This window comes from Chanodichthys erythropterus, chromosome 5, assembly GCF_024489055.1.
Source record: "Chanodichthys erythropterus isolate Z2021 chromosome 5, ASM2448905v1, whole genome shotgun sequence".
Taxonomy (NCBI): Eukaryota; Metazoa; Chordata; class Actinopteri; order Cypriniformes; family Xenocyprididae; genus Chanodichthys; species Chanodichthys erythropterus.
Genome location: NC_090225.1, coordinates 26,258,636 through 26,330,724, shown reverse-complemented (window position 1 = coordinate 26,330,724; position 72,089 = coordinate 26,258,636). Strand labels below are relative to the sequence as shown.

At 37.2% G+C, this 72,089-nt stretch overlaps 1 protein-coding gene across 5 annotated transcripts; it reads left to right on the top strand.

Annotated features, from left to right (window-relative positions):
* The first annotated feature begins 24,527 nt into the window (after positions 1 to 24,527).
* Positions 24,528 to 36,895, top strand: etaa1b (ETAA1 activator of ATR kinase b). 5 transcript variants are annotated; one of them, XR_010895150.1, is made up of 8 exons: positions 24,528 to 24,930; positions 25,136 to 25,264; positions 27,717 to 27,775; positions 27,874 to 27,980; positions 29,905 to 31,307; positions 33,646 to 33,749; positions 34,094 to 34,137; positions 34,291 to 34,372. XR_010895150.1 is itself a non-coding variant. In XM_067385427.1 (7 exons), the coding sequence occupies exons 1-6, from the start codon at positions 24,660 to 24,662 to the stop codon at positions 34,120 to 34,122; spliced, it is 1,998 nt and encodes a 665-aa protein (XP_067241528.1). In that variant the 5' UTR covers positions 24,528 to 24,659; the 3' UTR covers positions 34,123 to 34,137; positions 34,291 to 34,423. The 5 variants fall into 5 exon arrangements, 4 of the variants coding, with proteins under 4 accessions (XP_067241528.1, XP_067241527.1, XP_067241529.1 ...); XM_067385427.1 differs by lacking the exon at positions 33,646 to 33,749 and having other exon boundaries at positions 34,291 to 34,423; XM_067385426.1 differs by lacking the exons at positions 33,646 to 33,749; positions 34,094 to 34,137 and having other exon boundaries at positions 34,291 to 36,895.
* The last annotated feature ends 35,194 nt before the right edge of the window (positions 36,896 to 72,089 follow it).

Genomic DNA, 72,089 nt, shown 5'->3' with positions numbered 1-72,089 from the left:
TTCTTTTGTGGTTGTAATAAGGACTATATTTAATGTATACGGCAGTGTTATTTTACATATGATTTACTTTATTACTATATTATCTTTCTGAAAAACAGTGTATAAAAAAAAAAATTGTGTCCCTTGTTGGCAAATGCTATTTACACTAGCTCTGCCAACCAATGTCAGGTTGGGCCAGTCAAGTTTTTAAAAAAATGCACAAAATTTAACGTCTTCAGTGGCGCAATAGTAGTGAGTAAGGCTCGCAGGTTTGAATCTGCCTTTTGCTGAACTTGCTCTTCTCCATTTTCCCATCATATATCACATCAAAAAGGCATTTATTTTCAGTAAAAATGAAAATAATAAAAGTGGTTCTAAAATTGGAAATAAACTGCAAATGAGTGCTTAATAATATTAAAAGTGTTTATTGGGTAGGGTTAGGGGATGGTGTAGGGAGGGTTTTTATTCTCCCAATAAAGCAAAATCCATTTAATAATTTTAATAAATAGAATCATTTACACTCTATGATATTATTGCATCCTGTTAATGTACAAAAATACTGAGGTACTGTCAATATAAAGTATAGATAGCATCTATTTACTATTTACTCTGTATCGCTATTTTCACCTAGTGTAAACAGTGTATCGCAAAGAAAATACTGCTATTGTCACTTAGTGTAAACAGAATATACTGCGATTTGCACTTAATGTAAATAGCATCTATTGCTAAGAAAATATGCTATTTTCACTTTGTGTAAATAGCATCTAATTGCTATTTACACTTAGTGCAAATAGCCGCTGCCTTACTTAATTTTTATTTTTGTTCTGTTGTATTTATTTGTCTGATTTGTTTGCAATTTGTTTCTTTGTTCTTATTATATTGCTGACTGTTTACTTATCTTCTGTTACTGTTTTGAGGACCTTTTACTTACATTAGTTAACCATATATTAGTTTTACTGAATTATCGATAATTTTGAAATTTCACCATCTAAAATTACACATATCATGAAATAAGACTTTGATCATATCACCCACCAATAATCGCATTTCAATATTGACTAAAATAAGATTATGATTTTTTTGCCATTATCGAGCAGCCCTAGTGAGTTATCACAATAGACATTAGTCATTTTAATCTGTTACAGCCAAATCATGTTTTTTTCTCAAAAAAATATTTCTTTTACAAAAGACAAAAACATTCACACAAAGTAAAAAGATTATTTGACCATACTTAATCAATATATTTATTTAGATATAAGCCAAAATGCTATTATTTAAGTTGAACAACTTAATTTCACCATGAACAAGTTGTACAGCTAAACTATAATATGAAAGAAGTTTCACTTAAGATAAAACTAAAAGCATTTTGTAAGTCAATGTTTCATTTAGTTTACTTACTGTAAATAATGACAACTTTAAAAGATCCCAATATTTATTTTCAATTAGACTACTGTAAAAATGCACTTTAAAACTGACATGGACATTTCACTCTTTTCAGTGTATAAAACACATGGTAGGTTGCCCAAATGTGACATAAAATGTAACAGTATGGCCGAAACTTATATTTACCTTATTTAGTCATTATTCTTGCCTCAGTGTGGTTTTATTCTGTAACATTACCTAAACAGAAACAGCCTCAGTCATTTTTTTTTTTTTTTTTAAGAGAGTAAAACCATTAAACTACTGGACTTTTCACTCAAAATCCTAGAGATACTGAGCTTCGTGTGAAAAAATCTCCCATGTTCTCTGCCTCTAAAATGGTTTAAGGTTCTTCATAACTTACATACAGACAACACTGCAAGTCATATGCTTTCAGATAATATAAATTCTATATGATCATTCCAAGAATAATGTTATAAAAGAACTATGACCCCCAAGAATAACATTAAGCAAAACAAGCAATCATCATTGTGCTCCTTGTCTACCAAATACAAACATTGTGTTATTTATGCTGAGTTGAATCCCTCTCCCTCACTTCCTGCAAGGCTCTGATAGTCTCTTGTACTCGCTTTATGAGGTCAGATAGCGGGCTGTTGCCCTTGTAAAAACGGCTTCAATTATTCAGTGAAGTCAAGTTCTGGTTTATCTCCCACTTGTTTCTGGCCCTGAGAGAGATGGTGGGCGGGAGGGAGGGAGAGAGGTGCATTGTGGGCCATGTCCCTCTCAAAGCCCGCCTGCTACTGGAGTGTGTGTTCAACAGGGCTCCTGCCTCTAATTACCAGCCTATTTGAGGCAGCTTCTGATATAAATAACTCAACAGCTGCTCCGAGTGGGTGGAGGAAAGACAACAGTAAGTGTGGAATTATGGAATCAACCAAAAAACTAGCACTAGCCCTCTCCATCATCATCATCCATGATGTGGCCGTGACAAGTTTCCATCAAAACGGAAAGTGTCTGTTCACACTGAAAGTGAAAATGTTGCACAATCACAGGGAGTCAGAATATATTTGATGTTTAATATGGAGTTGCACCATGTCCTAACCAGACATGACACAGTAAAGTGACAACTGAATAAATCTCTCTCTTCTCTGTCAATCTGAGTTTTTGTCCTATCCAGCCATGATTACAATGACAGGAAGTGTTTATTTTAACAGATGTTTTGTTTTAGTCACATTCATTTTTGACAAAAATATTCTTTAAAGGCTTAGTTCACTTCAGAATCAAAATTTCCTGATAATTTACTCACCCCCATGTCATCCAAGATGTTCACGTCTTTCTTTCTTCAGTTGGAAAAAAAAAAACAGGTTTTTGAGGAAAACATTCCAGGATTTTTCTCCATATAATGGACTTCAGTGGGGTTCAATGGGTTGAAGGTCCAAATTGCAGTTTCAGTGCAGCTTCAAAGGGCTCTACATGATCCCAGATGAGAAATAAGAGTCATATAGCGAAACAAAAAATTATATACTTTTTAATCACAAATGGACATGTTGCACTAGCTCTGCAATGTGTCACACATTACGTAATCACGTTGGAAAAGTCATGCGTGACATAGGCGGAAGTACCGCAATGTTCTCCTCCAACTTCAAAATCGATCGATGTTGTTGTTTTACCCTTTTTTTTTGTAAAGGGCAAATTTGTCTTAATTGTTCGCTTTGTAGTCACTGGATCGGTGCTTACGCATGACCTTTCCAACCTGATTATGTAATGCGTGGCGGATCGCAGAGCAGTGCAACACGAGCATCTGTGGTTAAAAAGTATATAATTTTTTTTTTTTTTAGAAAATGGCCAATCTTTTTGCTAGATAAGACCTTATTCTTCAGCTGGGATCGTGTAGAGGCCTTTGAAGCTGCACTGAAACTGCAATTTGGATCTTCAACCCGTTGAACCAGTGAAGTCCACTGTATGGAGAAAAATCCTGGAATGTTTTCCTCAGAAACCTTAATTTCTTTTTGACTGAGGAAAGAAAGACATAAACATCTTGGATGACATGTGGGTGAGTAAATTATCAGGAAATGTTCATTCAGAAGTGAATTAGTTAGTATTTAGTATTTTGAAGTGAAGTTTTACTTTACATTAATCATTGTTAATGTATTTTATCTCATATTTTGTCAACAGGCCTATGTTTTAATAATAATAATAATAATAAATACATTACATTTTCCACCATCTTGTTACTGTTGACAAAATAACAAATAAACATTTTCACCAGTACTTTGTTTTTACTTTTGTCTGCTTTTATTTTTTTATGTGGCAATACTATATTCCAATCCAACAGAGGAGACCTGATTCAAACTTCAAACAAACAGATGCAAAGACTAGACCCATGCAAATGATTCATTTTTTATTATCTTTCCAGCCTACTTTCAACATAAGAGCTATTTGTTAAACTGTTTTCAAATTATTTTAATTTAATAACATACTAATAAACACACTAATTTTACCATTTACTGCACTTTAAGTGGTTAACACATTAGACGTGAATTGTCATGCTGTGCTACGGCTAATGAATTGAAGTCATGCACATAAACAGAAAATAGTCCTATTTTCCAAGAAAACTGAATTTAAAACCAGAATTAAAGCGGTGTCCGAAACCGCTCACTCGTTCACTCATTCACTATTCCCTATATAGTGTATGGCATTTGAGTGCACTATATCTGCATGGAGTGAACGAAATGAAGTGAGTGAATTCAGACACTGACGTATACACTGTGCGTCGGAGAGCTGGAGCTGTCGCAGAAACGGCTCGACGCGATAAAACAATTTTATCCTACATGTTACTTACATTATAAAATAATGTTAATAACAATAACAATCATAATGACTTTATTTTGTAATCATACATGCCTCCGTGCCAGCTTTGTAGTTTAATTGATTGTATAATTGGTTTGTCATGCTTAATATGGGTTCATAATCATTAAATACTATAAAATACTGTAAACAAAAAATAAACACATTAACAAGTGTACATTATTTCATGCATTTATTCTTTTTAATAAAGTTTTTTTAGTTTGTTATAAACTCTCACGCTCACAGATGAGGTGGTGTTTGAGCGCCCTCAGGCGACCGTTATGATTTGAATACGCTACTGATGATTAACGACAGTCCTCTCCGCATTGGATTTTGGGAAATAGTGCTTCAGCGAGTGTACATCGAATGTACACTCGAAATCAGAGAGAATTGTGGGTAAAAAGTAGTGAACGAATGTAGGGAATTAAGTCACTCACTTAGAATTCGGACACCACTACAAAATGCCCGACACCCGATATAGTGGACTATATAGTGGATAGGGAGCGGTTTCGGACACAGCTTTAGTTTCTCCTAATCTGAAACAACTTAGGTTAAATAGTTCAAGAGTGTGCGCCAACAGGTATGTTTATGGGTTGGTTAGGACAATAGGCTAAAAGTCTAAATTCAATCTGTTCATCACATAAAGTGATCAAGTGTCTTCAGAAAATTTGGACTAAAGCACTCAATTCATATGGATTAGTTTTACGATCTCTTTATGAACTTTTTGAAGTGTCAAAGTGGTAGTTGCGTAGCTGTCTATGAGGGACAGAAAGCTCTCAGATTTCATTAAAAAGACCTTAGTTTGTTTTCCGAAGATGAATGAAAGTCTTACGGGTTTTGAACGACATGAGGATGAGTAAATGATGTAAGAATTTTCATTTTTGGGTGAACTAACCCTTTAAAGATTTAATAGACAGGTGCATTGTTGTCATTTAGGACTGAGATCGCGTGTGTGTTTGAATCGTGATCACGATCTTTTAATGATTAATCGTGCAGCTCTAGAAGTATTTCCTACTAAAACAAGGCAGTATTTGACACCGGTAAGCGTATCCATAGCAGACTGGTGGGACTGGCCTTGGATCGCAACATGGGTGTTGAAGTTTTCTTATTTGGCAAATGGGAGAACAACATCCTTTTTTCTTTGTTTTCTCTAGAGAGATTTCAAAAATGTTTTCGTCTTTCAACTGTATAGGTAGCCAACTTTTATTGAAAGCCCATTTTGCCAGCAGCAAAGTACCCCTTTGTCGATTTTGCATAGGGCAACAATGATTTTGGACCAATGCAATTTCACAGGCTGAAGTAACGAGACAGCTCAGAAACCGAAACCAAGTGACCAATAAAAATATCCTGTCGCTCATCACAGCTGATTAGGACTGTGTGTGAATTGAATGCTATGGTAAAACACACATTTTCTTTTACTAGACAACATGTTTTACAGTAGTTCCTTGAACATGATCATACTTTCATTGAGGTTACTTACAGTATTGCACTCTGTCTCTTATTGAATCCTCTAAAACTAATTCCAGCTAATTGCCAATAATATATTAACAAGAGATGGCATCATCTTGCCCTCCACTGTGCTTGAAAGCCTACAGTGATATCCTAAAAGAGAACAGCATACAGCGTGGCGATTTGTAATAAAAGTCTGGCTGAGCGTTCAGTGATATGTCTCCAAGGGAGAGCTACAGGCACCATTTAATGCATGTTTGCAGAAAACTATTCTAAACAGGCTCAAATTGAGAGGTGATTATATGGACGATGTGGGACCTGTTATAATTACTTCAAACCGCTGTGTTGGTGATAATCTATGGTAATTGCAAGTTTCTGAGCTTGAGCGCTACATGTATTATCTTTATGATGAAAGAACGAGATACACATCCTTGGAGATGCTTACACTGAAGATGTAATTGTTTCACCTTCTAGAAAACATCAGAAAAAAAGCTGTCAATAAACAAATGTAGTCCATGTGGACAGCATATCAATCTTCACTCTAATTTAATTCAAAATTAGATTAGATATGTTCGTTTTAATTAGATCTGTTCGTATTGCTATAAATGGAATAAAGACACTTAACGTAATACCTATGTGAATCCTAGAGGAAAAGCCAGCCATGTAAATCTAGATTTGCTGATGATTATGTGAGTGGTGCAGACCGCAGAACCTGATTTTTACCAAGTGATCCTGGAACAACATTCCAATCAACATCAGATTTGAGGGACAAGTGTACAGTTTATGTCAAGTTTAGGCTTACAACCAGGGTTAGGTGTTTCTACATGAGTGTTTTTCACCTATCATTTTTCTCAGATTTTTAGGGATACCTTATGGGTAGGGTTAAGTTTAAGGGTAGGGATAGGGTTTGGATTTAACTTTCAGACAGCAACTCAGAAAAATCAGGACATGCTCCAAGGCCTTATAGGCCTAAACTTTGTTTCATTATTTAATACATTTTTCCTAATTTTAGATTGATTTAAGTTTACAAGTAACATACACCGTTGTTCTAATTAACAATTCATTTACATTGATTCAGCTTAAAGGGTTAGTTCACCCAAAAAATGAAAATTAATTACACCCTCTAGTCGTTCTACAGCCGTAAGACCTTCGTTCAACTTCAGAACACAAATTAAGATATTTTTGATCAAATCCGATGGCTCAGTGAGGCCTCCATTGCAGCAAAATAATTTCCACTTTCAATGCCCAGAAAGCTACTAAAGACATATTTAAAACAGTTCATGTGACTACAGTGGTTCAACCTTAATGTTATGAAGCGATGAGACTACTTTTTGTGCGCCAAAAAAACAAAACAATGACTTTATTCAACAATATCTAGTGATGGGTGATTTCAAAACACTGCTTCATGAAGCTTCGAAGCTTTACAAATCTTTTGTTTTGAATCAGTGGTTCAGAGTGTGCATCAAACTGCCACAGTGTCACAGTGTCAAATTTTGAAACGTTTCTGAAATCACGTGACTTTGGCAGGTGTGGAACGACATAAGGGTGAATAATTAAAGGTGCAATATGTACGATTTTTGCAATAAAATATCCAAAAACCACTAGGCCAGTGTTATATATTTTGTTCACTTGAGTACTTACAATATCCCAAATGCTTCCAACTATTTGTAAATCGTGAGAAAATTGCAATTTTAACCAAGGCTCCGGGACGTGTGAGGAGTCGCCTGTCAATTGTGTCATACCCGCGTTACCCTCGGTTTCCAGTTTTATTTTGTAGAAACCATGGAAAAACCAAAGACACTTTAATATATTACACGTTTTAATAGACAAGGGAACAACTGTTTTGATATATTTATAGACAGAAAACGAATTATTGTTATATATCTCAACAGGTTTAGTCTTATTGTTTAAATCTAATTTTCTTGATTTTTTTGCGAGTACCATGCTTTACCATGCCTCAGAGAAAAACACTATTTTGTCAAGTAGCTAACATAGCATAATCAGATGCAGCTTTATTTTTAGTAACAGTAATACAGAATTTTCTCCATCATACAATACGTTTTAAAATTAATTGCCATTTATCAACACAGGCCATCTAGCATTTATTAATGTGATATTCTAAAATCGATCTAGTTCACTGCAGTGTGTCTCAAACAAGTGTCTTACAGCAGCCACCGAGTGAACGCAAAGAGTAATGATATAACATAATTTTCAACACACTCAAATGTATCTAATATGATAAACAGAGCTGTGTTGCCTCATACTCATGACCGGAAAAGCAGAAGCGGTGCCAGCGACTGTGTCATAATAAAAGTTATTTTATACATTTATATATTTGTATACTCTTCAACAAATGTACCCCTGAACAATATGCTATAGTGATATTTGCCTTAGCAAACACCACTAATAATAAACACAAACAAAAGTTGGCCAATTAAATTTAAGGAGTCCAACGATTCAGTGTTCTCACTTGAGCAAATTAAGCTTTGATCTTTCTCCTTCTTTAAGCAATGCCAATTACTGTGATTGCCCTATATTAAGGAGACATTCTTGACATTAATTACAAGAGAAAAAAAGGAGTCCTCCAATTAAGATAATAAATTACATTGACCGCCTCCCAACAAACGCTGAGTTTGTCAAATCTGTTATTTTACGAGGCTCGAATGGCTTTTATACGTGTTCTCTTTCCTTCGCAGGTGACAATGGCGTCAAGTGGCTCTCAAATTAAGTGTGCTCATTTATCAGTTGAAGGACACTTTGATCATTATTGCCATGCCTTAATTCCCCTGCATTAACAAACAAAGCTTCAAGGATATATGCAGAATGAATGAAAAAGGATCACCCTTTTTTTGTCCCTATTCAGGGGTCAAGCAAAACTAAATACATCAGACATGTTAAAAGAAATAATTCACTCAATAAGAAACAATATTTCGTTATTTACACATTCACGTCATTCTAAACCTGTATTTCTATTTTATTTTAAGCACTTTTATTTTCCGACCACATCTGTCAAGCTCCAAAAAGGCACATGCAGTTGTCAGCAATATAAAACATGGTGCAACACCAGAGTGTTACTTTTGAATTTGAACATGGATGCAAATGAGATTTCAGAAGATTTTTAGAGAATAATGACTTACATTTCAGTTGTTTGTTAAGAATGTTAGGATTAGTTTTAATTGTTGTAACTTGACAAAATAAGCACAGTCAAAAGCAGGTGAGTTAAGGAAATTCAGGTAAAAATGAGGCAACGTTATAGAGCATTGTGTTCCATTTTAAGGATGTCAGACAAGCACAGAGAGCATTTCAAAGTCTAGAGGAGACGGTGTGTTTGTGCATATGCGAGGGAGGGTGGGTTCGGGTAGCACCCTGGGATTCGCCGATGACAGGATGCAGGAATCGGAATACGGTCCCTCCCGTTGTCTGAGAATCCAGTGAGGGTGTTTGCCATATGCTCGTCGTTTCCCAGGGAAAAGGAATCAGAGGATAAAAGTGATGGCAGCTATGAGCCTTTTCAATATGTTCAAAGCCCATATGAAAATTACTGTACACAAGTCTTCTACAGAGACCAATTTTAGATCAAAGCCTGAACAGACAAGAAAGTTACAGATGACAAGAGGAGAGAGAAATGCAAGATAAGTTGTGCTGTGCTGTTTGCTTGAACTAATAGAATTAGTCTTACAAAATAAAGACAATGATTCCCATGAAAAAGGAAAGAAAATAAGATCTCAGTCTTAGCTAATTATAGAGTCTTCATATAGCAGGTCACTATACCAAAACTGTTTTAAACTAGTCATTGCTAGGACATTACTAATTGGGGACTATGATATTCTAGAAGTTTGCATGGGGCATTGTAAGGTGGTTGTTAAACTGTTCTAAATGGTCGCTTAGGTGTTACTATGCAGTTGCAGAGGCATTGCTATGGTGTTAAAGGTGCTTGTTCTGGGTCATCGTTAGGCAGTTGCTAGAGTGTTACTAGGCAGTTGCTGGGGCATTATTATGGTGTTAGTAGGTGGTTGTTGTTCTGGTTTGTTGCTAGGTGGTTTCTAGAGTGTTACTAGGCAGTTGCTGGGGCATTGCTATGGTGTTAATAGGTGGTTGTTGTTCTGGTTTGTTGCTAGGTGGATGCTAGAGTGTTACTAGGCAGTTGCTGGGGCATTGCAATGCTGTTAGTATGTGTTTTTGGGGTCATTGCTAGGTGGTTGCGGTTACTAGGCAGTTGCTGGGGCATTGCTATCGTGTTAATAGGTGGTTGTTGCTCTGGGTAGTTTCTATGTGGTTTGCTAAAAAGTTGCTAGGCAGTTGCTGGGGCATTGCAATGCTGTTAGTATGTGTTTTTTGGGGTCATTGCCAGGTGGTTGCTGTTACTAGGCAGTTGCTGGGGCATTGCTAGCGTGTTAATAGGTGGTTGTTCTGGGTAGTTTCTATGTGGTTGCTAAAAAGTTGCTAGGTAGTTGCTAGGACATTGCAATGCTGTTAGTATGTGTTGTTTTGGGTCATTGCTAGGTGATTGCTGTTACTAGGCAGTTGCTGGGGCATTGCTATGGTGTTAGTAGGTGGTTGTTGCTAGGTGACTAAAACAGTTTTGAAAATGATGTGTAATCTATGACCTTTGTACATTGCATGCCATTAGAAAGACTGTAAGTCTATCTCGCACAGCTTTGTTTCCATTTACGTAAAAATTCTAAATGTCGACTAAGGTTTGTTGCTCAAAGTTTGCTGTTCATTCAAGTATCAATTGTGTTGCAGATGTTTCTAAAAATAAAATAAATCATAGAAATAAATGAAGCAATTATTGACATACAGTAAAACTATGTTGCTTTGGAAGAATTACTTGAGCAGAATAAGTAGTAACTAAGAAGCCAAGAGTAAGCACACTCATAAAAATTATGTAAATTAACGGTTTTATTCAAATTGTTTAACCACAGTGCTGTCTATGATTAAAGACTGAGATATTAAAGAGATCTCTCTTTTTTTCTTTTTTTTTCTGTAGAGACTGTTTTCACTCACCTTGAATGCAGTGCAGTTGGTCAGGTTGAGAGCAGCCCACTCTGCCTCGCGCTCCTGCACCATCTGGCCTAGTTTCTGTCATTGCTTCCCCAGGAGAGACTGACCTGAGCAGGAAAACACTGCAGGAAGCAGCTGCCACCCTGTGCTCACCTGCAAGAAATCCACACATAGTGACAAAGTTTTGTTGGCAACAATGTAGACTTGAGGGTGTGCAATATAAGAGTAACTTTAAAAGTGAGCTGCTTCCATTGCCATCTGTTTGCTCGACAGAGAAAAATGGCTGGATTTATTCAAAAATAATAACGTTTCATAATGCTAAAGGGTGTGCATAAAGATCTTTTTGCATTAAAAGAACAAAAGGAGATGGAAGTGATATAAAACAGCTGTGCACATTGGCTTTAATCAGAGGGGCTTGATTTTAGATTTGGCATTATGATTTTCCTAGGCCTGTCGATTAACAAAAACTATTCTCAAATTTGGGTCTGTTTCTGTAGGAAACCACATCAAAGCATCAAACACATTATTGCCTCCTCACACATCAGTCGACATGCTAATTTCACAAAGAGGAAATTATAATTGGTTAATAGCAAGCACACGGTGTATTCATCTCAATGTCTCACCCGTGGCCCGCATATTCATATAAATATAACATGACTTGTCACCACTCCTGAAATTTATTGGTTTTCCACCTTCACAAATTAAGAGTTCCAATTTATGAATATTTTAGCACATGTGCGCTCTGCGGGACATTTATCACCAGCGTCGCTATTCTAAACAGAATAAATGAGCAGTCAAGCTGCCGCGCAGCCGGACGTTCCTGTGGACAGATTAATGAGAGAGCAGGAGCGATGGGGCAGCCGGGCAGGTTGGGCCTCCCTTGGAGGGGAGAGGGTGGAAGTGCTCTGAGAGGAGGACGGAGGAGAAGAGAGCTGGAAGCACGACTGAGATCCACGCCAGAGATTCTAGTCTGACTAGAGAAGATGATCTTCCTGCTCTCTAAATAGGAGCACTAAAATGTTGCACATAGAAGACCTCCATGACTCTATAATTACCCACAATTCTCTTTGTCTATTTGCATCACCCATTTCTAACCTTAATGATTTTCTACTGAGCCCATGTCAAAAAGAATGCTGAAATGTCAAACGAATTATGTAATATCAAAAAGGAATGAATCATCAAAATGTTGCCATAATGCCAGGAAGGTTGCAATGCCAAAGAAATTGTAATGCTAAAATGGACAAAAATAATGTAATGTCAAAAGAATTTCAAAATGTCAAAAGAATGATGTAATACCAAAATATTGCTAAAAGAAATGCAATGACAACATTTCATGACATCTTGCGATCTTTAAAGGCCCACTGAGTGCCTTGGAATGTGCAGCATTCTTTAATGTGTTGACGTAATTTAGACTGAAACAGGAACACAGGGCTGGACATACCGAACAGCTTGTCCCCTTTTTTAAAAATAGCTAATAATGTATTGTTTATATCACAGCTCAGCCAGGGCTGTTGAGCTTGGTAAAGCCTCAGTTTCCTTCTAATCTCTAACTGTTTCTTCTCATAATCTCCTTCATATCACTTTAAAATACAGCATTCTGTGCAGAATTTAAATGGGTCCAATACGTTTTGTGGTCTGTGCCGCATATGATCCGCTCTGTGCTGTCGTGTCTCTGGACCAGAGCAGATTAATTTGCCCCAGTGGAAAGCATATTTACACTTAGTTATTCCCTATCCCCTATATAGTACACAATGTGCCATTCACCATGTAGAAACTAGTAAATGTGTCAACAAATGACCAATTTCAAACGCAGCTTCAGCATCTGCTTATAATGTAAGGGGCGGGATGCTTTAGATAACTACAGAGCATTTGATTGGACAGAAGATCTGATGAGAAGCTGAAGTCCGTGGTGATGTCATGAAAATCTGTGATCCATTTTAGCGGAAGTGAGAGTTTTGAATGCTTATATCTAGGGATGTCCCGATCACATTTTTTTTCCCCCGAGTCCAAATCTGAGTCATTTGATTTTGAGTATCTGCCGATACCGAGTCCCGATCCGATACTTCTATAATAGCCTACATAAAAAAGAATAAAGAAGAGCGAAAAAACAGATCCAGGAACAGTGCTTTTCAGGTTTTTCAGGTATCTAACTAGCCTGGGTGCCAGCCCGAACCCCGCCCACAACATTTTTTGGACGGGAAGTTCGGTCTGGACTCGATCCATTGTGGAGTAAAGCTGCATTCACGTCACATCGTATTTACTGGAATCTTGAAATGACAAAACGTGACGTTATATTCGGAGCTGTTCACGTCCTTTTGGTCCTTGGACTGGGAATTATGCGTTTCCATGGCACCACTATCAACGCCTAATAAATCAATCTACAGCGGTCAGGTGGTACAGCGGCCACGTGGTACATCTGGGAGCTTTCAGAAAACTCCCAGCTTACAAGCTGTAATTACGAGCTCTACGAGGACGTGAATGCTTTTTACAAGCTAGAATCTTGTAACTACAGGAATTACGAGGCCACGTGAACGCACCTAAATTATGCTCGGCTCCCAGAAGGCCGAGCCAATCAAATTGCCAGGGCGGGCTTTAATCGATGATGGACAGGCTATCTGCGGTTACGTAACCACCCACGTCATCAAAGAGCGCTTGGGGAGTTTGATTGACAAGCGATCTAACCAATCAGAACGCCGCATCCGCCATTTTGTCCAACAAAGCAGTCAGGAGTTAGAAGATTAACATGGTGGAGTTAAACTTGAAAAATTGTGCATATTGACGTCTTTCCGCGTTTGAAACAACATTCATTCTCATGTTCATTCATGTTTATTTGATGCTATAAATGGACTAGTAGGAAGAGATGATCGGTTCACGAGCCTCTTGAGCTGAGGCGCTACAGCAATCTGTCACGATCATGGTCACAACACATTAAAGAGCCACAAAACGGTTTTTATTGTTTGAATTTTTTTAATAACTACACAGTTTGAAAGCTGGGACTTTGTTTAAAGGGGGGGTTACATGTTTTTTTTCTAGGCTTGATTGTGTTTTGGGGGCACAGTTTAACATTTCTTAATGCTTCGTTTTTTTAAAAAATGCTGTATTTTTCATATATTTTATCTTAATTCTACACCTCTGTTTCCACTGTCATATGAACGGCTCGTTTGACTTCCTGCTTCTATGAAGCCACTCCCTCCGACATACGCAATGTGCTCAGATTGGTCAGCAGGTTGGTAACTGGCCCAGTCTGTCGTGATTCGCTGAAGCGTCCGGAAACGCCACGCCCCTTACCATTCGTAGTTACGCGCTTAGGTGGAAAGTAAATAAAAGCGCCTATATTGCTGTATCAAATTGAGCCGAATCAGACCCAGATGAAGAGGAAAAAGTAGAACCTCTGCAATCGCGGCTTTTGAAGGATGTTTATGAATGGTATTTCATTTAGTATTTGTGTCAAAGTGTTTAGATAAGCTGTCACTGCTGTTTGTTAGCTTTCAATATACAGTTTTATCCTGATTAAAGCTTTACTGTAGTAAATACATGCCTGAGTAGTCACATTTTTGTAAAGGTATCTTTTAATTTATAGCATGAACAACTGTTTGTCTATGAACATAGACGTTTGTTGGTGTTTGTTGCACTAGAATTTAGCTAACTGGCTAGCAAAAACGAGTTGCTCTTTGTATATGTCCTAGATGCATTAAAAATAGCAACAGAACTATAACATTACGTTTAAAAGACAAACAATAAAACGTACTTACAGTTTGGGGCTGATAAACAGCAGCTTCTGCTTTTAAAGTGGGAACTGCTTCATCTTTCAGTAAAAGTCTTTGTGTAAATCCAGCATTAAACTCGTGTAGATTCAGGAAGCTGTCTTCAGCGCCGCATCCAGTGTAGAAAATATCACAGATAATAATGGGTTCTATATCTTTTGATGCGTCGCGTCGCACAGCTCGCGTTCGGTGTAAACAACTCTTCCGCCTTCATTATGCTGCGTCACATGGCCTCGCCCACTTTGTTGCGTGTTCCCGGGGGCAGTGTTTATGTTAATAGCAAGGGTTTATGATGTCACCAACCCGGGAAGAAGCTCGTTGTAGTCCAAACCACCCGTTTTTGTAGGCAATAAACTGCCATAACTTTAAAAGACAATATCTCCGTTTGCATTAAACTTTCAGCGCTGTAACTTTGCAGATACTGTTTATGCTCAAGCAGCAACATTACACACTAACTAAAGTTAAAAAAGTGAAATCGCATGCAACCTGTCTCTGTCTCGTCTGTCGATGTGTTGTCAGTTTCTTCTTTGCTCCGCGATGTATTTTCCACTCTGTGTGGCGTGACAGCGCCAAGGCTTGTCGGACAAAGCAACAGTAACTAAGGGGGACGAGTCTTTGCAAAAGGTCAATTAGTTTACAACAATGATGGCTGTTGAAGAACTGAGATGTGTAGATTCCGCCATCGCGTCCGTTATAGAAGATATCGACAGCGCATTAATTTTAAAAGAGGAACAGAGGACCGCGATCAAGGCATTTGTCGATGGGAAAGATGTCTTTGCCGTCCTTCCTACGGGATTCGGCAAAAGTTTGATTTATCAGCTGGCCCCGATGGTCGCTAAGAAGTAGGGATGGGCGGATCGATCCTAAAGTATCGATACTTTCGATACTGGCGTGGTATCAAAAAGATCGATTCTCAAATGGAAGTATCGATCCTATCTGTTTTTTTTTTTGGGGGGGGGGGTATTTTAATAATAGTAGTACGCCGTATATTATTTACAATTTACTTAAATAGGAACGGCAGTGGGAACTACATCTTCTTCCGCTGTATCTCCGCTTGTCGAGACAGTGTTCGCTCACTCTGTCAAAGACAAGCAAGCACGCACAGCGCAGGATTTTAAAGGGAGTCGAGTGCGTGGCTGCGGTCATGACTGAAATAAAAAGGAGCATAATCTGGAGTTATTACACTCCAGTTAAGAATGAAGCTTCGTGTGACGTTTGTCAAAAAACAATACGCCACACTTTTTTCAAAAGCAAGAGATTTTGATCAGTCAAAGAAAAAAAGGCTGAAGAGGAGAAAGTCAACATTCACTTTGTTTCATCTCAAAAACCTATAAAGGAAAGAAATGTAGAAACGTGACAATTATTGAGAAAAAGTTTGTGAGACATGTTACATTTTTTTTGTTATATTTTGTTTTTAGCCTACAGTGATATCTTTGTTCATTTAATTAATAATGTTTTTTTAGTATTTTTTAATAAATGTAAAAAAAAGAATCATGTCAATTGCAGTTTATTTAATATTAATAATGATGGCTATCAAAAAACAATATAAAATTACTCACATGAAAATATTTAATTGGAGTATCGGTATTGGTATCGATATCGTCGATACTCGTCTCGAAAGTACTTGGTATCGGATCGGAAAGAAAATGATTGGTATCGCCCACCCCTACTAAGAAGAGTTCTGTTAACAACTATGCGTCGCTCAACATACGTCACTTACTCTATAGCTCTGATTGGTTGTAGGTCTATCCAATTGAGGTCTTTCCTGGATCGGTTGAAATACGCCCCCATAATCAAAGCCCAATGGAGCAGTATCAGACTCATATTCTGACTAGAATTGAGTATGACCACGTCAGGCTAGTATCTAACAGTAATCAAATATAAAATATCACTGCATATTATCTTTACTGTGTAAAATAAATAAAGATTAATCATTATTGAAGTTACAAAAACTATTCAGTCAGTGATTTCTTTGTTATTTGTTGTTTGATTTAACATTAAATACAGGCAGCAGGAATAGTTGTTTTCCCTTTAAGACATGCACGATCCAGTACATATACTGTTACACATGCGCTGTCTTTCTCGACTAATATACGTTCACTTAAGACATAACCGACTATGTTTGCTAGGATACTCGCTAGGACGGGCATGTTGACATAATTTTTGTATGAATTTGTCCGCTGAAGCGCAAGACTTGAAAGAGAACTCAGTATTTGCGCGGACTGGAATAAGCGTGTGCGCGCTTCGGATGAGGGCACACAAATCTTCTCACAGCGCGTGCGAGTTCTCTTTCGCGTCTTGTTCTTGAAGGTTTAAATCAGCAAGGCTTAACTGAGTTAGTTTAAACACAGACAGCAACGTGTGCTGTTCAGGTCTCACCTGCGCTCACGCGCTATCAACACCCGGGTGATGAAGGCGTAAATGACTGGACATTGCAGCAGACCAGACCAGACCAGACTTTTTTCATAGTCCCAAAAAAAAATAAAAAAATAAATAATCTAAATTCCAAACAAATATTCTAACTTCAAAATAATCCTGCAATGCCATAATAATGATGCAGTGTCAGATGATTGTCATAATTCTACAAGAATGCTTTAATGACAAAAGAATGTTGTAAAGTCACAAAAATAATTGTTCGTACAATGGTGCAGTGTAAAAGGCGGTAACACTTTGTACTCACAGTACTGCTAACAGTAAATTATGCATAATTACATGTAACTAACCCTAAACCAACCCTATTCCTTATCCTAACCCTATAGTAAGTACATGTTATTAATTCATATTACCCAGTACTTAAATGTATAATTACACTGTAACAAGGACACCTTAAAATAAAGTGTAACCTAAAAGGCATTTTGTAACGCTAAAAGAATGACAGTGTCAAAAGAGTGAACTTGGCTCATGAGGTGTCAGGTCATTATATCATGTTCTGCTTTTGAGAAAAGGCATGATGGTATTCAAGCTCCCTCCAAAACAAGCTGCAACCATGCAGAATGATCCTAAAGTTTACTTTGTGAAAAAAAAAAAAACCCATCTGCTCTGGGAGCCAGTAGCATCGCTTGACAACATGCCTCAGTGGTGACTCAAAAATGCGTGCCTTATTTCACATACTCCCACCCAAAACACCTGGCACAGACAAGTGTGAGATCATTTAGATAAAAGCTGGCAGAGGATCTGTATCCTGGATTCCTTCCATATCGCCGAGTCCCACCACATGCTCGGTGTCATCCTCAAGGTTTTGCCTGCCATGGGGAGCGAGAGCCCAAGATAAGAGAAAGAGAAGCCCTCAGTGGTGGTAATTATTTCTGCAGCTTCCATTCTGTTCCGCCCCGGAATGCACACCCTGGCGACTGCTCACCGCTCACCTGGCTCTCTCCACCACATCAGAAGGAGGATGAGAGCTCGCTCTCCTCCGAGAGAACCGCACAACCGCCCGGCTTTTCATAAACACTGGCAGCTGCTGCGGCAATTAGCCATGCGCTCTGTACTTTTACAACAATGCAATCCTCCCTGATCTCCACAATTAGCCTCTTAATTGGGTCTAAACAACCAAGGCGGAACAGATAAATAAAAAAGGCGAGGAGAGCAGAGGGGTTGGGCGGCTGAAGCTCGAGAAGCCAAATGCTCTCCCTCAGTGGCCTTTGGCATTTTGCCGTTTGTGGCGGAAAGGCGATGGAAAACACTGCAAGTGAAAAAAAGAAGAAACTCAGTGTGATGCCTCATATTCAGATTGAAAGTGACATATCTTTGCCCTTTACTTCCTCTCTAAGTATCCAGCTCTGTGAAAAACTAACATTTCGTGTGACAGACGGTGTTATGGTGACTTTTAAACACGCTGTTCAGTGCCTCATGACTTCGTGAAGATGGCTTATATGACCCGAAAAGCACACTTGACAGAACAATAACCATGTCTATATATATCTTCATATGGGGATCCGATTCTAATCTGTTAATTAATGATGCTTGCATGTCATTATAGAGTATATTCCTCATCATCCCTTAATTGACATTAATTTAATGTCTAGACCCACACTACAAATTATGATTTTAACAGCTTTATACCGCTTTCTGTATTTGTGAAATGCACACACATGGGTGAATTGCACCAAATCTGTCAAGAACATATTTGGATCATATTTCATCCTTTAAAAATAAATAAAGCCCATTTTAGAACCATTAAGATGTATTGCATTGTGACAAGCACATTTTTCCCCACATTTAATTCATTTTAATTACTATTATGTAGAGGGGAAAAAAGCCACATTCTCAATACTCATTAATAATTTTAATGTTGTAAAGTATTGATACACTGTTACACTAACTTTACGCAAATTTAAAGGGTTAGTTCACCCAAAAATGAAAATTCTTTCTTTAATTACTCACCATCATTTCGTTCCAAACTCATAAGACTTTCGTTCATCTTTGGAACAGAAATTAAAGGTGGCCTTGAATCAAAAATTGAATTTATCTCGGCATAGTTGAATAACAAGAGTTCGGTACATGGAAATGATATACATTGAGTTTCAAACTCCATTGCTTCCTCCTTCTTATGTAAATCTCATTTGTTTAAAAGAAGAACAGGCGGATCTCAACATAACACCGACTGTTACGTAACAGTCGGAATCATTAATATGTACGCCCCCAATATTTGCATATGCCAGCCCATGTTCAAGGCATTACACAAGGGCAGCCAGTATTAACATCTGGATCTGTGCAGAGCTGAATCATCAGACTAGGTAAGCAAGCAAGGACAACAACGAAAAATGGCAGATGGAGTGATAATAACTGACATGATCCGTGATAACATGATATTTTTAGTGATATTTGTAAATTGTCTTTCTAAATGTTTCGTTAGCATGTTGCTAATGTACTGTTAAATGTGGTTAAAGTTACCATCGTTTCTTACTGTATTCACGGAGACAAGAGCCGTCGCTATTTTCATTTTTAAACACTTGCAGTCTGTATAATTCATAAACACAACTTCATTCTTTATAAATCTCTCCAACAGTGTAGCATTAGCCGTTAGCCACGGAGCACTATCAAACTCATTCAGAATCAATGTAAATATCCAAATAAATACTATACTCACATGATCCGATCAATGCATGCAGCATGCATGACGGACATCTTGTAAAGAACCATTTGAGGGTTATATTAGCTGTGTGAACTTTGTTTAACTTTGGGGGGGGGGGGGGGGGGGGGTTGTGGGTTGAGGGCAGGGAGCGAGAGATTTAAAGGGGCCGCGCACTGAATCGGTGCATAGTTAATAATGCCCCAAAATAGGCAGTAAAAAAAATGAATTAAAAAAATCTATGGGGTATTTTGAGCTGAAACTTCACAGACTCATTCAGGGGACACCTTAGATTTATATTACATCTTGTGAAAGAATGTTCTATGGCATCTTTAAGATATTTTTGATCAAATTTGATGGCTCAGTGAGGCCTCCATTGCCATCAAGATAATTAAAACTTTCTGATTCCCAGAAATCTACTAAAGATATTGTTGAATAAAGTCGTTATTTTGGTTGTTTGCTTTGTTTGTTTGCCCAGAAAGCTACTAAAGACATATTTAAAACAGATCATGTGACTACAGTGGTTCAACCTTAAAGTTATGAAGCGACGAAAATACTTTTTGTGTGCCAAAAAAACAAAACAAAAAAAAACAAACAAATAATGACTTCATTCAACAATATCTAGTGATGGGTGATTTCAAAACACTGCTTCATGAAGCTTTGAAGCTTTACAAATCTTTTGTTTCGAATCAGTGTTTGGGAGCATGTATCAAACTGCCAAAGTCACATGTTTTGTTACATCATAAGTGTTTTGAAATGTCAATGGTTCACCACTGGGGGGTGTGACTTTGGCAGTTTGATACGCACTCCGAACCACTGATTCGAAACAAAAGATTCGTAAAGCTTGAAGCTTCATGAAGCAATGTTTTGAAATCGCCCATCACTAGATATTGTTGAATAAAGTCGTTACTTGTTTTTTGGCGCACAAAAAGTATTCTCATCGCTTCATAACATTAAGGTTGAACCATTGTAGTCGCATGAACTGATTTAAATATGTCTTTAGTAGCTTTCTGGGCATCTGAAAATATTAATTGTCTTGCTGGCAATGCGGCCTCACTGAGCCATTGGATTTTATCAAAAATATCTTAATTTGTGTTCTGAAGATGAACGAAGATCTTACAGGTGTGGAACAATATAGGGTGAGTAATTAATGACAGAATTTTCATTTTTGGGTGAACTAACCCTTTAAATAAATGAGACAGTAATGGGATTTACCCAAAAAAAAAAAAAAAGTATAACATTAAAAAGGAGAAGATTTAGCTTAATTTTTATTAAATAATGTCTCACTGCTTAAAAGTCCTAAAATAAGCTTTATTTTATACATGCAAAATACATTCCTTTTTTTTTTTTTTTTTTTTTGGTGTGCTAAAAACACAACCTGGACTTATTTTTGTGAGATTCACTGAAAAAGATAAGGTTTGTTCTGGGCAATTCCACGCAAAGGTCATCTTTACCATGAAAAAAAAAAGTTTTAACCAAAAGAACAAAACCCTTTTTAAATTGTCCATTTAGGTCTGTAATATACTGTATTAATGTGCTCTAACAGAAATTTTAAGAAAATTGCCTTGTTTATCCACAATATATGTGGTAAGCAACAATGCTTAAATTAAATTTTCAACCAACCATATTTCATGCTTTCAAAAAAGGGATCAAAGACCCCATTTTTTAAACTTTATTTTAGCAGTAAGCATTGTGTAGAAAGATGGAGGCATGCCTGAGAAATAAATACACTCATTTAGTCATAACAGCACTGCCTGATGAATTTATAAGAGCTAGAATAAAGAGGTCAGGACGCTTCAGAACTCTGTCACGTCCGTAACGTTTTAAAGATTAAGTTTATGTCATATAACAATTATAAATGCAAATAACTTGAAACTTTATATGCAAAGCTAAATTATGTTTATGCTTATTAGGATCAACAATTCATTTCACTACGTTGCTCTGAACAACCATAATAAGCGTTACGGACGTGACCGTTACGGACGCTTCATATTAAATCCTATGAGTTTGCTTCTTTATATTGCTATCATCTGTTTCAGGCTTACCATATCAGAACATATCCAATAATCGCAATACTCTTTGTGCTTTGTTAGTTTTAATATGAAAAAGGTTTAACTTTCAAATTCAGTCGATTTTATAACAAAATTTAAACAATAGATGTCGCTCTTTAATAGCCTACGGCGCGTGACAGATTAGCTACTGCAGCGCCTGTAAGCGGCGGATCAGGTGCACATGAACCGATCTTCTCTTCCTCTTGCCAGAGAACGAAATATGAACATCAAAAGGTAGGCCTATATGATACAGTACAACTTATAGAAGAGCATTGTGTCTCATAGGACACTTCCCTCGAGAATTGGGATGTCGCGTTACCGGTTGGTTAAAAATGAATAGCCTAGCCTATATTGATCACAATCCGCGCGATCAAGCTGACAAAATGAAAATAATAAGATTGCAATAATTTTGACTTGAAATAAAGTTTGATCATTTTGACTCAAGACTCCGCTTTAAACTCTGAAAACTAGACGAAAAACCGTGTGGTCATTTAGACACAAAACATAAAACTGACATGATTGCGATTGGCAATAGTGTCAATCGGTTCACCTGACTGTGGGGAAAACATGCGATTTTAAACTGCTTTATGATAAACATAAATATTTGTCAATGTATTTTAGCAAGCAGTTCTGTAAGAAGGAAAATCATGGTCTCTAAATTGATTCTTGAACAACGCACATGCTGGTCAACATGAGAAATAGGTCTAATCCATAACCTTTTGCACTACAGAGTATAACGTTACATTTGTATAAAGTTTAGTAAAAACTTGATAAATTGTGGAGTCTTACCATACTGGTATCCCAGATTTCAGTATTTGGTGGTTTAAATGCTTGCTTGAGGTCTCTGTGAAAGTTTTAAAGCAGTTTTAAACCAAGTCTTTTGTGCCGCTTTCAGACCGGTCACATCCGTAACGGAAAACTGTCACATCCGTAACATTGTTTTTTCCTCATTAATGCGAACATGAAAAATTAAATAAAATTATTATTTTATGCTCTGTGGAGAGCCAACCCTTCTTCATTCAGTGGGCAGTATTACTTTTGGTTTGCTCAATGTAATTCACAGAATTCTTAAAAAATATGTTGTCACCCAAATCTTAGTGACTTTTTTTGTCACGTCCGTAACGCTGTATATTTCCCTCATCTAAAATATAAAACAGTTGAATAGACTGACATTTTTCTAATGTCTGGACTCCTTTAGTAAGGGATTATGAATATATAAATAGACGGTTCAATATGTTACTATTAAATGCATTCTTTGAGCGTTTATATTTCAAGTTTTGACTCCAAATGTCACGTCCATAACGCTGGAATTGCCCTTCTACAGTATAGTGGGCCTGAATATTGGATCACTAGTGTTTCCTTATATAATACAAATATAAACATTGTAGGCACTTAAAATCAGTCACTTACATTGCAGAGGCACAGATTAATGCCGGAACGTCCATGCTGTGTAATCTGACAAATCATTTTGTTACAGTGCATTAACAACAAAGCAGAACTTGTCCATGACACACTACTACTACAAGATCCCTTGCTTTCATAGAGGCCTTTTCTTGTCCATTTATTCCAGAGGAGCATGTCTCAACTAAAGGTTTTTATTTTGACTAGTGGTTCCTCTCAGCAGGTAGAGTTTGAGGCGTGTGTGTGTCAGCTGTGAGTGCTGACAGCAGCGTCTGGCCCTCACACACACCACTCCAGCAGGGGAGCCCGGCTGCTCCGTACAGCATTTCTATATCAGCAGCACACTCAGTATGCAGCCTCCACAACATCACACACACACCTACACACACACACACACCACTTATAAAGAATACAGGCACCATCTAGTGCTTTCTATTGGCAAATCTTATAAATACAAAAATAAATCTGTCTATCCATCCGTCCATCTCCTCTGCCATCCATCCATCCAATGACTAAATTGAATGACTAAATTCTCTGTAATGAACAGCTAAATAAAGAACAGTATATGTATTCATGTAAACTGCTTTGAAACAATCAGCAGTGAATAAAGCGCTTTATAAATAAAGTTGACTTGACTTAAATGACTTGCTGATGGATAAACATCTCAGTGTCTGAATTGTGTCAAACAGGCATGAAAGGACAACCAAACGAATGGAAATTGCATTTTAACTAATAATTGAAAACGAGCTCTATACTGGTTCATAGGGTTTAAAAACAAGTACTGGTTCCATTACTGCTATTGATATTCATGAAGGGTCTCGAAAAGGTTTTTTTTTTTTTTTTTTTTCTACAGAACCCTTCACTTAAAAACTGATATGTTGTTTGAAACAAATGACTTGCTGGTTTTCGATTCACTAAAAATAGTGCAGATAGTGTAGTCCGATTCTCCAACAAATTACTCTTTTGTGTAGATTCTTTTAAGTTATTTTAGGTTAAAAATAATTTATAGAAATAAATTCAATATTTTTATATTATAGATAACTGTATTAATAAACAAATGGCATATTTTACCAAATACTGTTTGTTAGTATTTGCTATAGTATTTGCTAATTGCTATAGCAATTACTGTTTTTTATAATTAATAATATTAATATGCTTTTTAGTTAAGCTATATGTTATGTAGGCCTGAGTATTAACAACACAGCAAACATATTACATATTACTACAGCAAACATCACTAATTTTTATCATCATCACTTATTATAATGTGTCCGCATATCAGGTATCCTATAATACACATTCATAATACACTGTTTTACTCTTTCTAAGCCCAATGGAGTGTAAGGTGATATGCACGTTTCACTTACATTCACAGGATGGATTTTTAAATTATTATTACTTATTTTACTTTCCATTTTATTTTCTTCCTCATAACCCTCATAACCCCCTTTTTTCATAGTTGTGGATAACGACAACCAAAAAAAGTGCAACGAGAATGCAAAATCTCACGAGATGTCGCGAGATGCCAAGAACCAATCAGAGACGCGTCTTCGTGTAAACGTACAGAAAACATGGCGACGATGTAGGAGAGCACTCTTACCTGAGTAGCCAAACACTTTCAGAGTGTACATCAAATATCGCAAACGTTTTGTAGCTAGTTCAACCAAGTTATGACTACTGGAGCGGAATTATTCATATTAGTTCAAATAAGCCATGACCGACAAGAGAAACATCGGTGTTCGACATATTTCAGACGCGAGAGAAAGTCGCAGCAGAACTATCAAACTTACCGAGAAGAAAATGAAAACAAAGACCCGTATGATCGGACTCAAACAGTCACAGTCTCCGTATAATCACACTTCATACAACTGTCGCAAAGGTAAACACTTTTGTAAGACATCAGAACGCGTGGCAACGCTTCGGAAAGCAGATGCATGTTTATCCTTTCAAAAGTACAGTTGCAGTGTCGTGGTGGTATTACCATGTGAGTGAATGATTGCTATATATGTATAATGGCATATGTATGTATAATTTACATGGCACTCCAGTGTGCTTCAAAGAATAGCGTTATTCTACAGTGGTACATGTCCAAAAACGCATGGTACTTCTTGTTGGTGTCCACGTGAAATCTTGTTTTTTTCCCCCCATACAAAGTATAGTGTTGTTGACATTATTGTCTTTATTCTCAGATTTTACAACCCCAAAACGTCGACCAAGAATCAGATTCAACGGTTGTTACAGTGGAGATTCGCCTAATGAGACTGAACCCCCGCAAGACATCATCTGGGATCCCAACTCACCCACGCAAAACTTGAATGGCAAGTGGGAAACTTACACTAGTCTGTATTTATTTCATTCCAAACACTTGTGTACCGATTAGGGGTTGGTGGTGTGAGCTAAATCTTACATATGACATGATTATTTATTTATTTTTATTTAACATAAGTTATTTTTTGTTACAGCTATGGAATATATTTTAATATAGCTGCATTTGATGGAAATTAAACTAATAGTTTGAAGGGTTAGTTCACCCAAAAATGAAAACAATGTAATTTATTACTCACCCTCATGCTGTTCCACACCCGTAAGACCTTCGTTCATCTTCGGAACACAAATTAAGATATTTTAGTTTAAATCCGATGGCTCAGTGAGGCCTGCATAGCCAGCAATGACATTTTCTCCCTCAAGATCCATTAATGTACTAAAAACATATTTAAATTGGTTCATGTGAGTACAGTGGTTCAATATTAATATTATAAAGTGACAAGAATATTTTGGGTGCGCCAAAAAAAAACAAAATAGCGACTTATTTAGTGATGGCCGATTTCAAAACACTGCTTCATGAAGCATCGGAGCACAAATGAATCAGTGTATCGAATCATGATTCAGATTGCATGTCAAACTGTCAAGGGCTGAAATCACGTGACTTTGGTGCTCCGAATCGCTGATTCGACACGCTGATTCATTATGCTCCGAAGCTTCCTGAAGCAGTGTTTTGAAATCGGCCATCACTAAATAAGTTGTTTTTTTGACGCACTAAAATATTCCTTAACCGATTTAAATGTTTTTAGTACCTTTATGGATCTTGAGAGAGGAAATGTCATTGCTCCCTATGAAGGCCCCACGGAGCCATCGGATTTCAACTAATATCTTAATATCTTAATTTGTGTTCCGAAGATGAATGAAGGTCTTACGGGTGTGGAACGACATGAGGGTGAGTCATTAATGACATAATTTTCATTTTTGGGTGAACTAATCCTTTAAATGTTAAATATCTATATGGTAATGAATATTAGTGGACAATCCGATTTAATTGAACAAAAATCATGAATAAAAGATACTTAATCTCACTTAATTTTCCTTTTTCATGGACACTAAACAAAAATAAAATTGTGTATAACTAATAAACTAAGTGAAATCAGTGCAAAAACAGTTTCACACAGCTTCTGCCAATCTCATGTTAATCTTAAGTACCTATAGAGTAGTAAAGCATCCTTCATATCACAGAAAAGTCTTTATTTTTATCATATTTATAAAAGATACATGCGCTGTACCGAGTCTTTCCGAAAACAGCCAGGAGGCGTGTAATTGTGAGCGGAGATAGAGTGACGAGCACGCTCAGCTTTTGTGTAGAGATCGACTGCAAGCTATCAATGGTCAGCTAAATTTAAACACACTCAATACACCATCGCATTATCCATGGATAACTTTTGAATTACTATAATGAATATAGTGTACATAGTGAATGATGAATAATGAATTTATGAATTCACTATGTTCGTATTGTTTACATTATATGCACTTAGGCGCCTATTGCCAACAAAACAGACATTTGAAGCAGTTTTACTTACCACCTGCTGTTCCAACTCATGATCATTACCGCTGTGACCGCTCCGTCTTTCAGTTTCAAACGATCTGTAAATCCAGCATGGAACTGGGCCTTGTTTATGAAACCATAAGCGCCGATCCTGAGGGCTCAAACAGCCAAGGAAAACACAAGTTATTCTCCATTTGTTTAACCTATAAAAAAGTGATTGAAACGATCAGTTTCTATGGTTATTTTAATAACAAATATCGAGCGTGTCAATGTAATGCGTGAGCACAAAAATCTCAGCTCCTCTTAACGCTGGGTTCTTTGGGGGGCAAGGTTATCTTTCCCTCACAACCAAAAACACATTTCTGTGGTGACATTGATTTTGTGGTCTAAAAACAAAGTGACAAATCTTTCTCGAGCAAGTCCTGTGCAGCGCTGCTGATGACTTCCGTAAAGCTGAACACGCATTGATAGGCATGTTCTTGCTCTCTTGCTCTGGTCGACGTGTGCGCACGCTCTTCTGGGAGAAGTGCCCGTACAAGGAATTCTGACCATTCTGATGTCACACAGGCACATACTTGAAAAAAAAACGAAGTTTGTGAGGATTTGGAAGAGTATTTTTGGCACACAAATACTCTGTCATACATCCAACTCGTGTTTTGAAACTCTGGCCATGTTTAGCATGAGAATCCAACTCTTTAACAGTGTAAATGAGTCAGAATGCATGAAATGGCATTACACCCCCCCTTTAAGTTAAAACTTGTAAAATTACAAGTGTTTTTCCTTAGTTTGACTTGTTTAGGACACACCCAACTCTGTATTTTTGCATTGCTCTACATTTCTTTGTATGGTATGTTTGTCATATAAACTGTAACTGTAGATATATTTGTAAATATATAACATTTGCATACGTTTGATTCTTATTTGGTACTATATATATTTGTAACCATTCACAGGAGGAGGAGATGCAAAAGTCATTGAGATATCAGAAATTGTCAAAAGGATTGCACCAAAAGTAAGTATTGAACAATATATAGTCAAATATAGAAAAAAAAAAAAAGGAAATGATGTGTGTCCTGGTAATTTCAATCTAACAGTCATACTGTGTTTAAGGTTGAGAAGTCTAAAGAAGGGGACTCAGTGCTCCAGTGGATTGGAGACAGTGCCATACCCTGCACTCCAGAGATCAGACAGCCCAGAGTGAGGAGGATCTCAACACGGTACGTGTCCTCTAATCATTAACATGCTAAATACCTAAAAGGTGCCATAAAACTTTTTTTTAGACTATCGTGCATAAAATGTCTGTATTACCTGACCGATGTGCTGCAACTGTATGACATGGGATATAGATGAGGAGCACATTTTATATGATGATTTGATCAACTTAACCTCTACTCTATGGCCTTAATTAGGGCTGCAAGATTTATTGCATGACACGAAAAATAACATTGAACTCAAACGCGATTCTTAGTGCGATTTATGAAATTGCAAAGGCTGCGATTCTTTTCTTTATGCACAGCGTGTCAATAAAGTATGGCTCCAAGTGCTAATCCATCTGAAAGCACTGCGAGTTTGAATCGCTTATAATGTACATTTGAAAAAGCAGCATGGTTCAAACATCTTTCCAGACATTTATTAACATCTTGTCCAACAAAAGACAACATTTAATAACATGTTTTTACTCCAAACTCACTTCATAATGAGAGTTTAGCATCCTTCTGTGAGATGATGTGGCTTACACAGAATGAGGCGGTTGTGTGTTAATTAGTCATGTTTAATCAATCAAAGCATTTCAATGTTCTGTTTATTCAGCTACAGCGATACAACGCGTGTTGTCTTCTGCGGCAGTGCATATTTGGAGTTTCTGCGCAAGAGTGCCCTCTGGCTTTCAGATGGAGCCGTACAGCTCTGACAAGCTGTGCGTAAAATAATCGCAGTCTTTGCCAAATCGCGTGCGGTTTAATCATGATAAAGCGTGCAGCCCTAGCCTTAATCCATCTTAATAATCCATCTCTTCACCATCTTTTCCCGTTTCACCACTGGATCTGTGTTCACAGTGACTTAATATTGTCATTATTTACTCACCTTTAAGTTGTTACAATCTTGTATGAATTTCTTTCTTCTACTGAGCTCAAAGGAAGTCAGTGGTGCCCATCAACTGTTTGGTTACCCATGTTCTTCAAAATATCTTCTTTTGTGTTCTGCAGAAGAAAGAAGTTCATACAGGTTTGGAACAACTTGAGAGTGAGTGAATGATGACAGAAATTTCATTTTTGGGTGAACTTACCCTTTAAATTTACCTACTGTGAAAAAAATAATGCACTGTTTATTTCATTTTTATATTATATTGTATTTGTAATGTGTATCTTTGTTATTATCTTTAATAACAAAGATAGAAACGTGAAATAAAGATTTTCATCTTCACCCACCTTTACTTTGGCCTAAATGGTCCGTCATTCTTTTTTCTTTTATATTTTGTTACCTTATAAGGCTACATTTTTAAAATAGGAAATTAGTTTGGCTGTACTGCTCAGTCACTTGCAAAATAGTAAAACCAACATGATAAAATTGTAAATTGTGATTTTCCAGAAAAAATTTTTAATATATTTTTGCCATATGGCCCACACTTAGTCTGGTTTTCTTGGAAAACAAAATAATTTAACTCCAATAATCGTTGTTTTATTTACAACCTCGTAAATTCATACAGTGATACCTTATAAAATCATTTGAAATCGTTGTCAAAGAGCACGTCCATGATAAACAACAGAAAAAAAAATCTTTTAAAAATATACTGTAAATGCATGTGGCAAGTTCTGAGAAATTTACTTTTGTAGTAATGTTTGTTTCCTATGTTTATGAAATACTTTGGTGCTAAGAAAACATATTTAGTTTTTGGCTTTTTGGCTATTTATGACTTTATATGCCATTTTTGCATAATAAACTATTCATAAAAAATTAAAAGCATGTACATTGCTCATCCTAGAATGGGTGTGTTTAAATTATTCAATGTATGAATTTTATTTTTAATGTATTTTAGAATAATTAGAGCTGTACAAAATTGAACCGTTTGTTTTGGCATACACACTGATATCATAGATTTAGGATTTTTCAGATTTACCTTAATTACACACTTTTTTCCTTTAGGCAGAGCAGTGTTGAGGACCTCAAGAAACTTGCCAAGCAGTTTGACATCAATATGACTCGTCAGGACAAAGAGAAACAACAGGAGAGCACAGAAAAAAGAAATAAACTCAATAAGCTACAAAGTGATCATACAGTGACAACGGAAAGACCAACATCTGTCCCGATCTCGTCGGAAAAACTAACTGGATGCTCGTCTCTAGCCCGCCAAGAAGAGGAGGAGCTTCAGGCGCTGTTTGATGGTCCCACGCAGCACATAAGTGGGAGACTGAGCCCACCATCAGTAAACTGCACACCAGAAAGCAGTACTGAACCTGTAGCTCAGGCTGGAACGAGGTCATGTTCTGCAACAACCATAAACGCTCCTGTAGATGCACCTAAAGCCACTGAGGTGAAGTTTGACGATGACTGGGAAAATGATGACCTTTTGAATGACTCGTTTGTGTTGGAAATGACCCAGAACCCAGTGCCTTTGAATGTAGCTCAGAAACCGAGCACTGCTCAGCCCGAGTCTTGCTCTAAGAAATGTAATTTTGAGGCCAGTGTTAATCCCTCTGTATCTATTGGCAGAAACATATGCTTTCAAACTCAACAGAGCACCAGCAAATGCAGCACCTTTACCAAGACACTTCCTGGTGTCAAAACGTCTAATCGAAGCACTTTTACTTTGAAGCCACCTGCTTCTGCTCAGAATCATACTACTGAGAAGCTGGTAAAGACTTCACCGGTGAACCAAGAAAAAAAGCAAACACAGCCATCCCAGGGTACAGGACAAGTAGAGCTTGATAGAATGACCAAAGATTGTGGAGTTTCAAGTCAGACCTCTTCTGCTCAGTTTGATGGGGTTTCAGAGGAGGACATGAAGTCTCTGTTTGATTCCGATGGTTTGTGGAATGACGAAGATGACGATGATCTCCTTTGTCAGGCTTGCGATGATGTGGAAAAGTTATCAGCCAGTCAAGAACAGCAAAGACTCAGCGAAAAGTACAAAAATTTTGCACATGACAAATCAAGAAGCTTTGCATCTAAAGCACCTTCCTCTTCTGACACTGTTTGTTCTCAGAACATGGGCATCAACAGCAGGTGCCAACCACGAGAACCCACACGTACATTTGCTCGCTCAAACTCGGTACCGTGTACAAGTAGCAGCTCTGGATTTAAACAGGGATACGGTGTGTTATCGACAACTAAAAGTTCCAGCTCTGTATTGGGGAGTCATAGTGCTCAGCAATATGGACATGCACAAAACCAATCGGGTCATGTAGGATCCAGGCCTGGTTCTGCCAGATCCATGGACACCTCACAGACTGTTGTGCCACAAAGAGCAACAGTAGGAAATACTTCTAACTCCCACCATTACACGTTCAAAAGACATCTGTCTGACTCCATGACGCTAACCAACAAAGGTAAGCTTTGTACGTCGTGGCACCTGCAGCACATTAGCTCTGAAATTGCATCATAGAATACTCCTACAGGAGATGACTGTGATAGGCAAGTTTGCGTAACCTGTTAAAAGAATAGTTCAAACATAAATGAAAATTGTGTCGTCATGTTGATCCAAACCCACATAACTTTCTTTCTTCCATGGAACATGAGAAAATGTTTTCAGAAATATTCACAATGTTGTTTTCAATTCAATGGAAGCTCAGAACAAAGCACCATAAAATTATGATAATATTTTTGCACAGTGCATTCCAAGTCTTTAACTGATGAAAATGTTGGTTAATGAAGCATTTTTTTATATTGTGACAAGAACAAAGATAACGGAAAATGTGCATCATGACAATAGTTTAATTATTTTAATTAAACCATACTGTTTAAGAAGAAAATAGCACTGCAATGTATTAACACATTGCACAGATTTTTTTTTTTTTAATTATTAAATTTAGAAGTAGTTTTATTGTTAAAATTAATCTAATCATGGTCAATAATTTTGAGTTCAATGAAATGACTGGAGATTGGGAGAACAGTGATTGAACACCAGTAAACTAAACTGGCTAGCGGGTTAATTAACCCAAATGCGTCCTGTACATAAGAGATTAATCAATACATTACAGCTTACATCTGCACAAAATGATGCAAAAGCACAGGTGAGTGTAAACTTGAACTAAATTGAATAACTAAATTATAAAGGACTCACTATATTTTATTTGCAATAGTATACTTATTTGAATGTTATTATGTAAATTCTGCTGCAGGTTTAAATTAATATATAAATTGTTTGATTATTTGGTTTCATTCTCATCAAATGTTCTTTTTGGTAAAGGATGCCATTCACAATATAATTGACCAATATTAATAAATTACAAAGTTTAACAAAATGAAGACTAAGACTTATGATTAAAAAACACACACACAAAAAGTCTTTAACACTGGGCCCAAGTGATTATTCACTGAAAATATTGGCCTTGCCATCACTCTTAAATCTCATTTTCACTTCCACATACTTAGACATGGTTGTGAGATAAGGGTTAACCCTTAAAGGGTTAGTTCACCCAAAAATGAAAATAATGTCATTTATTACTCACCCTTATGCCGTTCCACACCCGTAAGACCTTTGTTTATCTTCAGAACGCAAATTAAGATATGTTTGTTTGAAATCCGATGGCTCAGTGAGGCCTGCATAGCCAGCAATGACATTTACTCTCTCAAGATCCATTAATCTACTAAAAAATTTTTTTTTAATTAAGTTCATGTGAGTACAGTGGTTCAATATTAATATTATAAAGTGACGAGAATATTTTTGGTGCGCCAAAAAAACAAAATAACGACTTATTTAGTGATGGCCGATTTAAAAAAACTGCTTCATTAAGCTTCGGAGCATTATGAATCTTTTGTGTCGAATCAGCGGTTCGGAGCGCCAAAGTCACGTGATTTCAGCGGTTTGACACACAATCCGAATCATGATTTGACACAAAAGATTCATAACGCTCAGAAGCTTCATGAAGCAGTGTTTAGAAATCGGCCATCACTAAATAAGTTATTTTGTTTTGTTTTTTGGCACACCAAAAATATTCTCGTCATTTTATAATATTAATATTGAACCACTGTTGTTTTTAGTACATTAATGGATCTCGAGAGAGGAAATGTCATTGCTGGCTATGCATACCTCACTGAACCATCGGATTTCAACAAAAATATCTTAATTTGTGTTCTGAAGATGAACGAAGGTCTTACGGGTGTGGAACGGCATGAGGGTGAGTACCCAAAAATGAAAATAATGTCATTTATTAAAGTAACCCTTTATGTTAAACCTGGCAAGACTCTGCAAGTTTGAGAGTGTGGAAACAGAAATTATATTTTAGAGCTACAAAGGAGGCAAAGATTTTCAGTGTAAATGACTTTGTTTGTTTCTCTCACAAAGCTATATTGTGGCTTCAGAAGACTTGAAAGGTTGTGCACAGTAAACTACTTTGATAATACTTGTTCACATGGCTGGGTATTGACACACATTTCATGATTCTGTTTTTGATTTCGATTCACAAGCTTTCGATTTGATATCAACTAATGTGGATATATATCAGATACAGTACATGGCAAATTTTTTCAAGGAAGAAAAATCTAAACAATTCAGGGAGTCAGTTGGTACTACATTACTATAATATTGAAGGTTAAAATTAACTGATTTGAATACAAACAAGTAATTAGACACAAAGTTTTCTATAATGATAAAGTTATAATACTAACTTTATAATTACATAATTATGTTTCTACTCTTTTTTTTTTTAATGTTATAACTAATAGTAAAGCAGAAAAGATGATCCGTTCACATGCGCTTCGCACTGCAGCTTCGCTTGATCTGAGGCGCTACAGCGATCTGTCACACCACATTAAAGTGCGCCAACACGGTATTTATTGTTTGAATTTCATAATAAAATGGACAGAATTTGAAATCTGAGACTGTTTCATATCAAAAATAACAGCACAAATCATGTTGCGATTTAGGTTGGATGAAAGGTGTGCTACAATGTTCTGTTCATTCATCAAATGAAAACAGCATAGATTAAAAGTTTGATTCTCAGGAATTGATTATCGGTTCATAAAATAAGAATCGATAATCAAGATGAGAAATGAGAATCGAGAAATCAATATTCTTTACTCAGGCCTCCTTTGATTTGATCCTTTGACAGCCACTGGCCATTGTAAAAAGTACAATGCAAACAAATATTTCTCCTTTTGTGTTCCATTGCAGAAAGACACATCATGAGGATGAGAAAATGATATTTTCATTTTGGGGTGAACTCTTACTTTAATGTCTTCTAATATGCTTACTGTTGGATGTAGAGAAAGTTTGACAGTAATACTTCATTTTTATGAGTGCTGAATTAAACATCGAAAGATTACATTCCACAGAACCATAACAAAACTTTTGTTTTTGTTGTTTTGCAGTTTTTATTTCTTCCCATACGACAGCCAAATGTTCGGCTGCTGAGATTGAGAGGAAGAAACAGGAAGCGATTGCGAGAAGGAGATCACGGATGCAGGCTAGCCAAAAAAATGGAACACCTACATAGGACACTACAGTGGAGCTTGTACTGTACTGAATATCAGGGATGTTCTGGCCAGTAAAGAACTAAATTATGTGATTATGACACGATTGCAATGAAGGCTGGCAAGCATATAGCCTGGAAATCTTAGTCAGTTTTCCAAATCCATTACTAATTTAGAGTTGAACACTAATTTGTCTCTTTGAAGATTTCTCATGCTTTTCTGAATAATGTACTGCAGTGTCATATCTGTCTAACTGCCAAACTAAATGGCTTGAGTTACAAAAAAAGCCATTTCTCGCACATTACGGTTCCGTTATTACAACCCAGTATTGTCAGTAAAATTAATGGCTGATGTCTGCAAGTCTTCACACTTTTTTTTCAACATTTGATGAAGCATTTCCAACCATGTGTCATCTGAATCGTGAAAGAAAAGGAACATAGACTGTGGATTATGTCTTATTTTATATGCAGTTACAAATATGAGGTCACTTTCAATTGGTCAAAGGATTTGGTTTAGTCTTCTGATCAGAGTCTTTACCTGTTGTTAATGGGAAAAAAATACTTGAATTTTCGTCAATCAAGCTAAAGGTCCTGGAGATCTTTTTCTTTGTTGTCTTTATGTTCCATATTTTTCTGTTAAACACAATTGTGTCAGTATTAAAAGAAGCCAACATATTGTTGCTTCCAAAAGTCTCTATTAAAACATTTTGAACGTTGACTGACTGCAATCTTTGGGTCTCTGCCTAATAGTCTGACTTAATTACATCCAGAAATAGCAGTTCAGATGTCTAAACCTCATTCTTAACAATTAACCTTCTTAATGTGTAATGCTCTTAAAATATAATCTTTTAAAAATTACATTTTCTATGTTGTTAAAAAAAAAAAAAAAAATCTCTATCCTGTTATAACCCCTCCACACCTGGTTTATTGTATATGTCACAATGTTAGTCATTGTGTGCCTCGGGGAATGTCGGCATATCATTGGGATCTGGCCCTGGCCCTTCTCAGGTGTAAGCCCCACAGGTGTGTGCGTGTTTGTTTCCACCGGTTGAGACGTAGCATAGCGTATTGTAGCGTAACCCCCCACCCCTCCTCTCCCGCACAATTACTGTAAATCAAATGCCACAGTAATTTGGCAAGAGGATGAGGACTTTTTTATTACTGTGATTATGGTTATGATGATGACTACAATTTATTCCAAGCAGATGATGAAAACGCTGGGGCCTACAGGTGTTGAGTTCATACAATATAGAAGTTGGTGAAGGATTTTTCTGTAATGTGGCATTATCAAGCTGCTGTGGAACAGAGTAATGGGTGTTTCGGTATTTTTGCGTCAAAAAATGGAGAGCAATTACTGATTATTGTGATGGATCCGTGCCATGCAGCGAGAGCGTACTCTGGTATCAAGCTGTAGTAATTACGTCAAATTACTGTGTCTTGGTGCCAGATGCAATTTGCATTTCAGCATACTTGTTGGTTTGGGCAGAAACAAGATAACAGTTCTCAGACTAACCAAGAAGGAAACTCTAACTGTAAATTAGAGTCCGGAGACTAAAATGTTCTTGAGCAGATGTTAATGCGGTGTCTTAAAGCTTAGTGTACAGTGATGACATTGTGCTTTCTCGAAAACTAACAACACCTAATCCCTTTCACTCAGTAGTGTCCAGTGTAGTGTCATGCCCCCACTTACCAAAGTCAATTCAGCCAGTGAGAGGTGACGAAAGGTGCTAATTTAAGATCTGACAGAATGTTATCTTTATGTTAACAGCGTTAGGACACAGTATGTGTGACATTGACCTAGTTGAAAGTTCCTTAGAACTTCAACATCCTGAGAAATTATAGATCATAAAAGGAAGGTTCACAGTGTTTCTGTCGTTCCCTTTCATGTAGTGCCAAACCCAAATGCTCTTGGAACACAAAATGAGAAGAATGTTGAAGAATCTTTATTCAGTGCTTTTCTATATATAGAAAAAATATAGAAGAAAATATAGCGTATAAAAAAATGTATAATTTATAAAATGTCATTTATTCTATATTCTTATGCTCCTAAAAATAGAGGTTCTTCATTGGCATCCATATAGAACCTTGTACTCCATGAATAACATTTTATTTGATCAAAAAGTTGTTCTTCTTATTATTAAAATGTTCCTCACACTAAGAAAAAAAGTTTTTTTTGAACTGTTCACTGAAATGTTCTTTTGGGAAGCCAAAATAGTTCTTTTATAGCACTGTAAAAAAAGTAATAAATAAATAACACTTTTTGAACCCTTATTTAAAAGGGCTAGTTCATCCAAAAATGAAACTTCTGTCATTATTTACTCACCCTCACGTCGTTCCAAACCCTTAAGACTTACGTTCATCTTTGTTTCACAAATTAAGATATTTTTAATGAAATCTGAGACATTTCTTTCCCTCCATTGACAGTTATGCAACTGCCACTTTGACGCTCATAAAGAGTTTGAAGTTCATATAGAGATCGTAAAACTAATCCATATGAATTGAGTGGTTTAGACTCGATCACCTTATATGATGAATTGATTTAATTTAGGCTTTTATTCACATATAAACAAGTTTGCTTGACCTGCGAGAACCAATGAGGTTCATTCTCGTGTGTTACGCAGCACGTTTGAGTTTCAGCGAGAACCAATGAGGTTTGTTCTCATGCATCAAGCAGGTTCGGTTGAGCTTTTGTTTGTGTTAGCTGATCCATGAGTATATGCGAGTAAAAGCCTAAATTAAATCTGTTCATCTTATAAAGTGATTCTCTTTAGAAAATTTGGACTAAACCGCTCAATTCATATGGATTAGTTTTACGATCTCTTTATGAACTTTTTGAAGCGTCAGAAGTGGTAGTTGCGTAGGCTGTCAACAGAGGTACAGAAATCACTCAGATTTCATTAACGAAACAACATGAGGGTGAGTAAATGATGACAGAATTTTCATTTTAGGGTGAACTAACCCTTTAAGAGTGTATTTTTCTATAACATTACAGTTTATTGTCTACTACTGTCAAGTTATAAAGAGTAAGATGATGAAAATTGAGAAGATTGTCAGTTTCTGTTTTTCGTCCCACAAATCTATCAAGTGACATAAATGACAAGTTTGCTGATTTTTTTAACCAGCTTTGTATTGTTGCAGTGTCGGTATAGGCTATATATTAACGAACAATGTGAAATACATAGACCAGGGATGGACAACTCTGGTCCTGGAGGGCCAGTGTCCTGCAGAGTTTATCTCCATCCCTGATAAAAACTCACTTGCCTATAACTTTCTACTAATCCTAAAGACCTTGATTAGCTGGTTCAGGTGTGTTTGATTAGGGTTGGAGCTAAACTCTGCTGGATACTGGCCCTCCAGGACCGGAGTTGTCCATCCCTGACAAAGACTGTCCCTCATTGGATTATTTACATTTTTTCCTTTTGTGATGCACAGAAAAAAATTGCAGCATACAGGTTTGGAATGACATGAGAATATAAAGTGTAAATTTTTATTTTTGTGTGAACTCTCTTTAAGCTTTTGTCATGCCATTATCATCACCGTATCAAACGAGCTTTTCTTTTTGGTATTAAACATGTAAAGAAAACATCACAAAATAGACAATTTGATGGTATTCCCATCCATTGTGCCATGCTAGTTGTTGTCATAGCATCGTCCGTTGCAGATTACGACATGAAGGTATGACTAATACACAAAACAGTTGGACGGGGGGGCACAGGGGGCTGCAGTTGTCATCAAGCTAAATGAACTGTGAATATTTTCACGGTGCGTGTCATTAGCAGCTTAGATTTGTTTCAACAAGGCTTACCTGAGGGCTCTATTCATTGGCCCCCAGGTATGAACGGGCTAATGCACACTCTAAAGCAGAGCCTTCTCCCCTCCACAGGCATCTCCAAACTCAAAGAAGCCTCATGTTTTCTCCATTATGAGAGCATTCCTGCGCAGACAGGTCGGTCAAATTGCACATGGAATATGCTGAATGTACTCATTTAAAAAGACCCTAGCCGTTATTATAGTATATTTTTGGAAATATTTCTAGGATATGACAAACCGGTGAACAGTTTTTGCTTCTAACGTTTTCTTTCTGTAAATATGCATGTTCTTGTTCATAAGCTGCTGCAAATCTCGTTTTGGTTCCATAGTATACACGAGTCATTGCTTCTGTATAACCTTTGGTTGCTAGTGTTGTGAGATATTAGTAGTCAATATGATTTTTACGTTATTTTCCAAGTCTTAAAAAATACGTATACTTTAGCAGTTATTATGGAAAAAATATACTTTAAAATAATGTGGGAACTGAATATAATGTTACACTTAATTGCATGTTATTTACAATTAAATGAAAATATAGTAGTTTAAATGTCTTTTAAATGCCATTAGTTAAGAGTGCTTTTTTTGACCCACTTAAATCCTTTAAAATGAAAGTTATTCAGTCAAGAGCAGTAAGTGATTTTTCTTTGTCTTTTGTTGTTTGATGAACATTAAAGGGGTTGTTGATTATGATTTCACTTTTTTAACTTTAGTTAGTGTGTAATGTTGCTGTTAGAGCATTAACAGCGTCTACAAAGTTACAATGCTCGACGTTCAATTCAAAGGGAGACATTTTCTTTTAAGGACTACAACAAATGCCTGGTAGGGTCTACAACAAGCCTCTAAAATTTACATAAACCCTGTCCCCGGGAACACGCAACAAAGGGGGTGAGGCCATGTTGGGCTGTTTTAGAGAAGAGGAAGAGTTGCTGTAGTAGAGTGTTGTTGCCATGCCATCATTTTATGCCGGACCGCTTCACAAACGAGGATCAATTCAACGCTGGATTTGCACAAAAGATTAACATGACGGCACATGCTAGTCAATGAGTTGAATCAACTCCACAGCAACTACATAAATCTATCCACTAACCATTCAGAAACGTCTAGTTTCATTCTAAAAGTTGTAACTTCTTCCTGAGTCTCTCCATCAGTGTCGACTCTGGTTTGAACAATGTAAGGCAGAACACCGTTACTTACAATCCTCATTTTGGCTGTGTGAGATTCTCCAGCTTTGTTGTTGTTGAGCAACTGAAGCATGGGCTTTTAAAAAAGGGAAGGGGGCCGGGAGCAGCAGCTTATTTGCATTTAAAGTTCACACCCAAATAGGGGCAAATTTGGCAAGCTAAAATAAATGATCTGTGGGGTATTTTGAGCTGAAACTTCATTCTGGAGACAACAGAGACTTATTACATCTTGTAAAAGGGGCATTATAGGTCCCCTTTAAGGAAACAGAAGGCAGCAGGTATATATTAGGCTGCTGTCACTTTAAGAGCTTATGCACCGATCTAATATACTAATACACATGCGTGCATGTGTATCTCAACTGTTTATGTTCACTTTAGACATAATTGACTGTTTACATTGGCATTTTCAAGCTCAAGAAGATGTGAAAAAGAGTTCAATTCAGTATTTGCCTGATCTCTGAGATGAGGATTTCTGGGCACGTGCTTCGGATGTTTGCGCAAAGAAAACTTTCCACACAGCGAGTATTGAATTGAGTTCCCCTTTGGGCCTTCTTGCGTTTTAATATTTCAATTGGCAAGGTTTACTTTCGTGAAGATGCAGCACTGGCCCGTCAACTGTCTGAGCGTCTGTTTATTCACGTTCATTTTCTCACAATATTGCATTGCTAAAATTCATAAAAATATTAGTGGCCAACTGCAGATTTACACCATTTCATATACTCGTCAACATTGGTTTTTACTTGCATTTGGCGCTTGGCGAGTGTTAAATTTAGGCCCTGTTTGCAAGTATGTTTTTTTATTTTTTATCTTTTTATATATACTTTTAAGATTTGAAATACCTTACAAGTGCATGTTCAGTACAATTAAGCCCACTTCTTTTTCGCAACGGTTCTAACAGATATTTGTGACTTGACCAAGTCAAATCATTTAGTAAGAGTTGACCAAAGGTGCTAATGCAACCTCTGACAGTGTTATCTGTTAACAGCATCGAGACACAGTATGCGTGACATTTGCCAAGTTTACCATTCCATAGAACTTCAGGGACCTGGGGAATTACAGAGCTTAAAGGGACAGTTCACCTAAATATGCAAATGTTGGCCTTTTTTACTCAACATTATGTAGTTCTGAACCTGTGTGCTGGTATTTGTTTGTGAAAGACCAATGAAGAAATGTCCAAGTATATTCATGCATTCACCATGAAGTGCTACAAATGCACTGTATTAAAAGTCTTCTAAGCCACTCTAAATCTTTGTGTGAGAAACAGACCAAAGTTTTTATTTACTGAACATCTTTCCTTCTGCTGCAGTTCATTTTACATTCTGCATATTCAAACAGGCATGCCGTGTTTTGTTATGACAAACGAGAGCCCATGGTGTTGACGTCAAATGTCAATGACTTCAATGACGCATTGATGTACCATGAATTATTATTTTTTTAAATAAAATAAAAAAAAAATATTTAATTTATCAAATGAGATTCAGATAAGGGGAATATTTGTAATAGTGTTAATTAATGACTTGCATGTATGGTTTCTTCCTGACCAATGTTATTTTAGTATCACTGATATACTATTATAGTTTTAGTTAATATTTTGATTTCAGTTTCATTTTTATATTTTCTGTTTTCATTTTAATGTTACTTTTTTTGTCATTTTTTGTGTTTGTTGTTAACTTTTAGTTTTAGTACTTCAACTTAAACTTAACAAAAATAAGAAATATTGCCTTATATACAGTGGCAAGAAAAAGTATGTGAACCACTTGCAGAATCTGTGAAAATGTGAATAATTTTAATGAAATAAGAGAGATCATAAAATGCATGTTATTTTTTATTTAGTACTGTCCTGAGTAAGATATTTTACATAAAAGATGTTTGCATTTAGTTCACAAGACAAAACAATAGCTGAATTTATTAAAATAACCCCATTCATAAGTATGTGAAGCATTGATTCTCAATACTGTGTGTGGTTACCTGATGATCCATTATGTTTTGTGATGTTGTTCATGAGTCTCTTGTTTGTCCTGAGCAGTTAAACTGAGCTCTGTTCTTCAGAAAAATCCTCCAGCTCCTGCAGATTCATCAGTTTTCAAGCATTTTTGCATATTTGAACCCTTTCCAGCAGTGACTGTATGATTTTGAGATCCGTGTTTTCATACTGAGGACAACTGAGGGACTCAAACACAACTATTAAAAAAGGTTCAAACATTCACTGATGCTCCAGAAGGAAACACAATACATTAAGAGCCAGGGGTGAAAACTTTTGAACAGGATGAAGATGTCACAATTTTTCTTATTTTGTTTAAATATCATTGTTTTTCATTTAGTACTGCCCTTCGGAACCAACAGAAGATACTTACATGTTTCTTGGGAAGTACAATTTACCTTGATATTTGAATTCAAAAGTTTTCAACCCTCATCTCTTAATGCATCGTGTTTCCTAGTGTTTCATCAGTGAATGTTTGAACCTTTTTTAATAGTTGAGTTTGAGTCCCTCAGTTGTCCTCAGTGTGAAAAGATGAATCTCAAAATCATTCAGTCACTGCTGGAAAGGGTTAAAATATGCAAAAATGCTTGAAAACTGAAGAATCTGCAGGAGCTGGAGGATTTTTCTGAAGAACAGAGCTTAGTTTAACTGCTGGACAAACAAGAGACTCATGAACAACCATCACAAAACATAAAAACAGTCATGGATCATCAGGTAACCACACACAGTATTGAGAATCAATGCTTCACATACTTATGAATGGGGTTATTTTAATAAATTCAGCTACTGTTTTGTCTTGTGAAGTAAATGCAAACATTTTTTATGTAAAATATCTCACTCAGGACAGTACTAAACAAAAAATAACATGCATTTTGTATGATCCCTTTTATTTGATCAAAATAATTTTCATTTTCACAGATTCTGCAAGTGGTTCACATACTTTTTCTTGCCACTGTATATAGTTACGATAATAGCCCTGTTCCTCACAAAGAAGACTTAAATATAGTACACACAAGTCAAATGGATTCATGCTGAATCCCCTAATTTGATAAGACCCCAACCACCATATTTATTTAAAAACATTTTTTGGGGATATGACAAATATTTGGCATGGGTTGATGTTTTTCCACAACAGATTACAGGGCATGCATTGTGTTGCTTTCAGAGTTTATTCTTTCTGCAAATATGCATGTTCTTACAGATGGGCTTGCAAAGCTCTTTTTGGCTCCCTGTCCTGCATGAGTCATTGCTTCTCTAGACTGTAGCCTTTGGTTGCTAGTGTTTTGAGGTTTTTGTTTTTCTTTCTGTCTTTATCTGATTTCTCATCAAGATATTCCCCTATCTAACTCTATTAGGCTTACTGATAAGAACCCACAGACTGAAGCCTTTTCCCCTTAAACATTTCTCCATTGCACAAATTCTGTCCAACAAATAACCCTGTCACTGCATTCCTTAAGCCTACATCTGCCAACACCTTCTCGCTACAATGGCTTCAGTATTTTTTTTTTTTTTTGGCATGCCATCATATGGCGGCGTGGGCTGTAATGGTGTGCTGACAGGTTTAGGGTGAGGTAATTTTTTTTTTTATACACCAGATCAGCCCCTGAGGAACTGTGCAGCCTGTGGCCTTCAGCTTTTAATCAGACAGACTTATTATGAACTAATTGTTGATATAAACTTTTAACGGATTGGACAAATCACTTTCCGTTCAGCACATTGTCATTTCTGCCGTGTCTTTTCAATGCGCTCGCAGCACATTTGGTTTTGATTGCGTGAGCTGTGGTGTGTGTGTTCCGTAATGATGCTAAAACACTGGCGGTGTGTGTGTGAATAAGGCTTGCTCATGCTGAGCAGTGCTTCAGTTCATTATGTGTTAGAAGACTGCATAAAGAAGTCTCTGATTGAAATCCCAGCTGTCCGTTACACACACACACACACAAACTCCATGGAAAATGCACCAAAGCTCAGGTCCGTGGGCTTCCCGTCTGCTCTCCTGCTTTCCTCTCCGGTCCTCTTTCGCTCAGGTTGACTTGACTCCCGTGTCCCACCTGGACACGACACATCCTGTAACACCTCCCTGCCCCACTGTGCTCTATGTAAAAGCCTCTTCCACCTCTCCAGCCTTCCATCAGTGGCAGCTAATGGAGGTATTTGTTACTGTCAGCTCATCTGGCCTCCATTACACCCCTCAGTATTTTTCTCTCCTTTTGGCCAAGGCGCACAATTTTTGTTTTGCAGCTTCATTATGCTCTGGTTTTGCCATTTGTTATGTGCATTTTCAGAAAGTTCAGCTCTGGAAAAAGAGATGGTATTGTTTTCGATGCTCTCTGCAGCCTGCCAGCAGTATGACCTTGAAAAGAAAATCTCCCTATTAGGTCTATGGTTTATTATAAAGTCACAACACACACTTGCATGCTTCGACATGGTAGTGATGGCCTACGCATACTAGTTTATGTAGGTAGAGGTATCGTGCTCATTCAGATGAGCTGATTGTAAATGCATATTACAAAAAAATACATATATCTTTAAAAAATAGGTTGCCGATTTGGCTAAAATGCTCATCCATCACAATAACTTTTTGTCAGTCCAATCTAGTCGACACTTTCCACAGATTAGTTGCTTTATACAGAAAATTGTTTTTTTTTTCCCGCTTCAGACCTGTACAACATTTTTCCATACAACGAAAATGCATAATGATCACTGGCATATTTGTCATTGCAGGATTTTTCCAAGATCCAATGGATTGAAGGTCCAAATGTCAGTTTCAGTGCTTCAGTGCTTCAAAGGACTACATGATCGCAGATGAGGAATAAGGGTCTTATCTAGCAAAACAATCAGTCATTTTCTTAAAAAAAAAAAAAGTATATACTTTATAACCACAAATGCTCATCTTGCACTAGCTCTGCGATGTGCGACGCATTACATAATCACGTTGTAAAGGTCACATGTGACGTCGGCGGAAGTACCGCGGTTGGGCGGAAACTCTCATTTTCTCCTCCAATTTCAAAATCGGCCGACATCGGTGTTTTACTTTTTTTTTTGTAAAGGCCGTTTGACTTAGTCTTTGTACATTACTTCCACATGTGACCTTTCCAACATGATTACATAATGCGTGGCGCATCACAGAGCAGTGCAAAGATGAGCATTTGTGGGTAAAAAGTATATCATATTTTTTCTTTAGAAAATGACTGATCGTTTTGCTAGATAAGACCCTTATTCCTCATCTGGGATCGTGTAGAGCCCTTTGAAACCTTATTTAAATTGCAATTTGGACCTCCAACTCGTTGAACCCTGTTGAAGTCCACTATATGGAGAAAAATCCTGAAATGTTTTCCTCAAAAACCTTAATTTCTTTTTGACTGAAGAAAGAAAGACATAAACATCTTGGATGACATGGGGTTGAGAACATTATCAGGAAATTTGAATTCAGAAGTGAACTAATCCTTTAAACATTTGTCAGGCTTTCTCAAACTGGGGTTTTTTGTAGGAATTGCAGGGGGTTTGTAAATTGATGAAAAGCTAATGAATTAAATCTTACAAATGTTAAATTAAAAGCAAAATATTTTAAAATAAAAACAATCAAAATAAAACACTTACTAAAACATTTTACTTGTTTATGCTGTGTGGCCTCTCAATTTTTCATGTAATTATAGCTGCCTAACTAATGGCAGTTCTTGTGTGTTCAATTCCACAAAACTTGAAGACTTTCTAAACATTATATATGTTTTAGAAAGGAACATTTAAAAGATAAAATAAGGAGAAGTAGGGAGAACTGTTAAATTAGGAATAGTTTACTGATATTTTGTGAATATTAAGTAATCATGCATTCAATGAAAAAGTAACCGTAGTCTGATTACAAATATTTTAAATTGTAATATAGTCTAATTACAAGTATTTAATTTTAGTAATCTGATACATAGTGCTTTTTTTCGTTGGTCGTGTTTTATTTTACCTAAGCCATGAAGTTAGTCAATCAATCAATCAATCAATCAATTTATTGCTCAATCAGTAAATAAATAAACATGCATGAGGCCCCTGAATATAAGTGCATCCTCATGCACAGACATATTCATACACACAAGCGCTCCCCAACGCACAGGGACACATTATTCATACACACACACTCAAGGCTACATTCCCCTTCCATCAAGTAAGCCAGTAAAAAGTCTGTGACTATGATCAATGTTTATTGCTCTTGGCACTTCGTCAGAAGTTCCCTTACCTGGATGTGGCTAATTAATCGTGTCAGGCACAAGAAGTGCAAAGCAACTCATATATGGAGATGAGATCAGCAGTGGAGCAGAGCAGAGAGGAGCCGGGCTGGGCCGAGCTCTCTGCTGACTGGAGATCAGCCTCTGCACTGGAAAAAAAATATGTTGCAACCTAAATCCCAGTCCAATTACACAAGCTGCAGGCTCATGCAAGTTTGCATTAACAAATAAACAACTGAGTTTGTGATGTTAATAAAGCGCTGGCTCAGATAGGAACTTTTTAGATTAGCTTTTTGCCATTACAACTTGCAAGTTAAGAAGAGTGTGATCATTTTTCATGTGTCAAGGGCACATTCTTTGAATATGTTTCCCTTTCCTACTGTCCCATTACATTTTGAAAGCTTTAGAGGCACAATTGTTGTATTTTTATGATTGTGATTCTGAATTAAATTATATTAGTCTTTACAAAAATTGTTATCTCTCTTTATATACACTGCGTTCCAAATTATTATGCAAGTGACATATCAGTAAGATTTTAGTACAATAAACATTCAGATTTTAGTTTTTCTAAGAAAATGTTTGTCCGTTTATTTATCCATGTCTTTTTAGATAACTGGTATCAATCTCAGACAAAATAATTTTCCAGATCTATGGAAACCCTACTTAGAGGTTGTTCCACATTATTAAGCAAGTCACAGTTCTCATGCAATATGAGGAGGAAGAAAGATCTTTCTGAAGATGAAAAGCATGAAATGGTGCAATGTTGTGCATAAGGCATGAAAACAGCTAATATTGTGTGAAAACTGAATGGAGATTATCGAATTATCATAAGATTTGTGAGTGATTTAGAGCACAGCAGAACTCGGTCAGATAAAGGCTTATTAATGAAAGTTCCTATCAAAAATATTTATTGTATTAAAAGGGTAGCTATAAAAAAAAAAGCCAGTGTTGAGCAGCAAACAGGTATTTGAAGTCTCAAGAAGCTCTCCATGCAGGCTGGCAGTTGTGCTTAAAGATGCATTTTAGACACCATTAACCAAATCTCACAAAGAGAAACATTTACAGTGGGTATAGAAATACATTTTCAAACAGTTTTATTGCTGTGGTGTTTTTTTGCAGCATGGGATAGTGCATAGTGCATTGTACAATAGTTCATTGTACTATGCACTATCCTCCTTTTTATACCAAAGCTGAAAATGGCCAGTTATGAACTCCACATATCTTGCAAAAGTCATTTTAATACCCTCCATCTCACTTCCCAATATTCCAGCCCAAATTATCACCCACCAGCTCCTTGCTGACGTCGCAGTCTTGTTGGAAAGTGGTGGCCATTCACCAACCATCCAGAAATCCATCCATTTAGACCATCCATTGTAGTACGGCATTAGTCAGTGAATAAAACTATTTAAAAATGAGTCTTCGTGTATTTCGACACCCACTGTAAATGTTTCTCTTTGTGAGGTTTGGTTAGCGATGGCTGAACTGCATATTTACGCACAACTGCCAGCCTGCATGAAGAGCTTCTCAAGACTCCAGAGACACCAGCAGCTTCAAATACCTGTTTGCTGCTCAACACTGGCTTTTTTTATAGCTGCCCTTTTAATACAATTAATTTTTTTGATAGGAACTTTCCTCAATAAGCCTTTATCTGACCGAGTTCTGCTGTGCTCTAAATCACTCACAAATCTTACGATAATTCGATAATCTCCATTCAGTTTCACACAATATTAGATGTTTCTCATGCCTTTTGCACAACATTGCACTATTTCATGCTTTTCATCTTCAGAAATATCTTTCTTCCTCTCCATATTGCATGAGAACTGTGACTTGCTTAATAATGTGGAACAACCTCTAAATAGGGTTTCCATAGATCTGGAAAGTTATTTTGTCTGAGATTGATACCAGTTATCTAAAAAGACATGGATAAATAAACGAACAAACATTTTCTTAGAAAAACTAAAATCTGAATGTTTATTTTACAGAAATCTTACTGATTTGTCTCTTGCATAATAATTTGGAACGCAGTGTATATATAAAGATGTAATGTAATCTGGATTAAGTAAACAGATTCCAAAAAATTAAGATTTACAAAACAAGTTGTAATTAGATTATTTTAAAATACTTATGATCAGACCACAGTTAATTTTTTTTACTGATTACATGATTGTATATTCACACAATGCCAGTAAATCATTATTATTTATACTATGGGGGTCATTGAATGTTCGAATCTGACTGGTTGACCAACATTCTAAGGCATGCAATTATTTTCAGGGAAACGCACGGCTAAAGTAGTTCTAGGCAGGTCTTGACCGCATATTGCATCTAAAAATGCGTCAAAAGACGCGATACGTGAACAATGAAATCTAAGAACGAACTGATGGGACGTCATTTTGAACAAAATCAGGCCAAAACGAAATTCGTTTTGTGTTTCTTTTTGGAAGTTCGAAACGGCTTGCCAAAGCGAACTTTCAGGAAAAGTTTGCTCCAGCTGCAAAACACTTTCGTACTACCATTGGTCTGTGACAATAACGTAATAGGAGGTGTCCGCCAAGGTTCCGCCTTCTTTCATGTGGAACTGTTCTCTGACTCATTTCATTACTCGAGTTTGTTGAGGTAAGAGCTCCGCGGGTGAAAACATGAACAAGTTTTGCTGAAATGAGGCACTAACACTGTTTTTCATGTTTGATACTGTACAGCTGCTTGCTTTTAAGCAATATATTGAATAAAGTGTTATATAAACAAATGTGACTGTAACAAGGTTAGTAGATATGGGAAGAAGGAGGCGGGAACCGGCGAACATTGAACGTAACTTTTAATGTAAAATAAACAAAGAACAAAACGAAAGTAATGCCGGCAGACCCTCGCGGACGTCTGCCGGCCACACAAACATAACAAAACATAAAATAAAGTCCAGGCCTGGTCCTCTCTCGTCTTTCATTGTAGTCGCTCCTCCTTTTATGCCTCCGGAGCTCCTCCGTGAGAGACTCGAGGCCGGCACGCCTCGCAGGAGACGCTCATTATCACTTGCGTCACCGGCCTCGCGCCGTTCCCTCACGGCTCTCGCCCGCCCTGCTCGTCACATACCCCCAACGCCCCTCGCAGGCCGGGGGGTACCTCCGAGACTGCGCTCTACTCCCCCCCGGGGCCTGTCTCGGCGGCCGCAGCACCTGGGGGTAAGGACAGACGAGACGAGAGAAAGGAGACGGAAGCAAGGGGAGCGACAGGACGAGAGAGGAAAAAGAAAAAAAAAAATTCTTGGTCCGGTTCCCCGACACACTGCCGCTTGGTCCTCAGCCTGCCGAGAGGCTCTTCTTCGCGGTGCCATGCGGTGGCACTGGACGCTCGGTAGACGGCCCGATCCTCGACCGCCTCCTGGCGGCCGGCGATGGCTCCTCCGACTGAGGGCAGCCGGCAGCGAGTCCCCCGTTCCCTGCTCCTCCCCTTTATGGCGGACGGCAGCAGGCTCCGGCCCACGGCGAACGGCGGCGACTCCTCCGCTCCCTCTTGGACGGCAGCCACCCCACCTCGTCATAGGGGCACGGCCTCGAGCTCTCCGTCCCACCTTTCACAAGGCTCCAGCACCACCGCTTCGGGCAGCCTCTCGCGGTCTTCACTCCCGCACTGCCCGAACTCCGCAGCACCGCGATCCCCCTCAGCAGCGAGGGCTCTCCGACAGCATGTCCCTCCTTCCTCCCGGGTTTCGGCACCAATGTAACAAGGTTAGTAGATATGGGAAGAAGGAGGCGGGAACCGGCGAACATTGAACGTAACTTTTAATGTAAAATAAACAAAGAACAAAACGAAAGTAATGCCGGCAGACCCTCGCGGACGTCTGCCGGCCACACAAACATAACAAAACATAAAATAAAGTCCCGGCCTGGTCCTCTCTCGTCTTTCATTGTAGTCGCTCCTCCTTTTATGCCTCCGGAGCTCCTCCGTGAGAGACTCGAGGCCGGCACGCCTCGCAGGAGACGCTCATTATCACTTGCATCACCGGCCTCGCGCCGTTCCCTCACGGCTCTCGCCCGCCCTGCTCGTCACAGTGACATAACTGGAGTGCTAATTTGCAGAGCTCGTGCTAACATACCAATGTTGTTATGATCAGACGGTTTGTGCTTTCTATAAATGCTTTCTATAAAAATGCTTGCTGTTTTCTCATTTTTGATGTTTATTTTGTTACTGAGAAGAAAGCGAGCAGCACATTTACATATTTATCTAAACATCGATATCAGCAGTGTGGGTGGCGTCAGATGTTCGTTTACAGTATATCGCTGCTCACGTATTTTGAACTTCATTTTACCCCTAAATGAAGAACGAAAAAGAACTTTGCTTGAAGTATATCGGGGCCTTTACAGTTCTATATCACTGCGGCAAATGATTTCAGTTATTTCAATAGGTCCTACAGCCTACAACTGCAAATTAAACAAAACTCACAATGACACCGACCAAGCAAATAAATATAGTAAACAATAGGATGAAAACGACAAATTACTATGGTTTTTGCACACAAAATCCGTTTTATTGTGTCCTGAAAGCGCATACTCTCTCTACATGACATTTCTCACCAGCGAGGTAATAACTGTGCAGTTCTTGAGATAAACTTATAGTTTCGCTATTAGTAGAGACACTGCTGCCATGAGAGATGCACAGAGTCAGGTAGGTTAATTCACATATACTTATTCTCTCTCTCTATCTCTCTCTCTCAACTGCGTCCCAACTTCTGCTATCAAGGCTCAAGCCTCCGTTACTAGTTCTGAAATTACGTTTTGGAATTAGCAATGGAGGCTTGGGATGAGATGCGTAGGATATTAGTCCCACACACAAGAGTGTTTTAAAAACAAAAACCTGACAAATGTGTCTTGAAATACAACATCTGAACAGTGTCCTGAGGTGTGGTAACCGTAATATAAGCAGAATAATTGACTCCGGGCCGTTGAATTTTTAGAAAATAATGCACACCCGAGGTGTAAAGGTCTGCATTACCACCTCGGGTATGCATTATTTTCTAAGAATTCAACAGCCCGTCGTGAATTATTCCTTACTTATTGATTCTCCCTCATTATTACTTTTCATGTTTTAAATTTTCCTTTCTAAAAAGGCATATTGCTTACATTCAGGATGTCTTCTAGTTTTATGAAATAGTAACACTGAACATTGCATATGGAATCAACTCCTGACAAATAAATTAATTATTTTTTGATTATCATATCACTTTATGAGTCATTTAATCATGTATTGCTATGTCTTTGGAAGGCTTTTTTTTTTTTTTTTTTTTAAAAAACACATTTTATTATACATTTTATTATTTTAAAATGATTTATTTTAATTTTAAATATGTATGATTTAATTAATAGGTTTTTACTAAACTCACGAACCCCTGCAGTTCCATAAGGAACCCCAGTCTGGGAAACCCTGCTGTAATGTAATGTTTAATGCATATTTTGTGGAATATGTTTTCTTTCTCTTTGTAATTTCAATGATTTCAATATGGTACAATATTATCATATTCAATTTAATGTAGTGTCAACTAGTTCAAAAGTAATCTAAAAGTATTCAAGTAGTCAGATTACATTACCTAAATTGTGTAATGTAATGCATTATGTTACTAACTAAAATTTTTTGTCATGTAATTTGGAATCAGTAATCTACCCAGCAGAGTATATACAAACCCGATTCCAAAAAAGTTGGAACACTGTACAAATTGTGAATAAAAAAGGAATGCAATAATTTACAAATCTCATAAACTTCTATTTTATTCACAATAGAATATAGATAACATATCAAATGTTGAAAGTGAGACATTTTGAAATTTTGAAAGACATTTTGGATTTCATGAGAGCTACACATTCCAAAAAAGTTGGAACAAGTAGCAATAAGAGGCCGGGAAGTTAAATGTACATATAAGGAACAGCTGGAGGACCAATTTGCATGTTATTAGGGCAATTGGCAACATGATTGGGTATAAAAAGAGCCTCACAGAGTGGCAGTGTCTCTCAGAAGTCAAGATGGGCAGAGGATCACCAATTCCCCCAATGCTGCGGCGAAAAATAGTGGCGCAATATCAGAAAGAGTTTCTCAGAGAAAAATTGCAAAGAGTTTGAAGTTATCATCATCTACAGTGCATAATATCATCCAAAGATTCAGAGAATCTGGAACAATCTCTGTGCGTAAGGGTCAAGGCCGGAAAACCATACTGGATGCCCGTGATCTTCGTGCCCTTAGACGGCACTGCATCAAGGATGATTTAAAACGGACTGTGGCAAAGTGGAAAACTGTTCTGTGGTCAGACGAATTATTTTTGGAAAACTGGGACACCATGTCATCCGGACAAAAGAGGACAAGGACAACCCAAGTTGTTATCAGCGCTCAATTCAGAAGCCTGCATCTCTGATGGTATGGGGTTGCATGAGTGCGTGTGGCATGGGCAGCTTACACATCTGGAAAGGCACCATCAATGCTGAAAGGTATATCCAAGTTCTAGAACAACATATGCTCCCATCCAGACGTCGTCTCTTTCAGGGAAGACCTTGCATTTTCCAATGACAATTTCCAATGACAATGCCAGACCACATACTGAATCAATTACAACATCATGGCTGCGTAGAAGAAGGATCCGGGTACTGAAATGGCCAGCCTGCAGTCCAGATCTTTCACCCATAGAAAACATTTGGCGCATCATAAAGAGAAAGATGTGACAAAGAAGACCTAAGACAGTTGAGCAACTAGAAGCCTGTATTAGACAAGAATGGGACAACATTCCTATTCCTAAACTTGAGCAACTTGTTTCCTCAGTCCCCAGATGTTTGCAGACTGTTATAAAAAGAAGAGGGGATGCCACACAGTGGTAAACACGGCCCTGTCCCAACTTTTTTGAGATGTGTTGATGCCATGAATTTTAAAATCAACTTATTATTCCCTTAAAATGATACATTTTCTCAGTTTAAACATTTGATATGTCATCTATGTTGTATTGTGAATAAAATATTGAAATTTGAAACTCCCACATCATTGCATTCTGTTTTTATTCACAATTTGTACAGTGTCCCAACTTTTTTGGAATCGGATTTGTATATAATATTTAGTTTGATTTTCTGAGTTTAAGCACCTCCTTTCACTGAACATTGTTGAAACAGGAAAAAAAAATAATACCATATTCATTGGAACATGCTGGAGACTGCATGAATTTATGTTTAGCTTTATAGACATGCACACTCCATAGGACCACATTAGAGTTTTACCTGGGTTTAATGTGTAATTGATTTTTTTCTAGGCACTGCAGCAAGGATGTAGTTTGTGACTGCGGTGTCTCAGTTCAGATTGACTGAGGTGCTTTCAGCACTCTAATGAGTGTTGTAAATTACCAGCCTTAAAGCGAGTCTGCACTATGCTGCAAGAGATGGTATTTTAAAGGAAAAAATGACCAAGAAATTTATTATTCTTCTGTGATATGAATGAGTGTGACTACTTTCACTTAATGTTAAAAGTAGGTCTGCTGATTTACAACATGTCATTTCCCAACAAGAAGCAAAAGCGTAATTCAGGGATAGTAAAACACTTTACGATGCATTATTAAATCGACAATTTAATGTGCTAACTTGAAAATGTGTTAGTGGAGAATATACTCATATTTGAAAATACATCAAATAGGTTGCCCCTGTTGAACAAATGGAAAGAGTGGTCCCCAAAAAATCATATGTTTTCCAACTTTTTTTTTTTAATTTAAGCAGTTCTCTATTGTGAATAGTCAATACTGCTAAATGACACATTAAAGACACATTATTTTATTAAGCAAATTAATTAAGCACCATCATAGAAGATCCTAGTCCTTATTCATAAACTACTCAAGACTACTTGAGACTATTAGTCTGTCCCGTGATAATCAAAGTAGCTAGATGAGCAGGATTTTCACATACTTATGTTACTATATTGTGTATTTTAGCACAGCTAACATACAGTATTGACCAATCAAAATCCAGAACTGCAACTATCCATTGTAGAATAACCATTAGGACAAAGCGGCATACAAGTTTATTATTTAAGCTTTTGATCATGTGGCATAATTCATGCTTAAAGGCCCATTCACACCAAGAATACTAACTATAAAGATAACTATAAAGATAAAAAGGGCTTGACATTAACTTGTTTTGCTCACCAGCCACTGTGGCTAGTGGTTTTCCAAAGTTACTAGCCACTCAGTATTTTCACTGGCCACAATTTTGACATCAATACCAAGGGAAAAACTGATATATATATATATATATATATATATATATATATATATATATATATATATATATATATATATATATATATATATTATCTCATAACATTGGCAGCAGGTATATTAGGCCGCTATCACTTTTAGATCCATTATACTGTTAAACATTTATAGAATGATAGAATATCATCATTATGATATTCTAATGTTGATCTAGCTTACTGTTATTCACATACAGCTAACACTAAAACATAGAATAACATTATAACTTTCAATGCAGTTTAGTATGATAGTGTAACGTTAGACCAAGTGAAACAGTGCTGCATTACCTCACAATTTTAATTTGTCAAATAAACTGACCTGTATGAGTAGTATTTCCGCATTTGTGAGTTTTTCGGTAGAATTAAATGTCCTTATTCCTTTATATCCCCTGGGACTCACGTGTGGCACTGATCTATCTCTCATTAGCAATCGGGCCCGCGATTATCGGCCACTCCCTGCTTCTTTGGTTCTTCAGCTGTATTTGACTGTTTAAATGCAATAAGCAGTGAAAAAGAACTCAATTTAGTACTGAGAGGTGGCTTTATGTGCGCTCACTTTGGGTGTGAGCACAAAATCTTTGGAAATTTGTAAAATTATGCACAATATTATTCACAATCCCATGCCGAAAGCCCTGTAACACCAACAATATTCATCCAGAGCAAATAAAACAAATGAGTGAGGGGAGGCGGATTTGTGCGTCAACTCGCTGTCGGTGAGATGAGAGAGAGAGAAAGACCTTGTATTGTCTATCTATTCTGCAGAAAATAAGTATTGGAATAATTTCAGATATTTCAGTATCGATATGTATGGAAAATCTATATTTTTGACAACACTGCATTGCATTTAGTTTATTATTTCAGATGCCTTTAAAAGACTACAACTGAAAAATGTACGTTATATATAAAATTGAACCCGTCAAAGTTGGAGTGACTGTGTTACACGCCATGGCTTATATCCACCCGCATTTGGTGGGTTGGAAAATGTTAAAGGGATAGTTGTTGAGGGTCTGCAGCGATCATTTTTCCCTGATGATTTACATACCCAGGAGAGGATCACGTACGACTTAAACCATCAGCTGTGCCTATGGTTTTTCACATCCAGCTGAGGTATGTGAACAAGATCTTTGTATGTGTCCTTTTTATTTATAAAGCTGCCCTTACGAAAAGTAACAAAATAAAATGAAGTTTTGATGTATCAAAACCATGTTTTTTAGTGGTTTACTTCCATTTGTATAACAACTGTTGTACTACAGGCACCATGTTTAAACTACGCCAGAGCGCGTACACATCTCACGCACCGGATGCCGCGCGCACGCTCAAGGCAGTTGGACATAGTGGTGTATTAGAGGTAAAATTATATAAATACTGTTTGGTTTCTCACACAAACCGATCGTTTCGTGTCTTAGGACATCAATATGTCGTCTCGAGCCGCAGGGTTTAATTTGGATTTGTCTGTGCACATGTATGTTTTTTGTTTTTTACTCTCATAGATTTTGTTACCATTGACACGGATTATACGACTGACAGACGGCAACAGTTAGAGTTATAAATCATCATTTGTGTTCTACTGAAGAAGCAAAGTCACCTACATCTTGGATGCCCTGGGGGTAAGCAGATAAACATCAAATTTTCATTTTTGGGGGAACTAACCCTTTAATGTCAAGCCCTAATGATAACTATATTATGCTTATTATAAGCGCACACAGCAGTTATGTCATCTGACGCTTTTTTTTTTTTTTTTTTTGCTGGAAAAGTTTTTTGCCGGAAAAATCAATCTGAAAGTGATTTCAATGATATCGTTCCCTATTCTCATACAATTGGATTGATTATTAAAACTTAATAGTTATAGATATTGTTGTCATCCTTGGTGTGGACAGCCCTCAATACTGCAAATCCAATCATTTTAAAACATATGCTTCATATGCTTTTGTGAAGTATAAATTAACATAACATGAATTAGCATAATAAAGCAGTGTGCATTTCAACCTCAGAAACATTATTATCGACCACGACCACCACAAAAGTCCACCTTTCCATTCTATGCATAGTATAGATGTATTAAAATACATTATGTTTACCATGCCCTGTGGCTGTTATGGAAATCACATGACTTAAATTGGCAGCTGTGAACGATAGCACCTGCAAACAACTTGGCGGTTGTTCTCGTGGTCTGGCGGGAGTCTTACTGCGCAATTTAAACAAAGACTGATCATTGAGGCAGAAAAAAAGCAGGGTTGCGAGGAGAGAGGGAGGCCTGACAGCACATGATTGATGATTGGTCGGCACCCTAAGCCTGACACCCACCACTCACCCGTTCTGCATTTACAACAAAGTCACCAGTGTGTCGTCCGCCTGCGCCCTACCCCGGTGCAGCCAATCAATACGCTGCGGCCCAACACTCCAAATCACACTCAACCACATACTGCTGAGTAGACACAAGACACGGGAGGGCACATCGTACATGTAGATTAAAAATCTGCCAACGGTAACCTTACCGTGGAGCGTGCATGCGCACACTTACACCGAAGACACACACAGGCACTCACGTTACGCACCGAAATGTAGGTCTGCTCATGCTGAGATGAACTGAGAGATAGAAGGACAGAAATAGTGCCCAGTGCCAGAATAATCAAACTCTCAGTGCAAAGCATTGTAAACACTTGAATTATAAGTTTGTTTTTAAACTCTAGTGTTTATTTTTTTCAGAATATCACATGAATGAAGTCAGCCCAGACCAACTGCAGTCCAAAGAGAGCAACTCTGAGAATGGATGTTTGAGAAACACCACTACATTATACAACAGTAACAGGTTCTTATTATGGGTTTATTTAGACATTTCTTAATTGTCACACACACACACACATACATATATATATATATATATATATATATATATATATATATATATATATATATATATATATATATATATATTTACTTTAAAAATGGTACAGTAAACTGTTTGTTTTACTGTACTGAAGCGACGAGAATAGTTTTGGTGTGCAAAAAAAAACTAAATAACGACTTATATAGAGATGGCCGATTTCAAAACACTGCTTCCTGAAGCTTCGAAGCGTTATGAATCAGTGTATCGATTCATGATTCAGATCGCCAAAGTCACGTGATTTCAGCAGTTTGGCGGTTCGACACGCGATCCGACTCATGAATCGATACACTGATTCATAACGCTTCGAAGCTTCAGGAAGCAGTGTTTTGAAATCGGCCATCTCTATAAGTCGTTATTTAGTTTTTTTTGCACACAAAAACTATTCTCGTCGCTTCATAAAATGATTGTAGAACCACTGTAGTGAGATGGACTTTGTAACGACGTCTTTAGTAACTTATCTTTTATGGGTCTTGAGAGAGGAAATGACATTGCTGGCTATGGAGGCCTTTCTGAGCCATAGGATTTCAACAGAAATATCGTAATTTGTGTTCTGAAGATGAACGAAGGTCTTACAGGTGTCGAACGACATGATGGTAAGTAATTAATGACAGAATTTTCATTTTTGGGTGAACTAACCCCTTTAAGCACATATTAATGCCTTGTTCTGCAAGACCTTATTTGATATTCTTAATCCTACCTAAACTTAACAACAACCTTACTAACTATTAATAAGCAGTAAATTAGGAGTTTATTGAGGGAAAAGTCGTAGTTAATAGTGAATACATGTTCCCTATACTAAAGTGTTACCTATTTTTGTTAACAGTAATGTACATTAGTGTATTTTGTGTTACATGTTGTGTTATTTAGTTATTGTATTATTTTAATGTCATTTGTGTTACCCTCATGGTGTTTTGTATTTGTGTTTATGACCCAATAAGTATTGATCATGTTTTATGAACAAGTCGCTTATGATGAACTTTGTTCTTCACGTGGCTTTCTGTTGTGCCACCTGTATTATTGTGGTTGTTGGAACATTTTAAAGTAAAAAGTTTGGTAGGTATATTACCAATATGTCACTTAAAGAAAATAGGCTGCAATATTGTAAAGTATTACAATTTAAAAGAACTGTTTTCTATTTCAATATCATTTAAAATGATGGGAAAAGTGATGGGAAAGCTGACTTTTCTACATTCTTCAGTGTCACATGATCCTTCAGAAATCATTCTAATTTGCTGATTTGGTGCTCAAGGATAGATTCAATTGATCAATATGAGAGTAAAGATTTCTGTTTCAAATAAATGTTGTTCTTTTGAACTTTTAAAGGATCATGAAGACTGGAGTAATGATGCTGAAAATTCAGCTTCGTCATCACAGAAACAAGTTACATTTTAAAACACCCAGTTAAATTTCAATGTAACATTTTTTTTTTTTTTTTTTTTTTTTACTGTATTTTTGATCAAATAAATGTAGCCATGATGAGCTCAAGAGATTTTAAATTATTAAGTTGTGCTTCCAGGTCCATCAACCCTGTTACCATTATATTTTATTCTTTAAAAAAGTGAACTCTTCAAGGACAATTCAAAGTTCTCTCTTTTTACTTTCAATTATGTCTTTTTTGTCAGTGGCAACAATCTTAAAATGTCAACCATGTTGCCGTAATTTTGTATTGTAAACAACAGAACAGACAACTGACAATGACATTCAGAAATTTAAATTCCCTTTCTAAAAACACTTTGTAGTTTATGACCTTGAGAACAAGAATTGTAATGTCAAATTAAACTGAAGAACTGTCAACCCTGTTACCGTTTTTTTTTTTTTTTTTAAAGCGTATTATATCACAACATATTAAAACTTATTATTTATCTTGTAATGGCACAATGTAACTTTTTAAGTCTTAAACACATAATTAATAAAATGTTAAAAATCTTACAAAAGATTTATTCTTCTTATTGAACTGAAGCACCTATTATAACATAATAATCAAAAATTTGTCTTTGCTTTTAGCTTCTTTGTATTTTCATGGTTTGTTGTAAAAGATATTTTCAGGGTTATGATTCTATTGGGTGACAGAGGAGATGTGTTTTCAATTAACTCCTGATCCAGGGACTGATGGTAATACAATCTAGCAGAGATTTTAATCTTTTTTGCAAATGTTCAGATTTGCGTATGTGTGCGCGTGTGTCTTTCTGCTAACTGTTATTATCAGTCATAAACCCAGAAGTAGTAATAAGATATATAATAGTCTTACTGAAATTATTTATTATCATGATTTTGTCTTTTATAGTTTGGTCATTATCTGCCAAACCAGACTAGTATTCGTATTTTGGCCATAATTCGCTCTGAGATTGATCTCTGCTGCCATTCAAGTCAAGCAGCCACTGACTCAAGGACACAGGAATCTAAATCAGCAGTTCAGAAACCCACCATACAGCAAAGAGATGGCTTTCATTGAGGATATGACATTTGCTGCAGTATTATCATCTGCTCCTTGTTCAGGGACATGTCAGCATCCGTATTAAGTACAATTAGTGTGAATGGAATAAAACAGTAGTTGGAGTTTTGTTTTTCAACAATAAACCTGCTACTCCACAGTGCTGAAAGTAAAATAAATCTTTTGCAATACAGTAAATCTATGATGTTTCAACCCAACTACTGGACTTTGTTCTAATTATGTGTTTTAAAAAAATCATTCAGCACCATTCAGTGCTGTCTGCTTCAACACATTACAGACAAACCCACAGAACCATTTTCGGAAATGGTTGCCTCCGGACATAAGAAATATCTTGAAGGATATGAGAAAATCTATTTTAAATGATTAGGTACATTATTTGCTTTTGCACAAATTCCTCTTCCTGACAATATAAGAGCTCCAATAGTTCTTTTCTTTCATTTAAAGTGATGAGTGATGAGTGTCATATTAGCATTGAATTAATTTGTCCCATTACAATAACATTCACGTCTCATGAAAGGTGTGCATATATCTATTCATGAGCTAATAATGGAATGCCTTTCCATCATAATTATGTAGCATTCATAACTATTTACGGTCTCTTAAAGAACATTTTAATCATCGCTTTTCAAAACTGTCAAAAAAAAAAAAAAATATATATATATATATATATATATATATATATATATATATATATATATATATATATAATATATCCATGATTTCCATCTGAATTAAAAATGTCTTCTCCTGAATGTATGCTATAAAAATTAAATCAATATAAACGGATAGTTATACATAGTTGGATAAGCTGAGTTCAAAGTTGTTTTAAAATCTCACACTTGTGGCTCAGACTAGCCAATATCAGGGTTGGAAATTAACACAGACTTGGGCAAAAATGCCACCAAAAATTCAAAATAAGTGTCAAAAAATGCCCCTGCTCAATTAAGCTAGATCTAGTACGGCTGTAGTGAAATGTGAAATAAATGAAAATTGTCGATTGCATTACATTTACATTAATTTGTTGTCACATTTCTTTTTACGCGCGGTTTGCAGCGTTGAGAATTATAACCAATTGCACACATTTCTGTTGAGCTCATGAATGCAATGTCCAATCAGGGTTGTTTTGAGGTGTTCATCACTGCGGAGAAAGCCAGAGTTGTTTGAATCTGCACGAAGTCTGCATTCACAAAATCATAAACAACAAAGTGCAGAAAAGATTAATTTTGCAGTGTAGAGAGCTTCAGTGATTAACGAGAGTTTGAGCGAAAGTGCAAAACTCACATTAGACTGAAGTCATGGACCGTTTCCGTGTTCTTTGCTCGCTTTTGTAGTTTTGTTTTTATGCTGCTCACATAAATAACTATGTGAAGTCTTGATTTTCTAACCCACGAAAAGCAATAAACAAATTCGGTTCTAGCTTGTTTTGTCTGTATATCCTGAAAATTTCTATGAATCGACATTAATAATAATTACAATATTAAAAGGGTTAGTTAGTAAGACCTTCGTTCATCTTTGGAACACAAATTAAGATATTTTTGATGAAAGCCACCGTTCTGACGTTGAACCTGGAAGCGCTGAACTTAAACAGCATGGAGAATGACACAGAAGAGAAGATATTGTTGAATAAAGTCATTATTTTTGTTTTGTTTTTGCTCCCAAAAAGTATTCTCGTCGCTTCATAACATTAAGTTTGAACCACTGCAGTCATGTCGACTGTTTTATCAACTGCCTTTCTGGACCTTGGACGTTTGATTATATTGCTGTTGAGTCATATACCTCTCGGATTTCATCAAAAATATCTTAATTTGTGTTCTGAAGATGAACAAAGCTCTTACAGGTGTGGAACGACATGAGGGTGAGTAATAAATGACAGAATTTTCATTTTTGGGTGAACTACCCTTCATCAGCAATCAACAATAATGGGTGTTGATCACCTTCACCCTCTAATGAGCTCCTGTTTTTTAATTTATAGGCTATTTATTTTATGCAATTTTTGTGTGAATGCCTGAACATCTGTGAAAATAAGCAAATGCCATATCAGATTCAGCTTCTGTTCCACCTTTGCAGTGTAAAAACGGCTTTTATTGATGTTGAAAAACAATTGATTGGTAACAGTTTATATTAATGCAATTTATTTAGGTAACTGGTAAACGTAAGTATTACAACAACACAGATAGATTGGACCCACTTTATATTAAGTGGCCTTAACTACTATGTACTTACATTTAAATTAATCATTTGATACAATGCACTTATTGTGTACATACATGTTTTTACATTGTACTTATATTTTAAAAACACCTGCATGTAATTACATCTGTAATTAATTTCTGTAATTACATTTATAATTACACTATTGACCCATCCCTTACACCTTACCCCTACCCTTAAACCTATCCTTACCACCAAAGCTTTCCCTAACCTTACCCGTATCCCACCTCAATAGCTGCAAACGTGTTTTGCAATTCAATATGAACCCAATAAGTACATTGTACTTATTTTTTGATGTAAGTACACAGTAGTTAAAGCCACTTAATATAAAGTGGGACCAATAGATTTAATAAGGTAATTATAAAAAATGCTCAAAGGTAAAAATAAATAAATAATAATAATATTAAAATGCCCCAGGAAATCAATTCCAGGGGGCAACTATTGCTTCTTACTGAAAAAGTTAATTTCTGACCTTGATGTATATTACCTAATTGCCTGGCAAACAGCCTACGGTTAGAATAATGAACTATATTAAGAACTTTTCATGATTATTAATATTAATAAATGTAAAATAATAATAATACAAATGTAATGTTAGATGTTCCACATGGGTCCGGAGGGTTAATAAAGGCCTTCTGAAGCGAACCAAAGTGTTTTTGTAAAAAAAAAAAAAAAAAAAATATTTAACCAGTTATGAAGTAAAATATCTAGCTTTGCCAGACCGCCTTCTGCTTTTTGAAGAATACAGATATACTAGATATTTTACTCCATAACTTGTTACATATGGATATTATTTTTACACAAACGCATCGATTCACTTCAGAAGGCCTTTGTGGATTATGTTTATGATGGATGGATGTGGATGGAGACACGTTCTTCGGCTCATACTCGTTTGGTAACGCATACTGCCATTATAAAGCTCGAATGAGTCAGGATTTATTAATATTTCTACGATTGTGTTTGTCAGAAACAAGAAAGTCATATACACCTAGGATGGCTTGAGGGTGAGTTAAGCTTGGGCTGATTTTCATTTGAAAGTGAACTAATCCTTTAATGAACATTGGTGTCTTTTATCATATTTCTGTTTTATAAAAGCAATAAACTACATAAAAAATGTTTTAATAAAAAATACATTTCTAGTTATGATGTGGTTTCTCTTTACTTCTCTCTCTGTTTGATGTACTGTATTTCTCTGCTGCCTGATCTGTCCCAAGGTCTGAGTGTAACACAAGCTCTGCATCAAGTTACAATAGTGACATCTAGTGTGTCTGTTCATATTTCCTTTCAAAAGCAAGTGCATGCAAGGGCTCTGCTGTTTATACAGAAAGCAACAAGCTTCTTAGGACACCATCCCATCAACCAGTCCAATATAGTGATAACTCTTTTTTTCATCTGATTTTGATTGGCAGACTGTTTGAAAAACAAAGACAGTACATCTTTACACTTCATTTTAAGGTTTTCATATTACAGTGTAATTATACATGCAAATACTGAGTAATAATAATTAAGCACATGTACTTACTAGTTGCATGTAATTAAGCACAATTCATAGTAATTAATATAGTAACTATGTGTAATGTGTAACAAAGGCACCGTAAAATAAAGTGTTACCCTAAAATCATTGTAAATTAAAATCTAGATGCGGGGGAAACAGACAGGAATGATTGAAATATGCAATACTAATGGGGAAAAAAAGATAAATGGAGTTTCATAAACAGATGGAGGTCCAGTAGTTTGAGCTAAATTCATTGCAAAAGTTTAATACTAAAGGCCAGAGGTCTAGAACAAACACAAAGCAGATTGATTGAGAAAAATCAATACAGTGCCACCTTTAAATCACTGTAATATGCTTGATTATCACATTTATATATATATATATATATATATATATATATATATACATATAAATTGTTAACATTTTTCAACCATTTTAATAAAAATACAACAATCAAAACAAAAAGATTTAGTATTAAACATGTGCGTTTGTTTTTGTGTTTGATCCTCTTTGTGTATATGTGTGTGTTGTGTGGTTTCGGAGCAGACTAAAGTGGTGGGCAGTATGCATAATGGAGTTCCCATGCAGCTGTAAATAATTCATGCAGCAGGAAAAGAGGGTAAGCATTGACCTGCTGCATTTTCATACATTAATCTCGTCCTGACTAATGGAAGAATGCACTGAGCTGAGAGAGAGAGAGAGCGCACTTCTGCTCGCAGACGTCATGTGTTTTCCGGGTTGCTATTGGAGGTAAAGTCAAATATCTGCTGTGCTGCTGCACATGTGTGGTGAAGATATTCTATAGGAATGATGAGTTAAAAACCTTCTCACTTCTTGTTATTTGTAAATAAGCATTAATATATATATATTTTTGTGTGTGTGTGTGTGTGTGTGTGTGTGTGTGTGTGTTACATTATACAAAATGAATGGAAATCAATAAACTGGAAAAACTGGAAATCACTCATGTACTGTGTACTGACTGATCTTTAGACTCTGTATAAGACTGAAGATTCTCATATATTATTTATTATTTTTAGAGTAGGCATCCCCATACAGTGTATTAGCAGGAGTTCTCTGTAATTCAAGTAAGTATTAATCTAATTGCATTTTTGCCCCACACATAAATAGAAGCAGCATTAGTGATCACTAGAGATGAATAAATATTGCATCAAGTCTTTGTTATTTGCAGAGAGCCAGAGTTCCTAATGGTGCACTTTTCCATACAATCATTTATCCATCCATTAAAACAAAAGGTACATTCCTGAGATGATGCCACTTCATGCTGAGGAACATGCATTACCTACCCCCACCCTGTGGTTCTGTCCCAAAGTCTACTGAGTGGCAACATTTTAAGGCATCATGGACATCATCATAGATGCAAAGACTGTTCCAAAAGGGTCAAAACACAAAATCATTTTGAAATGCAGAGATCTCTGAAATTAATCGGAAAGAAGGCAAGTCCATTTACAGTTTGTATTTCAAACAAGGTAAAAGTCTAATCAATTGTATAATCAATTTGTAAATCTGTTTTATAACTGTGACCGGATCTAATATTTCTATATTCTGCAAGCAAATACTATTTTCTTATCTTTACTCGAAATGGGTGCAAGAATATGCTTATTATAAAAAACAGCCCCAAATATTATGGATCTTGAATTTGTTTTGGGGGGAAAGGAAGATTTTTCTTTCCTTCTTTCACACAAAGTCATACAGTTCAGTGAAAAAAACATCCAAGATGGCAGACAAAGTGAGGGAAACGTCAGATTGAACATTATTACTTTTTTACCCATTATTTTTGTTTGATGTATTTTTTATGATTAGATTAACATAGCCTAGCAACATGCTAATGTCAAACTCTACTGAAATGAATTATGATTTGAATCTCCAATTTGTTTTCTTTTTTTCTTCTTGTGTAGAGAGTTCCAAATCAGTCACTTCTGAGTCAGTTATGATGCTGTCTTAGGCTAAGTTTATACTAATATGTTTTTGATATCAAACGCATTAACTTTTGCTACTGTTACGCCAGGTGTCCACACTACTCTGGAGCCTACTACGCTGCAGACACCATTTTAGTTTGAAAACTATGGGGTTGCATTTCTGTGTAGATGCCGACATTGGGTCTTCTGGATCATTCCGTATCCTTCCCTGATTTGTCGAGCCCCTGTAATATGACCATTATAATATAACCAACTTCCTGTTTACACTTGTACACACATGCTCAGTGTGCATGAATGGTCATGTGACATGCGTTTTCGGTCATGTAGTGTGGATGGAGATCTTTTCTGAAATGTAGTGGAATGCCAGTATGGACAAGGATCGTGCCGTGTTAAAACGAAAATACACAAGTGTGGACAAAGCCTTAGAAGGCAGCTATATATATGGGCTGCAGATAGTAAGGCAGGTTTTGGAACAGAGCCAATGTGTATGTTTCCTTTGACATATGACAGTTTTAACTTTATTCATGCCCACCATCACAAATTACTTATTTGCTTTTGTGCATGAAGGGGCATTATAAAACTTATGAGATGCCATAAACTAAACCTGCAGGGACAGCAAGAAATCCACTGAGGATTTCACTCACAGAAAGCCCCATCAGTAAAATCCCCCATAAGCCTTTGGTACCCAGTGACCGAGCGTGCGTGCGAGGGTGTGAAGGATGACCAGGATGTGTCTTCTTTGTGGAAATCCTCCCAATACCAGCAGTCTAAGACCGAGAGTCAACAAGACTTATTTCAAAAGCCTCACAGTATTAATAGCGTAGCATTAATAAATCATAGCGCCAAGCGGCTTTTATCTGGACCAGTACTTTGCTTCAAATGGAGGTATTAAGCTCACAGCTATGACTTGAAAAAAGTTCAAGAGAGAAGAAGAGCTAATGCAAGGCAGTCACCCCAAAGTAAAGGTCGCCAATTAACAGAACCCAGCCCAGATCCAGATCCTGGATTGGTTCCATACAGATTTACTGGCAACTGAAACAATGTAAGTTGTGATTATCCAGACCTTTTCTGGGAAGGAAATGCTAAAAGTCTTAAACTAATTGATTGCCCCTGATCTAAATTTGTGGTTGATTACATTATATTATTGATAGAATTTATCACATATTTTTGGGGGAAAAAATTGCAAACAAAAAAAAAAAAAAAACTTTTTTTTTTCCTTTAGAATTCTATATATAGTTTATTTCCATATCACCACCTATTCAATCAAGCTTGTCCGTCAGTCCGAGGCACAAAATACAATCCCTTTTAATGCACTAAATTAACATGTTAAACTGACAGAGGAAATTCTGCAGAACGTAGATTGGCTCTGATGTTTTCAAATCCAAAGGCTGTGAAAAGAGGAACTGTTTATTCTACGATGAGGTCACGGATGTGGAATGCGTCTTCTCCAATCGATCGTCCGTGTGAACAATAAACATTTTGTAAAAGATAATTCAGCCATTATCCACCGAGATATCAGCAATAACTGTTTGTTTAACCTTTGAAAGTCCCTTGCCGTTGTTTCTCTTTGGCGTTCAGAGGTGAAACTCAATACCCAGCCAGAGCCTGTTTATACCTGGTCGTCACAGCAACTCCAAAACACAGAACTCCATGAATGAAATTCCTACATATCATCAATCATCCCTGACAAAAGAGGGATTGTTGTGGTATAACAAGCAGGGGAGGATAAGTCTGTGTATGTGTGTGTGTGTGTGTGTGTGTGTAGGCATAATGCAACATGCCCATGGTCTCGGAGCCAATCCTTGTTTCCACGGTTGTCACTATCTAACCACAGCCACTGCGAGCAACTCACCACTAATAATGCCCTGCATATCAAAAGATAAAACATCTAATGTAGAGTTACTCAACCAGGGTGCCCCAGGGAAAGATGTAGTTTCTAATTGGTTCCAGAAGAGTCGGTTGCAAATTGACCCTCTTGCCCACATGGCTAATCCACCGAGTTGTTGAGAGTGGACATGTTGTGGTTGTGTGTTCAGCGTTGCGGTATACGAAGGGAGGAGAGAAATCAGCTATCTAAAAATGCAGCTTAAAACACCTCCCATCAGCCCCCCTCATTTTGCATTTATAAATGTTAATGAGACTTTACAGGAAGTAGGCCAACTGCCATCATAACCCTCTGCATCCTAAAACCCAAATTTGGAGTCTGGTTCACATTTGTACCCCCGTGTTGATTCAGTATGGTGTGTTCAGGTTCAAAGCAAAGCCTGCAGAGAGGTACCATTTCAGCATGAAAGAAAACTTCTCTAACCGAAACAGGCACTCCGGGCTGTGCCTCATTGGTGGTGAAAAGCAAATAACTTTCGTGGAAAACCACAGAAGCCATGGAGCTTTAATGCAGATAACTCCAAACTAACAGCAAGACAAAAGGAGAAACCATTACTTTGCTCTCCAACTAGATTGCATAACGTGCTACAGTGACACACAAGTAAAACCTGCTTAAACTTTGTTTTTCCTGCCAACAGTGTCTAATGGAGTCAATAACAGCTCTTAATGACGCATGCTGATGAACAGGTGTACTGTGAGGGTGTGAGGTGAGGGAGGTAGACAATGCCGCCCTCTCCGCCCTCTCTCTGATGTTGTGTGCATTCAGCTGAGCTGCTTCCTTATCTGTCAACCTGCTGTAATTTAGGCCGGCGCTCTGATCACAGCCCCAACCTGCCGGACCTGTTGACGGTGCACAGGAGTCACGCACACGGAAGAGACACCGAGACAAGACATCATCACTCACATCCCTGACCCCACCAACAAAGCGCTATGCTGTTTCAAGGACTCTTCCCATTCAATTGCACTTAAAGCACACTTTAGTGCCTCCACTCGCTTCTCAGCGAGCCGATCGGATGTCTCAAAGACGGAGGGCTCTGTTTTCCTCGCCTGGCTCCCTCTCATTTACCAAAGGCAATATGTAACAGTTTCCTTATTTTCTCCAGTGGGACGGCCATGACAGTAAATCTCTATTACTAATATTCTTCCATATGGTCGCATGAAAATTTGATGGTGGAGCGCCCGAGGCTGAGGTTGCAGCTGAGAAGTGGTTGGGTAAATGTAGCGTTGTGCAAGCCAGCCCAGGAGGGGCTTCCTCGGCTACATCTGCTCTGGGACGCTGAGGTGTAATCAGAGAAAGCCAGGCCCCAGAGCTCGGCTGCCACTTTTATCGGATCCTAGCTCAGAAAATGAGAGGGATCCATCATGGCGAAGGTGTTGACAGCATGCGTGTTTGGGAGTGTGTGAGCATACAACCTTGTGATCATATGTTTCCCAGCTCAAGGCACATACACTTGGCTTAGAGTTGATTTCCCTGAATTGGAGAGGGTTTGGATTTTGTGTCAAAAAATATAACAGTGCACAATATTTTGCGTAACGTCTCTGCTATGTCTTGAAATCCCACTCTTCATCTCCTCGGTGCATTTTATAACCAGAACAGACAAGTAACCCCGAGGATGTCATTACCCATTAACACTAAAATTTCCTCTGCAATTGAACACTGGCCAGAATAAGGCTCACATTGCATTGACAGTAGATTCTAATTGCTTGCTGGTAACACTTTCATCTCTAAGGTACAACTGGAGCAGCTTGCCAAATCCAAGATGACTGTGCCACCCTGAGGCTCCTATTGAAATGGTGTGAAGCCACAGGAAAACCAGTTGGCCTGATCCGATAAAGAGCCACATAATGTGCCTCACTGGAGTTCCCTGTGGAGAACACTACATGCATACACTCGGTACATATCAACAAGAATCAAAATGGCTTTGATAGTCTGCATAGTGCTATTTAAACCTAAAAAGGTGCATTTTATAATACTATAAGCTTTGTTTATTTTCGTGACTCTTTCCTGAAAACACCTACACATAAACCACATCACATGTTATCATCACAACCTGACCCTCAGGGTTTGGCTGGATATCTTTGGCTGTTTTCTTGATACGATCTTGCTGATAAATATCATATTAGGCAGATATTAGGCATCCAGATTGTATACTTCCAGGACTGCATGTGCCAACTAAGCAACTGTCATTGAGATAAATGGGAATGTTAAAGGTGCCCTAGAATCAAAAATTGAATTTACCTTGGCATAGTTGAATAACAAGAGTTCAGTACATGGAAAAGACATACATTGAGTTTCAAACTCCATTGCTTTCTCCTTCTTATGTAAATCTCATTTGTTTAAAAGACCTCTGAAAAACAGGCAAATCTCAACACAACACCGACTGTTACGTAACAGTCAGGATCATTAATATGTACGCCCCCAATATTTGCATATGTCAGCTCATGTTCAAGGCATTAGACAAGCCAGTATTAACGTCTGGAGCTGTGCACAGCTGACTCATCAGACTAGGTAAGCAAGCAAGAACAATAGTGAAAAATGGCAGATGGAGCAATAATAACTGACATGATCCATGATATCATGATATTTTTAGTGATATTTGTAAATTGTCTTTCTAAATGTTTCGTTAGCAGGTTGCTAATGTACTGTTAAATGTGGTTAAAGTTACCATTGTTTCTTACTGTATTCAAGGAGACAAGAGCCGTCGCTATTTTCATTATTAAACACTTGCAGTCTGTAAAATTCATAAACACAACTTCATTCTTTATAACTCTCTCCAACAGTGTAGCATTAGCTACGTTAGCCAGGGAGCATTATCAAACTCATTCAGAATCAAATGTAAACATCCAAATAAATACTATACTCACATCATGATCCGATCAATGCATGCAGCATGCATGACGGACACTTTGTAAAGATCCATTTGAGGGTTACATTAGCTTTGTGAACTTTGTTTATGCACTGTATTATAGTCGAGAGCTCGAGGGACAGGGAGCATGAGATTTAAAGAGGCCGCAGCCTGAATCGGTGCATAGTTAATGATGCCCCAAAATAGGCAGTTAAAAAAATTTATTTATAAACATTTTGAGCTGAAACTTCACAGACACATTCAGGGGACACCTTAGACTTATATTACATCTTGTGAAAGAACGTTCTAGGGCAACTTTAAGGGATAGCTCTTTCAAGGTAATATAGATCACTTTGGTCACAAAATGCTCCAGTGTATACATTCAGAAATCTGTTGAACAACTAGCTGACGGGTGTGAAATGTTTCACTCCAAGCAGTCCTGATTGGGTGACAAAGGGAATGTAGAAAGAGGTGGGAGGTAGGTATACACACACATGCACCTCTGCATGAAAGATGCATGCAATTAAATGTGATGTGGCACCACAGGCTGCCTCCAGCCAACTCAATCCATCATGGGAAACTTTATCAGTGGGTGTCCGTCCCAACATCCACCCCCCAAAGCTGCAGCACTAACCTTCAATTCCAGACTAGACTTTGGCTGGGCCTACAGCCATAACCTGATACCCCAACTGCAACTCTTGCACTGAATCTTGTACAAAACATTATGGGTTTGGCTTTAATTCGTGTCCCCCCCACCCCTTATCTTGAGACATTACCTCAACCATACTACAGCGATTGTTCTATGCAAACACAGGAAGGATGGCTTCCCCTAGAATTTCATGAAAAATACATTAATGACATGTTTATTTATGTCCAAATAAGTATTTGGAGACACTGTGCTTCACTAGGATGTTCTGCCAAAAAAAAAAAAAAAAAAGAAAAAAAGAAAAAAAAGAAGAAGTTACGTTCTTTGAAACATTTCTAATCTCTTGTCAATATTTTTTGTCATTTTAACATTTTAGTAGTAGTTTGAGTAGCTATACTCTAAAAGTTGTCATTGATATCAGTTCTCTGTATTTCCACACTCTTGAAAAGCACCAACCGCCTGTGATTCTCATGTTATGATGCTAAGGCTCAGATAAACTAAGGTCAACAATACTCTGTTACTAGACAAAAGGTCATCTTACATGCAAACCCGAGGTGAGTTGTCGTCTTTCTATTCTAATCAAAATGGTTCAGCATGCTGCGTACTCTGGGCTTTCTCTGGGAAACAGATAACATCTAGTAATAAAGCGAGATGGCTGGTATCTCTTTTACATGGATCAGGTGGGACCGAGACACGGTCTGCTCAGCCTTGCCGAACATAGTCGGTCCCTATGCTCTAAATGAGGTGGTTGAGAGTACCGCCAATGACTGATTATCCTATCCTGACCCAGAGGAATGCTGACCTCTGGAGAGCACTTCATTAGCTGGCTGGCACTAGCCTGTGATTGAGCTATCAGCAGTAGCGACGGAAAGCCAGCCAAGCCAGTAGAAAGGTGAGTCCCTTTGTCCAGAGACAGGTGTGTAACTGTAGCTAACTGACAGAGTTGCAAATCAGCGCCACTGAAACGCTATCTGAACAGGCTAACCGTGTCCAGATGGTCCTGTATCCATGACTATTTCTTTCTTCCTTTGTCTCCGTTTCCCATTCTCTCGTTTCTCAGATACACAGACCGTTTTATTTCTCCTCCGTGCTGACGATGCATTATAAATCCGCATCATCCATTGTTCATGTTTACTTTGATTTGCTGCCTTCATGCATATTCATTCCAGATCCAGACCTTGTGAAGATTCATGGCGCTGCTGCGCAAGCTGCTCTATGATGTAATCGTCTCTTTTTGCACTCAATATACTGCACAATTAGCCCTGTTACAAAACCTAGTTTGAGAATTTGAGAATAAAAAAGTATTAGTATTTATAAAATTTGTCTGCCATTATCCGCCATCTTTGATTTATTCTTTGGGTACTTCTCAAATATCCTAGTAAGGCTGCATATCTCGGCTGCCATGTCATCAAGCGCCGCTAAAGGCAATCTCAATTTGAAGTTTTCTTGGAAGGCAGTCTTTGTTTTGCATCCTTCATTCAGCTCATTTTGAAGGATGCATCTAGTGTGTCTTTCATGTCCTTCAATCACCCATTGCACAATCCATTGCACACATTCCAATTCATGAAAAAGAAGTGATGGGAAATTTAGCGATGAAAATCAGCGCTGGGCTTCATTATGAAAATAATGTTTTCAGAGATGAAGGCATACATGTTCTCTTTTGTTTTGGTGTAAATTAATCACTTAATCACTAAAATGTCAATAATATTAGCCACTGGGAGACCACAGATGGTTGTCATTCACTGTATTGCATTAATAGAAAGCCAGTTGATACAAAAAAAAAAAAAAATACAAAATATTTTAAATTAAGTTTTAATAAGATTTCCGTGTCATGACCATAGGGGCGGGAACATGTGCGACGTAACCACTCCCACTGATGATTTACCACTGTAGCA

What these genes read in the sequence shown, in the direction of transcription:
- etaa1b (XM_067385426.1), top strand. Translation starts at nt 24,660, where the DNA reads ATGACCGACAAGAGAAACATCGGTGTTCGACATATTTCAGACGCGAGA. An exon ending in TCAAAAGGATTGCACCAAAA is followed by an intron (nt 27,776 to 27,873) that starts GTAAGTATTGAA and finishes ACTGTGTTTAAG; the next exon opens with GTTGAGAAGTCTAAAGAAGG. An exon ending in GTGAGGAGGATCTCAACACG is followed by an intron (nt 27,981 to 29,904) that starts GTACGTGTCCTC and finishes TTTTTCCTTTAG; the next exon opens with GCAGAGCAGTGTTGAGGACC.